The sequence below is a fragment of the Tasmannia lanceolata genome, unplaced genomic scaffold (assembly GCF_043159265.1).
Source record: "Tasmannia lanceolata isolate RefF3 unplaced genomic scaffold, GAP_Taslan_0.1 ptg000013l, whole genome shotgun sequence".
Taxonomy (NCBI): domain Eukaryota; kingdom Viridiplantae; phylum Streptophyta; class Magnoliopsida; order Canellales; family Winteraceae; genus Tasmannia; species Tasmannia lanceolata.
In genome coordinates this window covers 47,547,600-47,619,688 of record NW_027518690.1, presented here as the reverse complement: position 1 = coordinate 47,619,688, position 72,089 = coordinate 47,547,600, and the positions used below count along the sequence as shown (strand labels likewise).

The following is a 72,089-nucleotide window of genomic DNA, read 5'->3' as shown; positions in this document are numbered from 1 at the left end:
TAATAGCTTCCTAATTTAATATTTCATATCTTCCGTGTTTACTTTTCATTAGATTTTTTGTTTGTCCAGGATCTCGAAAGATATTGTGGTCCTCATGGGTTTGATGATGTTTTCATGTGTATTACAATGAAGTGGAAACTGGAAATTTGTATTGTATAAGAGCTGTGAATGGTTGTTCAATGTTCTTCTTGACTTATTGTCTTATTGTTGTTATTAACATAGAGATATAGGTGGTTCAGTTATGACGCCTATGTACACGACTGGGATTGATTTTTCTAAAATAAGGAATTACAAGATATCCAAATCAAAGTATCCCCTCCACAGTCGTAATCCAAACCTATCCTCAAAGGGAAAGCCACTTTTTCTCACACCTTTCTCCTCTCTCACTCACTTAGTAAATCCATGTGAGTTTTTTATTTGCATCCGTTAAGTTTTACAAGAGACGTATATGTTAGATTCCCTACTAAAACTCTAAACAAACAACACTCCTTGTCAAACTAGAATAGAAACTTTTTTTGAATTTATTCTAGTCTAACTAGAAAATAATGAGTATTGTCAAACGAGAAATAAGATAAATCCTAGTAATCTCCACCTTGTTTCACAATCATCTTCACCGGCCAATTATCTACAAGGTGCCAAGACCCTTACTGAGTATTGCCTTCGGGGTTCATCCTGTTGTCAAACCAGATCTTGTTATCAACGTCTTAGTTGGACACGATTAGGAGTTTGACACTCTCATCAACTTTGAATCTCTATCTTTTGATGATCTTTATGACATTCTCTATAGACATGAAGGATGCAGATGCAAGCTTTGCATTACCCTCACATTGCGTCCCCTGAAGTCAACCTTGCTTTCTAACCCAGCTCCTTGTGTTACTTGTGTGATCCTCTAACAATCACCAAAGAAAACCATGACTAACCATCTTCTTCTCTCTATACTCCATCTAGTTCTTTCTCATTTCCTAATGTTCTTCCAATTTCCCTATATCTCTAAACCTAAGATATAGGGAAACAGAATAAGAATCATAATATGATGTTGATTCCAATTCTTGATTCTAGCAATCCAAATGCGACCTTAGAGCTGCCAATGACCCGAATTTACCAAGAGTGCATTCAATCGTCCAACTTTTGTAGGAGAAGCACCTCTTTTTTTTTCCATAAAAGACAAAAATTATGGTATTTTGTTCAGTTACTTTGGTGGAGTGAGAAAATGACGTGAAGGGAAAGTTGGCTGACGTGGAAGGAAAGTTGGGCGAACTTTCTTGCTTTTAAATTCGACTGTAAGGAGAGGATTTTGGACATGGGAAAAGGAAAACAACTTTTTGGGCTTTGATTCTTTTTCTTTTCTTCACAACAAACGACCATTTTTTATTTAGTTTCTATTTTCAACAACTTTTTGGCTTAAATTCTTCTCCTTTTTTTTTTTACAACAAACGATCATTTTCATTTTCTTTTCTTTTCTTTTCCTTTCCTTTTTGCTATGTCATTTTCCTTTCTGTTCCCACCAATGGAAAACTAAATACACCAAAGCCAACCTAATCCAAAATTTTTGAACTTTAATATAGAAAGAGTGAATACCATAGTGTTTTGAACTTCTCTACGAAAGATTTCTTGAAATTTGGGAATTGCCTAGGAAAATGATACCCGCACTATCTTGTTTTAGCAATGGCACTACCCTCTTTACCGTCGAGCGTTGCCGCTATAATAATTAATGTTCCATAAATTTTAAGGTCATCTGTTATAAATCAATTTCTCTATTGTATTATGGAGGACCCATAAGTTTATTAGATCTTAAGAAGATTTCTAAGCATTATAGATCATGTACTCTTCATTATAATGGAGTTTTCTAGAGCACTACATGCACGTACAAGATTCTAGACCCTTCTTATAAAGTGGTTTCTAACAAATGCTACTTTTCATTTCTCAAGAGGGAGGGCGGGAGGGGCGTACATAGATTTTATAATCTTGGATTTTACAACCTAAAACCTGGATTTTATAAGCTAAAGCATGCATTTTACAGTACTGAAAATGTGTACAGGTTTTAGCTTATAAAAAATAGGTTTTAGGTTGTAAAATAAAGGATTGTACAATCCTAAATTATACCATCCTTGATTCTAATGATGAACCTTTGGTCTCAAATGGCAAATGTGTGTTCTACAGGGACCACCGATGTAGAGGGCGACTGCTAGACAGTACGCGCGGTCTCTGTCCTCTGCCAAAAGAACATCCCATTTGCAAGATTAATGCCTAACGGGTGTCCAAAGAGGCCTCAAGTAATGATCAAAGTTTGTTTGGAAGTAATGATCAAGGTTTGGTTGGAAGCTATCGAAATCGATCTTTATTTGCAAATAAAATTACTTAAGTTGACCTACTTTGCAAATGGAATATTAAGATCACTTTAGAAACCATTAGCTGTATTATTTATGAACTATTATAATCATTATTTGTAAATTATAGTACTTTAATTTCAAAAAACATTTGCACATATAATAAGGCCCTGTTCATTTTAGTTGACGAGAGTGTTTTAATTATATGATTGAAAGGGGGTACAAACAACGTAAAGGTGATACGATGAAAGTACCACTCCTAAGATTAGGATAGAAACTGCTGTTGGATCAAATATCAGGGGTGTTACTTCCAACGTGTCACCTTTACGTTGTTTGTACCCCCTTTCATCATATAATTTCTCAAAGTTTCTTCAAGTTAAAACACTAAAGAAGCCTCACATCAAGATGAATTCGGATCCGGATCCGGATGGTTTAGATTATCCCGGTAGAGATGAAATTAATTCAGGACAAGCTATTCATGACAACAGACAATCCAGGACAAGGTGCTGTTCAAGGCGTCAAGTGTTTCGATAACCATGCGCTCCACTTGTTTGTCGTGTAGTATTTAAAGGGTTTAAAGAGCTTTTAGAGAACAGTAATATCCTCTGAAATCCCTTTAAATACTAGACGACAAACAAGTGGAGTGCTTGTTTATCGAAACTCCTCGGGGCAGATATCATTTCCCATAGAATAACAGTAACTTTATTTTTAGTATTTTTCTTTGTAAAACACATCTTTTTCCAAATTTCTTGAAAAGAACTCTTTTGTGGAGAAATGAAATCAATTTACAACCTTGGGAACACCACCATATGGGGGAGCTCGATCCTGCATTCACTCGTGAGAACATACTCCTAAGAACATGTGATCTCCCACTTGCACTACATGTGGGTCTGTTGGATTGTTGAAGACATGGGTTCCATCATTCCAACTTTACTCAATCACAAGAAATTAAATAAAGATGCCCAAGTCAGTAACCCTCTGGCTACAAAATTTGTGAGTCTACCCCAATCTCAACCCTACATTTCATTGGTCAGGGCTACCACAGTTAATTGAGATGCTGATTGGACGGCTAGGGCAGATTGTGGGCCATCAAGTTGGAGTCCTGGATGTACAATGAAGATTGGGGTGGACTACCAACTTTGGTCCAACCATTATCAAAATCACTTGCTTGCATTTGGAGACCAATGTCCACAAATACACAACCAAGCAAAAAAATTGGTCAATACACACCAGAGATCTCTCCTTGTTTTGCTTTTATGGTTTTCTATTTGCTTAGATGCTAATGAAAGCGCATACATCCTTGCGAATGTGTATATTATATTAATTTAATACAATATTTCTTTGCCAAATCACTGAGAAACAGTGGCTTCATCATTGTGGCGTTTTTGGCCCGCAGGTGTTGGTTGACCTTGGGTGTTGCTATGAAGTTTAATGCCTTTTAAAGCATTATTTTCAGGAGATTTTTTATGGTGTACTTGTGGCTGTAAAGTCTTTTTTCAAAAAGTCCAGTACTGCCCACTTCATAAAGCCCACTTCATAGCTTGATCTAAACCGTTCATTTGTTGCGCCACAATATAAGTAGACTGTGCTCCTAAAATCATTTCCATACGATGGTCCTAACCCTCCGATCTATAGAGGGACGGCACATCATGGAAACCTCTTTAGATGGGAGGGTTATGATCATGATGGAAATGATTTTCTGGGCACAACCTATTTATGTTGTGACCCATCAAATGAATGGTTTGGATCATCTTATGAAGTGAGGCATATTGTACCTTTCTGAAAAATACTTAACTTTACGTCCACAAAATATATAAAATCTCTATCTTCAGCTCTCGGGATATTTGGTGTGAATATTTGATGTTGTCTATAACCTTTGAAATTAGTCACTGTCTTAAGCTAAACACTAAAAACCCAACCCAACCTGCAGATAGCATCGGGTTTAAGAATCTCGGGTTTTCCTATAAAAAGCTCAAACTAAACTGACCCAAGATAATATCTCAGGTACGGTAGGGATATGGAATACCCGACCTGCCTGACCCTAGTCGCAATCCTACTAAAAAGGCCCAAAAATCATGATTTTAGAAGTGATTGAAGGGTATTTTCATAAACAAAAAACTTGGTGCAGGACTCAGGACCTTTCTAGAAATATTTTTCAACAAAGTTAAACTAGTTTTGAATGACCTGTTGAGAAATGCTTTGCATATCGAGGATTTATAGGCATAAATAAGATAAATGAAAGCATTGTATAATAATGAATGATCCTACTGTAAATTTAAAGTAAAGAGTATTGTATACAAACCATCTCTAGCGTCTACTCTGCAAGGCGCACATCCATCCGAATCATCAAATCCTTGAGCTACCACCTAGATAAAATCACATTGATCCTAATCAACAGAAATCATAATAGATGGCCTGCGGTTGGTTGGATTTTTGTGTATGACCCATCAATTATGTGGGCCATGCGGGCTCCAGATTGAATGTTTAAATGGATGGACATGCACACCAATTAGACGGTAGAGATAGTATATACATTGAGTTTCCGTATATAAATAACTAAAAAATGAGGGTGCCTCTTTAGTCAAATGATCCTATCCATCCGATCAAGGGCCCACAATATGGAGCCCACTTGATGACCAGTTCCATCCACTGTAGTCGGTGCCGTCATTAGACAACAAAGTTTAGTAATCCGAGGATTACATATTTTACAAACCCACAAAAATTCCATGACTGGCACAATGTGAAAAGTTCTTGGTTTCAGCATATAAAAAGTGAAAAAGGACAAAGAAAATGGAAGTTTAACCTTTTTCTTAGTACTTAACTTATTTTACAGTGATTAAATCTTCATTTGGGAGAATTAGTAAACAACTAACTGACGTTGGAATGTTTCCTGTGCATTTTTTTAATCAGTTTATAATGTGGATTGTCCTTATGATTTTAATATTAATTAAAAACAATGTCTTTCTATAAAGTTTCTTATTAAATTAAAAACATGGTTTTGTCATGGTTCTAAAGAAGTGGTATACATAATTTAAATTCATTTTTTTTTTCAAGTAAAACCCATAGATACAGACATTAATAGGTGTTTTTTGTTTTGCACACAAATACCCCATGAATTTACAATGTATGACCTTAATTGATTGCTCCAACATGTTCCATTTGTTGAATAAAATCCACACAACGATATGAAGATATCAAGGTTGCAATGGTTAGATATTGAGTTGATTCATGTTAGGGGTCAGCTAACGAGAAGTCGGATGAGTTGGGTAGAAGAGGGGTGGTATGCAACTCGATGAATTGGTCTGATCAATGCCCTCTTTGATGTCCTATCTATTTTGTAATTAGTTTTTTATTTGTTTCCTATAACTTCAGGTATTCCCTTTCGGGTGTCTCTACTGCTCCTTTTATAATATTTGCCATTTCAAAAAAAATAAAAATGATCATTTATGCTAAGATTGGAGGGAATTGCTGTAATTGTATTTATTTATTCATTTATTTCTGATAACTGCTAAGTAACAGTCTCCTCCAATAGACACCTCCCCCTACTCGGAGCTGCAATCACTTCTCTCTTTCTTGAACACTTCCCTTCCTCTAAAGCAGTCCTTCCATGAATTTCTTCAATTTCAAAAAGTAAACAAGGCTCTCAGAAACACGAATTCGACATCAGGATACAGAATTACAGAACTGTTGATAAGATCACCCCAAAATTCATAAACAAGAAACAGATAAACAATACTGTTTTGTTTATATATTATACGCAAAGAGATCATCATCTAAACAAATTAAAGTTTTCATGAATCATAAACCGGGTTTTAAAGATCGGTCGAGATTTCGGAGATGCTCTCCAAATGTGGACGCCAGATACCGACACGGCCTCGCCGTCGATCCCTTTGTGTAGATGCCTTCTCAGATAGAATCTCTGATAAGTACTGATCAGAAATAAGAAGCTTTGTTTCCTCAATTGGACTTGTGTTTTTGCTCTGAGTTTCTCTCTTCTTCTTCTTCCTCCTTGTCACAGATCCCGATCGGGTCTTGTCGGGTTGTGTTGATACAGGCATGAGAAAATAGATCTTCCCCCTTTGCAGCTCGGCATCGGGTGGCACTACCACAATTCTCGAAACAACGCCGACGCCTTCTTCTGATGAAAAATATGTCTTTCTGAGTACATGTTTAGGATTGGCCTTCATGACTTCGCAAGCTCGAATTGTCTTAGTAAATTCCTCCACATGCCCGTTCGAGTGTACTATCCGAATAACGTCGAGCGATCCACAAGGGAGAATGCAAGAGATGCAGCATCTGATGCTGTTCTTCATGGTTGCCCTCTCTCTCCCTCTCTCTACTGATTAGATCACTCTCATAGAGAGAGAGAGAGAGAGAGAGAGAGAGAGACCTAAAGATAAATATCAAGAGAATGAATACTCACTCTCTTTTTTATTGGGAATCAGTAACCTAAAACTTAATTTGGCAAAGAGATGATATTATTATACTTTTCCTTTATGGGGAAGATTATCTTTGTTAAGATGAATTCCATGGCAAGAATAATTGCACCTAGTTATGTACTTAGCTTTTGGCTTCCATCATTTAGGGGCCCCCTTCTTTTATATTCAATAATGTGGGCAACCCTATTCACGAGGCATGTTTGTGGATGATTGGGACCGCCAAGTAGGCGCAAACAAGGCCTTATAAGAGGGTGGAGAGGTGTGTTAGAAGATGCTATATGACACTTGTCGTTTAATTATTGGGACTTCAGAATAAGCAGAGAGACTGAGCGGAGGATATATTCATCAACGTGGATCATATGCGATGTGACACATGTCAGTCAATGGTTGGGGATGCCAGGTAAGAGTTGGTGAGGAGTGTATTAAGGTGGGATCCTTCATTTATGAGTTAAATTGGGATGCACGATGCCCTTAGGCTCCATTCGGTTGCATTCCCTTGGTTGAAAAGTTCATAGAAATGAAGTGGTAAAAGAAAAGAAAAGAAAAAAAACCAAGAAAAAGTGGTGTTCTTTTGACAGGAAAATAGAAAAGGAAAGAATTACTGAATTAGAGAAGAGAAGAGAGAGAAGGACAGAGGAGGTTGGGCAATAGAGGGGAGAGTCATAGTAGGATATGGTCTTGTTCGCTGATTTCATTTTTAAGCATAAGTTAATCGATCTTCCATTATCTGGGGCTCGGTTCACTTGAAATAGAGGAGAGAGTCATAGTAGGATTGACCGCTTCCTTGTATGTCCGCTGTGGATGAGCTTGACTCCTGAGGTGATACAAAAATCCCTGGTACATTCGGTTTAATATCACTGTCCTATTCTTCTGGATCCGAGGGTAGAATCTTGGGGCCCCCCACCTTTTCGATTTGAGATTGCATGGCTCCAGGATCCGAATATGGAAGAAAGGATGGGAAAATGGTGGGCCTTTGAAAATTTTGAGGGGCATGCAGACGTAAGAATAGGGAGAAAATTGAGATTTGTTAAGAAGATGTTGAAGGAATGGATTAAGGAGAAAAGAGGGTCTGACTCTTGCAGAAAGAATTGGTTGAAAAGTAGGATTGTAGATCTAGGAGATTTAGAGGAAGAGGGATTGAGGAACATTATTTCTAGGGAGGAATTGGGGCGTTTTCGGGAAGAACATAAAAGTATTCTTCTACATGAAGAGATATTATGGAGGCAAAAGTCGAGGGTCAAGTGGCTGAAGGAAGGTGATAAAAATATAGCTTACTTTCATGCTATGGCAAGTGCTAGAAGAAGGGGTAATAGGATTGTCTCATTGATGGTGGACGGGGCGGTGGTTTTCGGAAAGGAAGATATCTCGAGTGCTATATTGAGCTTTTATAATGCCTTATATACATCAGATGGTATATTGAAGCCTATTTCGGAGGGGGGGGGGGGATTTTAATCATTTAGAATGTGATCAGAGTAGGAAATTGGAGGATCCGTTTGAGGTCGACGAGATTGAGAGGGCTGTTTTCTCTTTGAGTAGAGATAAGGCTCTCGGGCCGGATGGCTTTTGTTTGGCATTTTTCCAATCTTGTTGGGAATATGTCAAGGGTGACCTAGTGGTGTTTTTTCATGAGTTCCATCAAGGTATGGAGTTGGATAGAGGTTCGGGGGCTACTTTCATTGCTCTAATTCCTAAGGTGGAAGGTGCTAGTAGGATATCAGAGTTTAGGCCTATCAGTCTTGTGGGATGCCTTTATAGGGTTTTGGCTAAAGTTTTAGCGGATTGCTTAAAAAAGGTACTTCCATCAATCATATCGGATTATCAATGTGCTTTCGTAGAAAAAAGACAAATTTTAGATTGCTCCTTGATTGCAAATGAGGCTATTGACTTATATCGCAAACTTCGTAAGCAAGGCATCTTGTGTAAGTTGGACATGGAGAAAGCTTATGATAGAGTGGATTGGGGATGTCTGGATTACTCTCTTGAGCGTATGAGATTCGGATGTCTATGGCGTTTGTGGATGAAGAGTTGTGTGTCATCTGCTTGGTTTTTGTGGACCCCGATCCGAGGACGGTGTCGAGGGACGCGAGATCCCTCCTGCAATCCTCTAAGATCTCCACAACGTGAAGGAGAGCTCTGCCAAGGAACTCTCGAAACGGATGCCACCCTCACAGCATAGCATGAGTGGCGATATAAAAAGAAAGAGATACATCCTGATCCAGAGCCAGGGCTCGAGACCAAGATATATCTGAAAAATAACTCAGAGTCGCCATCCATGGACACGCCATGGAACCAAAACAAATGCTCTGCTTGCAATGGATAACCAGAGATACAAAAGGTCCGTGCCTGATGACGAATGGAGAAGGTCCGAAGAGCGCCCCCAATTCGCCCGAGTGCGAACACTTGGTCTCTTATGCCATTTATTATTAACTCCAAAGAATTTCGGGTAAAATCATGTGAAATGGGAACAAATATCCCCCGGAAAACGTCTACCTAATCATGCATGACCAGGGGATGAAATAATAAGCACACAATAGTAAGATAAAAGATGTGTCGCCTAATGACAACTAGATTGTGAGTGACATGCCTAACAGGTGTCTAAGTTCTGGTGGACGAACACATGCATGCTACAGCTAAATGTATAGGTCTGCATAAGAAAGTAAGAAAACACAACAAAATATACAATATAACAACACAACAAATCCTAAGACTCTAAATGATTTAGCCCGAGTCCTCGGATGGTCTGATATTCATCCAAAGAAGCCTACGTATCCCCGCCTCCACGAGAATCAAGGCAACGTAGTTCTTCGCGCCTATTCTAAGCTAGGATACCTAAGACACCTAGACCTCTATCTTAGACTCGATCTAAAAGACCGGACTAGTTATTAAAGCTTCTTGAGCAATTATTTAAATTCCAGTGAATTGTAGATTTTAGGACACCCTATATGCCCTAACTAAATGCAGGTTAGCCCTAAGCTAATGCAGGTGGTTCCTACAACCTATGTGTAACTAGGCTGTGCGTCCTAAGGAAAACAATGGGATCACTAACGCATCTTAGACCTAGTCATCAGTCGGCAATGTGAATCGCCAACTGACCGGACGGAGGCGCTCCTATAACTCTAGGACAAACCCTAACTCTAAAACAAGCACACAACAAACAGACAACAAAAGACAAACTCCTAACTCTAACACAAACACACAACAAGCACACAACAAAAGACAAACTCCTAACTCTAAAACTCTCTATCTAGGACAAACTCCTAACTCTAGAGGAAGATCTTGTTGAAAACAAGGTTTTGAAGAAAAAAGGGTTAAAGCATTTATTTACAAAGTTTGGCTGGACTTGGGATGAAGATCCCAAGCTGCACTACGTACCTCTTAGAAGAGGATCAAGCCAACGTAGTTCGAAAATCGAACTCGCCTAATACGCTTCTAAAAGAAACACTCAACACTTTAGATTTTTAAAGGTTTTTATGTTTTTCAAATGTTTTTGATATTTTTAAAGTTTTCAAATGTTTTTGAGTTTCAAATTTCTAATGTTTTTTGGATTTTTAAAGCTTTTTCAATGCTCTGGACCTTTGAATGTTTTCAATCTTAAAGGGAACACGCAAGTAATACTACAAACTAGGGCAAAGCCCTAAATCTAAAGGGGAAACCCCAAACAAGCAACTAGCGTCTCAAAGAGACGAACCACAACACGTAAAGAAGTACCCCAAGAACAGAGAAAACGATCCAAGATCCCAAGCAAGCAAAGCTCTAACAAGACTGAGTTAGTCTCTAATCAAAGTGAAGAAAAAGGTTATCAAATAAACTCAGATTTCCATTCAATTATTATAAAAATAAATCAAGTGTTAAGCAAAGAAGAATTTTCAATTAAAAAATACACAACCTATAGCAATCATAAAATGATAAACAACATAAATTAGTCCAGACCAGCCGCTGGATAGCCTAATAAAGCAGAAACAATATCAAACACTTTTATGCCCAACCACAAACACCACCCCAATATGGGGATGAAATCAGATGATGCTAAAGTAATCATCTGATATCATAATACACATGATATTATTTCTAATCCCGCCTTGAAATCAGACAGTACTCATGCCGATAATATCGAATAGAGTAGTCATCTGATCTCCTTCTTTCCTAAAACAATTTATTTAAATAAAATTTAAACAAATATGATAAGCTTCAAAATAATCTCACCTGAACAGTCCATTCATAACCACCTTTAGAACCTGTAGACACCCCATTTTGACAAGGCCCTAAAATCCCCAAAATTGAATAAATCCTAAAATCTGAGTCTCGGAGCCAAATTCGAAGTCCCTAAGAATCAGTGTCAGTATCAAGTTCCCGAAGTGTCTAAAACCGATCCCGAAAAGTTCAAGAACCAAATACGAAGAAAACCCGAATGATTACTTACCCAGTGCCCATTCTTGGGTGCGAAATTCCCGGGAAGTTGTTCCTATTCCCAAGAGCGCCTTTGCAAAATTATAATTAATTCGGACAAAAATTTGAGGAAAGGACAAGCAGAGTTTGTGCTTTTGTCAAATATGGGTGTGTGGATATCAACTTCCATTTTATTTGCGTCGTGAGAGAATGAGAAAAGAGCAAAATGAGTGTGTCAATATCAACCCCTTTGTTTATGGGTGTGCAATTACCAGGTGAGGGTGTGCCCATTAAATATAATTGTGTTTTTTCTAATTAAGTGGTTAGTGGGGCCCACTCCTATGCAATTGATGTTTCCCACCGAATTATTCGGTGGTCAAAGTTTCCCACCGAATTATTCTATCTTCAAAGAGAAGACATCATCATTATTTTGGGATCCAAGGTGGAATGATGACTTTTGGGCAAATATTAGAAGTTTGGGGGGACTCTGCTCCAGACCTCTCTCGGCCTCATCCTCTCTTTGTTTTCAGCTCCCACTCTCTCTCACCCTCTTGAGCAGAAAAAAAGAAAAAAAAGAAAAGAAAAGGGGAGATCTGGAGAGAGAGAGAGAGAGGCAGAGAGAGAGAGAGGGGTTCTTAATCTCCTTCACCGGCGATCTTGCCAGAGATCTAACCGTCACCCTGCACCTACCTTCACATCTTCACCATTAGATCCATCTTTTTTTTTACAGATCTTTGAGATCATCTCCCAAAACCATTTCCTCCACCATCATTCTCCCCTATTTTCTCCACCTGCATCCCATCTCCTCCACCCCACCTCCAGCGGGTCCTACATCAGCGGGTCCCACACCAGCGGGTCCCACACAAGCACACCGACTCTGTCAACACCTTCCTGGATCTCTTGTTCCTCCTATAGCTGGCGTAAGTTCAGTTTTTATTTTAGAATTATTCATTCTTTGCACTACACGGGTCCCACAGCGGGTCCCACAACAGCGGGTCCGCAGCGGGTCCCATAACAGCAGGGCCCAGCGGGTCCCACATTAGCGGGCCCCACATCAGCGGGTCCCGCAGCGGGGTCCCACAGCGGGTCCCACATCAGCGGGTCCCACAACGGGTCCCACAACAGTGGGTCCCACAGTGGGTCCCACATCAGCGGGTCCCACATCAGCGGGTCCCGCAGCGGGTCCCACAGCAGTGGTCCCACATCAATGGGTCCCACAGCAGTGGGTCCCACATCAGCGGGTCCCACATCAGCGGGTCCCACATCAGCGGGTCCCACAACCGCGGGTCCCGCAGCGGGTCCCACAACAGCGGGTCCCACAGCGGATCCCACAACAGCAGTCCCAGCGGGTCCCACAGCGGGTCCCACATCAGTAGGTCCCACAGCGGGTCCCACATCAGCGGGTCCCACAGCGGGTCCCACAACAGCGGGTCCCACAACAGCGGGTCCCACATCAGCGGGTCCTACTATGGGGTCCCACAGCGGGTCCCACAGCAGTGGTCCCACATCAATGGGTCCCACAACAGTGGGTCCCACATCAGCGGGTCCCACATCAGCGGGTCCCACATCAGCGGGTCCCACAACCGCGGGTCCCGCAGCGGGTCCCACAACAGCGGGTCCCACAGCGGATCCCACAACAGCAGTCCCAGCGGGTCCCACAGCGGGTCCCACATCAGTAGGTCCCACAGCGGGTCCCACATCAGCGGGTCCCACAGCGGGTCCCACAACAGCGGGTCCCACAACAGCGGGTCCCACATCAGCGGGTCCTACTATGAATAGTAGTTTTGAATAGTACTTATAAATAGTAATTATGAATAGTAGTTTTGAATAGTACTTATAAATAGTAATTATGAATAGTAGTTTTGAATAGTACCTATAAATAGTAATTATGAATAGTATTTTTGAATAGTAATCTTGTATAGTAATTATAAATAGTAATTATAACAGTCTTCAGCACAGGAGTCAGTCCTTCAGTCAGTCCAGGAGTTTTTCCTATCATCATAGGGGTTAGGATTCTGTCCATCCTCTCATCAAGTCGTGATCTTTACCCGCTCCTGCAAGGTATAGGATGCTGTCCAACCCTTGCCGAGTTATTTTCCTGTTCGTTCCCCCGCAAAGCATAGGATGCTGTCCAACCTTTGCGGGATTCCAGAAGTCTCCCTACCCTTATGATGATAGGATTTTATTCTCTGGTGTCAAAAAAAAAAAACAACAAAAATATTTCAAAAATACTTGAAAACAACAAAAACATTCCAAAAACACTGGAAAACAACAAAAACATTCCAAAAACACTTAAAAACAACAAAAACATTCCAAAAACACTTAAAAATTCAAAAACATCTGAAAAATCAAAAATCTCAAAAAATCTTGAGTCATGTGCAGAGTAGTTAGGAATTCAGTCCGAACTACGTTGGCTTGATCCCTTTCAACAGGGTACGTAGTGCAGCTTGGGATCCACATCCCAGGTCCAGCCAAACCTTTAAAAATAAACATTTCAAATATTCCAAAAAAATACAAAAAAACTTCAAAACCTTTTCAAAAAAGATCTTCCCCTAGAGTTAGGAGTCTGTCCTAGATATTTAGGGTGTTTTAGAGTTAGGAGTCGGTCCTGATTTGTATTGATATGGTGTGTCCTGTCGTGTGAGTGTCCCTAGAGTTAGGAGGCCTCAAGTCGATCGGTTAGACATTTAGTCGAATCGATGGCTAGACTAGGAAGCATATAGTCAACCCATGGTTTTCCTTAGAATGCACAGCCTAGGTACACATAGGATGTAGGGCCCACCTGCATTAGCCTAAGGCTAATCAACTTGCATTAGTTAGGGCATATAGAGTCCTAAAAATTACAATCCACTTGAATTTAAGCAATCGCACAAAAAGCTTTAAAAACTAGTCGAGTCTAGTTGATCGAGTCTAGGATAGCGGTCCTAGAGGTTTAGGCATTGTAGTTTAGCATAGGACACCGAACTACGTTGGCTCTGATTCTTCCCGAGGCCGGGATACGTAGTGCAGCTAGGATGGATGGCCATCCTGGTCCGAGTCAAGTCCTACATTAGAATTTTAGGATTTGTCTTGTTGAGTCGTGTGTTGCGTATTTTGCTGTGTTTTCTTATTTTCATGTACAGATCCTATACCTTTAGCTGTAGCATGCATGTGCTTGTCCACCAGAACTTAGACACCAATTAGGCATGTCACATATAATCTAACTATTCTTAGGCGACATATCTTTCATTTCTTTTGTGTGTGCTTCTTATTCATCTCCGAGACATGCATGATTAGCTAGACGTTATCTCGGAGATATTCGTTCCCATTTCACATGATTTTCTCCCAAAACTCTTCAAAATTAATAATAAATGGCATAAGAGACCAGGTGCTAGCACTTGGGCGAATTGGGGGCGCCTAATCCCTTCCCCATTCGTCATCAGGCACGAACCCTATTTTATATCTCTGGTTATCCGTTGCAACAGAGCACAGCATGGGATCCAGGGCCCACTTCCTTGGATGGCGACTCTTCTTTGTTTAAGGTACGCCTCGAATCTGGGCTAGTCCCCGAATCGAGAGGTATCTCACTTTACATCGCCGCTCATGCTGTGAGGGGCACTCTTTCGAGAGTTCCTTGGTGGGGCTCTCCTTCACGTGGACGAACTCCTGAGACTCGCGCGGGGGCACGTCCCCTCACGCCCGTCCCGGATCGGGGTCCACAGAACCTAATTCAAGGCTTAAGATAAGCAGAGTATTAAAAATATCAACAGATTATACAAATATATTCAATGATATTCCCAATTTATAAAAAATTTAGTGCAAAACATAGCTGAAAAGTGGACAGATTTTTAGTGCGAAAATGGTGAGCCACAAAAACACAAAGATGGGCTCCAAGTAACCTTATCATTGCCCAGAGAAAGGTTCTTTAAAAAAAAAAATGGTTAAAAGAAATCCAAAAGGTTGGGTAGGCCTACTAAACAAAAGAGGGGAGCGCTTCTTGGATTGAGCGAGTCCCCTAAAGATGGGCTTGGGCTATCGCCTTCATCGCCCAACTGACTTGGGATAAACAACCGGGTAACCAATTCTATCCAACAAGACAGCACTATTTAATTAAGGGTATTAGATGGGGCATGGCTATTGACCATGTTGCTGCTGAATACCCAAGGTCTACATGGGACTTTGTATTCTCAAGAACAAACAAATTAGAAATTACCAAGCCACTGTACTAAAACAAATTGCAGTTGCTCATGGAACAGAAGAAAGAGAAAGTACTCAATACACTTCAATGGACAAGAAAAATGGTGTCTAAAATTTCCATAGAAGAAGCATCGCAATTTTCGACACATGGCAGCTCGGATATCATGAGCAAATATGATTTCAAGCATGCACAAGAAGCACAGCCACCTGATATTTGCAGGGATGAATTGTAGTGCAAGTACACACGGCATCAAATTGTACATAACTCCAAAATGGGGACTCTATATGCATCAACTATAATTAAGTCTTGTCTACATCAAATAAGATTTTTGAGAACTTAAACAGGTGTTCCATGGACAATTAGATATGAGCACTAGAGAATATGGGAACTTATGATGATAGCAACAGTATAGCATTCGAACCCAAATCCCCAACAATCAAGACTGTAAAAGAACATATCTATTCAAAGTGTATGACAATCCCAAGATTTTCACGAGCCAAACAACTGAACCCTACCACAACAATGACTACCAAATATTGCTTACTCGAGGAAATACATGTAGCTCATAACAAATTCCTGACATGGGAACCCTAATGGACCAAATGAAGACAAGGTTAAAATACCTAGACTTAGCCATGCAATCTTACCAGTTCACAAACAAAGACCCAAAGAAACAAGCTATTACACTGAGTTGCATCCTTTTGATCTACACCCTAAGAAGCCATAGGATCAGAATCAATTTTGTGGAGAGGTTTTGCAGAATATACCCTATTTGATTCAGGGGTCAACAAATGAATTACCTGGTCATTCCAATAATACAAACCCTACTGTATTTTGGGCCACACTTGTACAGTGCTACTCTGCTAGATCCAAATAGTGGACTTTTTCTACCACCATCAAACAGGCTACCAATGATCAAAACATCACCCAATTTCATAAACCATGAAAATAAAATGATGGAAATTGTAAGAAGATTATTACCTAAGATTGAAGATGGCTGGCACGGATCGAGGGTTCGGCCCTTCAAAAATCCTCTTAGCTTCTTCTTCTCTTTTGCAAGCAATTTATGCCCACAGCAATGAGCGGAACGTGATAACTAGCCGGACCCCCACCTGAGATCAACCGAAGAAAACAAACTTGCCGGAGAATGGAGGAAAGGGGTAAAGGGTCGGATCTCCGGCGAGACCGACGGAGAAGAAAGAGTGGTCGAAGGAAAAGGGGTTTGGGCAGTGGATAATGGAATTAATGGGGTTGCTGGGTTTTGAATTGATTTTGGGTTTTGAAGTGGGTTTCTATGGGGGTTTTGAAGAAGACGAGGGTTGAGGGTGGGTTTTGGTCGGAGCTCCGGTGAAGATGGAATATGAGTTAGGGATAATGGGATTCGGAAATGGGTTTTGAAGGCGCAGCCGACCGGAGTTAAAGGAGATGGAGATGGTAGTGCCGGCCGAATAGGGTTTAGATCTGGGTGGGTTTATGGGTTTTTAGAGGTGGAGATTGGAGAGAAATGGGAATGGGGACCGATGGTGGTTAGAGGTTTTGGTGGTCGGAGGATGAAGGGGGTTTGGGTTTAATGGAGGTGGCTGATGGAGGAGATGGGTACGGCCAGTAGCTTGGGAGGTTGGATTTCCGGCGAGACACCGGAGAAGGTGGGGATGGTGGTCGGAGGAGAGAGGATGGGTTTGGGTAAAAAAATGAGGTGGGTTTGGTGGTGGTTAATGATGAAGATGGAGGAGGTGAGCGGATTCCGGCGAGAATCCGACCGGAGGATAAGGGGGTTTGGTGGGAAAAATGGGGAGATGGGTTTGGGAGTGGGTTCTCGGATTCCGGTGGGGTTTGCCAGAGATGGAGGTGGTGGTGCAGATGAAACAAAGAAGAAGAAGAAGAAGAAGAAGAAAAAGAGGAAGGTGGCTGGTCGGAGGTGATGGCCGGCGGCTGCAAATCTCGTTTCTCCTCTGTTGCGGCTCTCTCTCTCTCCCTCCTTTTTTTTCAGAAAATGAGGCGCCTCCCTCCCCTTGCCCTAATTCGGTCTTGGCCTTTTATAACATGAGGTGTGCTAATGTTAGCACACCCATGATTTGGTAATTGCACCCCCTTGGGTTAGATGTACATGGGGATCGGTCAAAATGGGGTGTCTACAGTTTTCTATTCTCATTAATGGATCTCCAAAGGGTTTCTTCAAGTCGTCTAGAGGGCTTAGACAAGGGGATCCTTTATCCCCTTTCTTGTTTATCATTGTGGCGGAAATCCTTAGTAGGTTACTGGCGATGGGAAGCGGCCTTGATCTTTTTAGAGGATTCAGGATCGGCTTGGAAGAGGTGGAGGTCTCCCACTTGCAATTTGCTGATGATACATTATTATTTTGTGAGCCGGAGATTGGGCAAGTGTGGACCTCGATCTGAGATAGGCGGCGAGGGAACGAGTCCCTAACACCATCCGGATCATCCACGTGTGAAGGAGAGCTCTACCAAGGAACTCTCAAAACGGATGCCACCCTCATAGCATAGCACGAGTGGCGATCTAAAAAGAAAGAGATATGTCTCGATCCGGAACCGAGGTTCGAAACCGAGACATACCTGAAATAAACTCAGAGTCGCCATCCATGGATATGCCATGGAACCCTAAAATCAAATCCTCTGTGCAATGGATAACCAGAAATATATATGGGTTCGTGCCTGGTTACGAATGGGGAAGGTCTGAGAGCACCCCCGATTCGTCCGAGTGCAAGCACTTGGTCTCTTATGCCATTTATTATTAACTCCAAAGAAGTTTGGGTAAAAAATCATCTGAAATGGGAACAATCCTCAAGAATCGTCTACCTAAGCATGCATTTCCTGAGGATAAAAATAATAAACACATATAAAATAAAATGAAAGATGTGCCACCTAAGCATAGCTAGGTTATGAGTGACAAGCCTAATGGGTGTCTAAGTTCTGATGTGCAAACACATGCAAGCTACAGCAAAAGATATAGGATCAGTACGAGAAAGTAAGAAAACACATCAAAACATATAATAACAACATAATAAATCCTAAGACTCTAAATTATTAGCCCGAGTCCTCGGATGGTCTGGTATTCATCCAAAGAAGCCTACGTATCCCCGCCTCCACGAGAATCAATGCAACGTAGTTCTTCGCGCCTATTTGTAGACACCCCATTTTGACCGGACCCAAGTTCGTGTTGCTGGTGCGAAACCTCGCCAAACCAGTGAGTTAGGGTCTCAAATTACACCCTAAGCTAGGTTAGGGTCCCCCATAGGTCCCTGTAAAATTTTGTCGAAATCCGAGTTGGTTTGCCCTGCGAACGGACCGAGTCAGTGTCGTAGTATAAATGCAAAAGGGGGGGCAAATTATCCGCACAGGGGGGTGTCCTTTTGTAAAATAGCTGAATATTGTCTTTTGGGCTAATAAGACAAAGCGGGAAGGGTGCGATCATTAATTCGCGCGCCTTATCAAAAATAGTAGTGCCATTATCAACATTTTTCTTTTTATATATAAAAAAAAATCAGAAAAATAGAGGACTGTTCATCCTCGTGAAAAACAGAAATAGAGAGAGCGAGAGAGGAGAAGGATTTAGGTTTTATTTTCTTTTCATTTCTTTTTCATTTTCTTCCTTCGCCGCCGATCGTTCCTCCGATCATTGGTCGGAGATCCAATCTCCGATCCGAAGCAGCTGAGCGAGAGAGAAAGAGAGATTTGGGGGTTTTGCTTTCCGCCGATCGTCTTCTCCAACATACCTCCGGCAAGCCTCCGGCAAGCCTCCGGCAAAACTCCGGTCAAGCTCCGATTTCATCCTTTTTTTTTCTTCTCCTTCTTCTTACACCTCCGGCAACCTCTGTAAATCCCACCGGTAACCTCCTCTCCGGCACCTCCTCTCTGCAACTTTCTATTTCCGCCACCTACACTTCTTCTCCTTCTTCTATTTCCTCCACCGCCACCTCTCTTGTCTCCGAGCCGGTCAATCATTGCCAGATCCGAGATCTAAGATCTGAAATCTCAGATCTGAGATCTTAGATCTGAGATCGAGCGAGAGAAAAACAGAGAGAGAGAGTGGAAGATCTGGATCCTTGTTCTGCAATTCATCTGATCTATCATTTACTTTTAGAAACCCTAGATCTATGCCTTTTGGTTTTTAGATCTGAATTTCATAGGCTTAGATCTCCATTGTTTCATCAATTTGAGATTTCAGATCTGCTTATTGAAGAATATTATCTCAGAAAACAAGATAAGGAAGCAGATCTAAGATTTAGTTGAGAGCGGTAAGGTTCAAGTAATTTTCTTCAAGATCTGTTGGCTTCTCTTTCAATTGTGCCATGGAGATTTAGATCCAAAGGTTATTAATCAATTGCGAAGAATATCATAGCTTGAATTGGGAAGAGGTAAAGTTTTAGTCTAAGAAAGAAGAAAGGAAACGATCTGATCTACTCCAGGTATTTTTTTATTTATTTATTTTTTCTGCAATTTCAGGTTTAAATGAATATCTGTCTAATGTATGATTAGAATTTAGGCTAATTTGTTGTTGATAAGTAGTTTTGGCCTTTGAGCTTAGAAGTTTGAATGTTACTGAAGCCTGCTTTGATCTTTTACATTTGTTTCATTAAGATTATATAATAAGGTTTGGTTCTTGATTGATTTTTCCCTTTTAAGTGTGACTTCCAGTGCATGAGGTATATAGTTACAAAGTTTCTTCAAAAGAATATGATGATCAATGTTTTGATTATTGCATGAATATGTTAAACAGATCGCGAAGTAATGAGAATTTGGGGTGATCTATATTTTGTAGATGTTAAAAAAAACAAAGAAGAGAAGAGTCACATGTATAAATCATTGGTAGTAATTCATTCATACTAGAAACCCTGTTCAGGTTTTTAGCATTAATTCTGCCCTGTTTTGATAATTGTGAAGAAATCATTGTATTTTCACTAACTTTGGCATTGCCATGTTTCGGTTATAAGGCGCTTTCTTTAGTTGATTAATTGTTAACCGCATATTCATCTGTGATTTTTTATTGAAGTAATTATGTTTAATAGAGTGTATGTTTTCAACAAGGGTAGTATCTAGATAGCTATGTTAAATTTTCAACTTGAACATTGGATTTATTTCTTTCAACCTTAAATGTCTGGAATATGAGATATATGCAAGATGGAATTTACATCTTACTCTAACTTTCGGCTTACAGGCATTGCATGTTATTCACAGTTCATTAGTTGATGAGGTTTTGGTGCATTGTTACTGATAGTCATGTTCTGTGGATAAGAAAAATGTGTTGGAATATTAACAAACCGAAACGAAGTTAATAAAAAAAAATATATATAGCGTGTAGGCGTGAGATCCAAAGACTAGAGAAATGCTTTATCTAAAGATCAGGTTTATATGGCAGATTTTGGCATACAAATTTTGGCATACAGTATTTGTTTTTTATGATGGTAGTTGTATCATATCAGTATTTCAATTTTAGTTGCAAAATAGTTAGATCGTAATAGCAGGTTGTGGATGGCATGTTTGCTTTGGATATTGTTTTCTTATCTTCATTTGTAAGTAAAAAAAAATAATAATAATAATAAATAAAAATAAAAATAAGAATTCATGTGATACTAGAGTTTCTAAATTGTCATTTGGGTTGGAGTTAATACTATTAAAGTTGAGAAAAGTTTGAGGAAGTGCAAAATTGGTACGATTGAAGTAGCATAAAGATTTTATAGAAATTTTGAGGTTGCTGGCTTGATGTTGTGATCACCCTCTGATGTACATATTGATTACTGGATGGAATTTTATAGCTATCTCATTTTAGTTATATAACGCAGCTCCCTTGGATTTGTATGAATTAGAATAGCCTTGAGTCAAGCTTAAATCACTTGATAATGTGCAGACCCTGTGTAATTTCAATTTATGACCATTGCAACCATTGGAAATTAAGATTTCAAAAGCGAATCTTAAGTAAAAAGTATTGGATTAAAGTACTTGAGAAAGTCAGTTGAAGATCAAACCATGGAGGGGCAAACAAGTGCATGTAAGGTGTTATGTTAGAGCAAGCAACTAGATATCTGTTAGATAGAGGAACCTTTTGTTTAGGAGATCACTGTGGTCTCGATAATGAGTTGCACTAGGAGACATACCTTGTCTCATTAAGGTGTTTCTCTTTCGGAGACAAGCCTTGTTTCTTAGAGCCTCCCTTCTAAGAGTCCTTTTTAGTTTGGTAGAGAGCTTGTCCATAGGAGGCAGGCTCTGCCTCATTTACCGAGTCCCTGTCTGGAGACAAGCCTGGTCTTATTTAAAGAGTTCCCCCTTTAGGAGGCTTACTTAGCCTCATATTGGAGCCCGTTTTTGTGTTTTGTGGCTCACCATTTTTGCACTTGAATCTGCACAAGTTTATGCCCCCTTGTTATGCATCAAAATTTATAAAAATCAGAAATATCATTGCATGCATTTGTATAATCTATTAAATTTTTTAATATTCTTCTCTTGTACTAAACTTTGAGTTAGGTTCTGAAGATGAATTGACTGCCCAGGTGAGACTATTTTGAAAGCTTATTTTACTTAGGCTACCCAGCGGCTGGTCTGGGCTAATTAATTTTATTTCAATAAATTGTTTAATTGAAGGAGGAAATCAGATGACTACTCTATTCGATATTATCGACATGAGTACTGTCTGATTTCAAGGCGGTTTGTAGGAATATTATCCTGTGTATTTGTGATATCAGATGATTACTTTAGCATCATCTGATTTCACCCCCATATCGGGGCAGTGGCACTTGTGGTTGGGCATAGAAGTGTTTAATGTTGTTTCTTGCTTTATTAGGCCATCCAGCGGCTGGTCTGGACTAATTAACGTTGTTTATCATTGTATGATTGTTATTATTACAGATTGTGCACTCTTTAGTTGTAGACCTTACTTTGCGGATGTTTGATTTGTTTTTATAATAATTGAATGAAATTTGAGTTTACTTAGTAACCTTTTTCTTCTCTTTAGATAGACTAGCGTAGTCTTCTAGACTTCTTTAGATAATAGAGCCTGTGCTAGGAGACATACTTTGTCTCGTTAGGCAGTCCTCCTTTGGAGGCAAGCCTCATTTGTAGAATCCTCTCTGAGGTTGTACTTCAGTTTGTTCCTTTGTTAATTAGAGACCAATTTGGTCAATTAGTTGTCTTAGCCTTGCTTCTCCCTTTGCAAGGGCATTGATAAGGTTGCTTAGAGCCCATCTTTGTGTGTTTGGGAGACCCGTCCGGTCTCATTCTCTCGTTAATCCTCTTTGTGCTCCGTTTGGTTTTGGAAGAACACCCTACTCGGCTTGGCTTCATACCCCTACCCTTATGGGTATTGGGTTGCACATTTGTTGCACCCTGAGGGCTAGGTAGCTGTCCGGCCCGGCTGGATGTTTTTACCTCTGCCAAATATGCATGAAGTCTCTTATTTCCTTTTAGACCCGCCCGGTCTCATTTCTCTTGCTAAACCTCCTCTTTGTGCGCCGTTTGGTTTTGGAAGAACACCCTACTCGGCTTGGCTTCATACCCCTACCCTTATGGGTATTGGGTTGCACATTTGTTGCACCCTGAGGGCTAGGTAGCTGTCTGGCCCGGTTGGATGTTTTACCTTTGCCAAATATGCACAAGGTCTCTTATTCCTTTTGTTTGTGAGCTTCTCCTTAGTCGATAGTCCATTCGTATAGGAGTCAGCCTCGATTAGAGAATCTTTGATTCATTCATCCTTTAGATGATGTTATTAGAGAGTCTTTGACTCATTTATCTCTTTCGCAGTTTTTCTAGAGAGTCTTCGACTCATTTGTTCTTTCAGTTGGATTTATTAGAGAGTCTTTGACTCGCCTTTCCTTTTGCAGTATCTTTAGAGAGTTTTTGACTCTTTTATCCTCTAGTTGCTTTTATTAGAGAGTCTTCAACTCGGTTGCTTCCTTTGTGTTGTTATTAGTGGAGTCTTTGACTCGTGTTTCATTCTCTTTCAGGCTAGTCTTTGACTCATTCGTCTTTGACGCTTTCATCTCTTAGTTGGTGTTATTAGAGAGTCTTTGACTCGTTTGTTCTTGTTAAGGAGTCTTTGACTCATTTGTTCTTGTTAGGGAGTCTTTAACTCATTTGTCTTCTTCGGAGAGCTGTGCTCGCTTGTGATCTTAGATCATTCCTTCGCCTTTGGCGTTAGTTTACTTGGTTTAGGGGTTTCCCCTGTTGGCTCTAGGGTTTGGCCCTAGGGTTTTTCTTTGTATTTTCCCTTAGGTCTTTGACCAAAAGGGTGAAAAAACACTTTAAAACTTCAAAAGTATTGGAAAAAAGTTTTAAAATCCAAAAACATTAAATATTTTAAAACTCAAAAACATTAGAAATTAAATCAAAAACACTTGAAAAACCTTAAAAAGCCTAGAGTGTTAAGTGTTTTAGAAATAGTCATTAGAAGAGTTCGTTTCGAACTACGTTGGCTTGATCATCTTCCGAGGTACGTAGTGCAGCTTGGGATTTACATCCCAAGTCCAGCCAAACTTTTGTAAATAGGGTTTTAAATCTTTTTGAATAAGCATTTGATTTCAAAAAGCTCTTCCTTTAGAGTTAGGACTTTGTCCTAGATAGAGAGTTTAGAGTTAGGGTTTGACCTTTGTTTTGTTGTGTGCTTGTTTGTGATTTTTTTTAGAGTTAGGGGTTTGTCCTAGAGTTATAGGAACGCCTCCGTCCGGTCAGTCGGCGATCCACATCGCCGAGTGATGACTAGAATAGGATTCGCTAGTCCACCCTTGGTTTTCCTTAGGAAATACAGCCTAGTTACACATAGGTTGTAGGAACCACCTGCTTTAGCCTAGGGCTAATCTGCATTTAGTTAGGGCATATAGGGTGTCCTAAAAATCCACAATTCACTGGAATTTAAATAATCGTACAATAAACTTTAATAATTGGTCCGGTCTTTTAGATCGAGTTTAGGATAGAGGGCTAGGTGTCTTAGGCATCATAGCTTAGAATAGGCGCGAAGAACTACGTTGCCTTGATTCTCGTGGAGGCGGGGATACGTAGGCTTCTTTGGATGAATACCAGACCATCCGAGGACTCGGGCTAATAATTTAGAGTCTTAGGATTCATTATGTTGTTATTATATGTTTGATGTATTTTCTTACTTTCTCGTACTGATCCTATACCTTTTGCTGTAGCTTGCATGTGTTTGCACATCAGAACTTAGACACCCATTAGGTTTGTCACTCATAACCTAGCTATGCTTAGGTGGCACATCTTTCATTTTATTTTATATGTGTTTATTATCTTTATCCTCAGGAAATGCATGCTTAGGTAGACGATTCCTGAGGATTGTTCCCATTTCAGATGATTTTTACCCAAACTTCTTTGGAGTTAATAATAAATGGCATAAGAGACCAAGTGCTTGCACTCGGACGAATCGGGGGTGCTCTCAGACCTTCCCCATTCGTAACCAGGCACGAACCTATATATATATTTCTGGTTATCTATTGCACAGAGGATTTGATTTTAGGGTTCCATGGCATATCCATGGATGGCGACTCTGAGTTTATTTCAGGTATGTCTCGGTTTCGAACCTCGGTTCCGGATCGAGACATATCTCTTTCTTTTTATATATCGCCACTCGTGCTATGCTATGAGGGTGGCATCCGTTTTGAGAGTTCCTTGGTAGAGCTCTCCACACACGTGGATGATCCAGAGGGTGGTAGGGACCCGTTCCCTCGCCGCCTATCTCGGATCGGGGTCCACAGGCTGGCGACTCTGCTGGGGAGTTTTTGAAACATTGCCTAACTCTATAGAAATGCCATTTTTACTAACTTTGGAGAAATTTGAGTTAAAATCATTTTAAATGGGAACTCTATCGTTAGAATCCAGGGGCACCAGATAGGTGCATAATTAAAACAAGGGATTCACACACTACACTTCATGCATTATCATATTTGTTATTTCTTTTATTATTTTTTGTTTTTCCTTCTTGGCTCCACGGGATAGATTCGATGCGTACCCGACTGGGATGTCTTCACCCTGATGGTACTGTTGAATTTATTTCCAAGCTATGCGCCAGCGCTGCAGCCGTAAACACTCGGTGCACTTGTGTTTACAGTAGCCGATGAGCAATGAAGCATACTATGTATAACACTCGGTGCACTTGAGTTATACATATTAAGTATGTTTCATACGCATAGTACCCTGTAGATTGAGTCCGGAGCCCTACTTTGTTTTATATATTATGTATATACTTACTGACCTAGTGAAACCCAACTAGGAAGTACCTGTGTTTATATACATCTGTATTGCATTCATATAGGGTCGAACATGTATTGCTCACACATGTGGAGCCTAGAGTTAGGAGCTTTGCCCCATTTGTAGACTAGGGTAGCTCATTTTACATGGCTACGACGCGGTCCTAGTATACTTATCAGTCTGTCTTGAGTCAAGATTTTCTTGACTTAGTTAAATTAGAATTAGGGCTGGTACCCCTGGTTAGGATTTGTGTGTATGTGTATATACCTATATATACTGATTATGTATATTAGGGTTCTCCTCTTAGTTAGAGTTCCTTATTCATTTCAATCAGTTGTATCCATTCGTTATTCAGATCTAGATCTAGTCAGTGGCTTTTTACCGCCATTACCTTGGCCAGGTTTGGTCCTTGATCTCTTGATTATAGGGTTTGACCTGTTGTTGTATATTCTCACCTTTGGTCAGTCTTTTAGCTGATCACCTTTCTCTGGTAATCATTGTTCATATATCTTTGATTGAGTTACGAGGATCCCTTGTCTAGCGTCGTTATGCTGCCGAATTTTTCGCAGAATATTTTGAGCATAACCGCTATTTCTTAGAGTTAAGAAAACCGTGAGTTTGCCTTTTCTTGACTTTCTTGTTTAGCCGTTATGCTGTCGAATTTTTCGCAGAACATTTTGAGCATGATTGCTACTCTTTAGAGTCAGTTTACTTAGTTTGGACCTTGACCTCCTCGTATAGCCGTTATGCTGCTGGATTTTACCCAAAAACATGTTAAGCATGATTGCTATCCTTTGGAGTCGGTCTACCTTATCTTGGATTCCTATGTATACATCATTCAGTTAGGATTAGATCCTTATTTTTCAACCTGTTATGTCTTAGATCTGGTTGATGGCTTGTCCGTTGTCCCTATGACCATGATCTATCATTTTGATCTTCTAGATCGTACAGTTGATGATATTCATCATCAGATTTAGATCCGGTTTGCGACCTACTTTTGTCATTTTGTGGCCGTGGTCTATTGTCTGATCTCTTGGTTATCTCTCATCTTCGATGAAAAATTCAATGTCCCCAATTGTATCCTCCCCTTTAAATTGATCATCAAGTTTATCCTTATCATTTGCTTATGGATATTTCCTTTTTCTCATGATCTTGTTTTTGTCTGGTTTTAGGTTTGATCATGTCAAATAATGTATTGAAAGATTGGATTAGTGAGGCTATCAAAGCTCTCCCGCGGGAACATGAGAGAAGTACGGTTGATCGATTTATAAGCACATTCAATCATCTGAGTGTATCTGATGTGAATTGGAAATTTCTCCAAGCAGCTGCAAAATTCTGGGATCCTACCCTTCATGTTTTTCGATTCGGTCCGTTTGAATTCTGTCCAATCTTTGAAGATTGGTGCGCCTTGTTAGAAATTCCACCTGAAGGACTCTGGATTCGACCTTTAAGCATGGACTCTCCTTCCCTCTTCAATGAGCTATTTCAAAATGATATTGTTGATGCTCTACCTTGTTTCAAGGGCACATACGTGGAAGTTTATGATCTCATTAAACTTTTTTCTAAGAACATTGACCCCGCTAACTCCCATTTTCAGAGTTGTCGGCGTAGCGCCTTAATCTTTGGAGTTTTTGCGCGTCATGTCATTCGTGGAGACTCCCGTGTCGTCCCGTTGGCTTTGCTCGGGGTAGTAGACCAAATTAACAAAGGAAGGAATCCGGTCCCTGTTATGCTGGCAGAAACTTTTTTTGGACTAGATCGTATTGACCATCAAAAGGTTCAGAATAGTTTCTATGGGTGTGCCAAATTGTTATACGTTTGGCTTTGTGAAAAACTCACTATTCTTCAGCCAAAAAGTCGCGGCAAATACTACCTGAAAAATTTCCCGTCCTGGCAACCGATGGCCAACCAACCGCAATCCATTGATGAGTGGTGTAATTGGTTACAGCACGTGGAGAAAAGTCAGTTTTGTTGTGTGATTCATCCGTGTTTACATGTTATCACCAGTACTTACCCATATCCATTTGTATATCTCATGGGTTTAGAAAAGTCAACCTTTTATGCGCCAATCCGTTTACTTCATCAGATCACAGGACATCCATGTTCTCCTGGGGCTGTAACACCTCCTCCTTGTGAAAAATTATCTCTTGATCTGATCAGAAACATTATAGCTGCTTGGAGAAATAAGGTTGTAGAGAAAAGATTTGGTTTATCATCTAAGGTCCGATGTGGGGAATTACCGGAAAAGCTTGCAGCCAAAAAAGCTCGGATCGCCGAATCTTGAAGATCTTCAGCTCGAGATTGTCATTTCTTTTATTGTTTTCATTTGTTTCACTTGAATATAATCAGAGTCAAAAATTGTAAATCTGATTTCATTATAGATGAAAATTTAAAGAAAGAAATTTTACTTGATACATGTTATAGATAGTCCATAATTCAGGGTTTATCATTTTTCATGTAACCAATCGCTGGTGTTGTAACTTGTCAATATAATCAATACAAAGGATGTTTGTTTTTCTTTTCTCTTTATTGGTGCAAACTATCTTATTTCATTTGTCAATCATTTAATCTAGTTTGTTAACTTCCAATCAGGATTCTGAAAGATAGCAACCATCGCTCCCAAAAAGGGCTCCCAAGCTAAACCTGCCTGGTCTAGACCTACTTCAGTGTCTAGACTTGTTCGTCACTTTGATTATCCTGTGTCATCCGCAGTACATTTACCTCCTTCACCAGAGTCTTCCGGTTCTTTTGAAGTGAACCAAATGACTGACTCGACTGACCTTCTGCTCAGTATGCAAGAGATGATGAAGAATCTCACTCGGGACATGGCCGGGATGAAAGAAGAAATGGCATGTATGAAGACCCAGATAAGTGATAAGACTTCCACCTCTAGACCGGTACTTCAGCATACTCGTGCTGCATCTCCGGAAGCGCGTAGACCTGATATCTCGCCATTTGAGGTTGATATAGATGACGCCCAATACGCTGCAGAGTATTGCGCTCCAAAAGTTGATGGAGAAAAAGAAAAGTTTGAAAATTTTGAAAAAGAAATGTCCGAAAAATTTAGCAAGATGGCTCATGATATGGAGCAGATGAAAGTCCAGGGGCCTAAGAAGTTTGATGTCTCTGAACTGATACTGTCTTCGACAGTTTCTTTGCCTCCCAACTTCAAAGCTCCTGATTATGACAAATATGATGGAACCGGGTGTCCGCGTAACCACATGAGGTGGTTTATCATTTTGTCCCAACAGTACGGTCTGAGCCGTGAACAGATGGCGCAGTTGTTTCCGATCTCTTTAACTGGGATTGCGAAGAAATGGTTCCTAAGGCTGAAACCTGAAGAAGTGAGAACCCTAGAGGACATTTCTGAGAAATTGATAGAGCAGTTCTCGATGGAAGAAGGTATTGAGGTCACAAAGAGGGACCTAAAGCAGTTGAAGCAAGGTCCTCAAGAGACCTTTACTTTCTTTATCAGGCGTTGGAGACACAAATCTGCCCAGTTAAGCCAGAGAATGACTGAATCAGAACAGATAAAGCTAGTTCTGAAGAGTTTGTCTCCTCAGTATTTCCATTTTCTGGCACCTCAGCATTATCCGAGTTTTGATCATCTAATCAAGACTGGTACTCAGACTGAAGATGCTATAGCAAAGGGTCTGAGAGCAAAAGTTTCTACAGAGATCCGAGAAGGGAAAAGACCTATGGTCCCGCCCAAGGAAGTTCACGCTGTCAGTTACACCAGGCCTGTGGCCAGAGTTGCTGCAGAAGCTGCCAGAGCGCCAAGGAGAGGTACCTTTGACAGAAAGTTTGATCCTCTTCCATATCCTATAATAATGATATTCAAAAGGCTTATGAAAGACAGGAAGATCAGGCTCCCGGATATCAAACCTCCACCCAATCCCTTACCCACATTCTGGAAGATGGACCAATATTGTGAATATCATAGAGGTCCAGGGCATTTGACTGAGAATTGTTTGGCCTTGAAGCATGCCATTCAAAATATGATTGACAAAAATGAATTGGCAGTGGAGAGACCAAACGTCACTCAAAACCCACTTCCCAACCATCATGCCATGCCTCCTTCTACTACCAATGCCATCTTTACTGATGAGCCTTCGCTTGATCCTTCAACTCTCATTTGTACCATTACCCCAGAAAAAACCTATGTCATGATGTTTGATGATGGGGAGCTGGAAGCAGTGGAAAGGAGGGAACCATATGTAATTTCATTTGACGACGATGAATTGGCTGAATCGTCTTCGTCTCAGTCTAGTGTATTTCAGACTGATAATGCAGGAAGAGTAAAGAAAACTCCTTATGTCTTAAGGGCCGAGGACTTTGAAGAAGATGAGCTATTGTTGTTAGATAACCATTGTGACGAGATGCGTCACATGACCCGTGGTGGGCGTATATTCAAGCCTCAAGAATTATGTGTTGAAAATCCTGCAGAATATGCGCGAAACGCTGAGAACCAGAATAAGGTCAGTAAGGTCAGCGCCGATGAAGAAGAAGAGAGCTTGTTGAAACAGCTGAAAAAGACTCAGGCCAATATTTCCGTATGGGGTTTACTCATGGCCTCATCTAAGCATCGAAAGTTAGTTCTTCAAGAGCTTAACTCGGCACAAGTCTCTGTAGACACTACTCCTGATGAGCTGGTAAGCTTGGTTGCCATGACAAGAGTGTCTAAGACTTTGTCTTTCACTGATGATGATTTGCCTTCTGAGGGCCGAGACCACACAAAATCTTTGAAAATCACTGTTGTTTGCAATAAGAAAAGAGTACCAGAGGTGTTGGTTGATAATGGCTCTGCTTTGAATGTTTGCCCGCTGAGTACAGCTACAACTCTTGGGTTTGGTCCCGCAGACTTCATCCCATCTGAACAGGGTATTCTGGCGTACGATGGTACTCGCCGAGATGTTATCGGAACCCTGGTAACTGAAATTCAAATCGGAGGAGAAGACTTTGAAATAGAATTTCAGGTTTTGGACATTAAAGCCTCATTTTTGCTGTTACTTGGACGCCCTTGGTTGCACAAGTTCGGGGTTGTTCCCTCCTCTCTTCACCAAAAGCTGAAATTTCTTCGTAAAAACGGAGTAGTAACTGTAAAGGGAGACCCGGACCTGGAAGTAGGACTGATTACTCAGGACCTGACAATGGAGAAGTCTGAGGATGTTAGTTTAACTGGATTTTCACTAGAGGTGGCTACCATCACCTTTAAAGAAGCTATGAATGAGGAAATTTGTTTCCTGACCAGTACAAACTCGAATGTCGTTCGGATGGTTCGTCGACAGGGATACATGCCAGGTGCAGGGCTGGGGAAATACCATCAGGGTTTGACCGAATTCCCTGAGTTCGAATCCTTCAATGGTCTGTTTGGGCTAGGGTACAAGCCCTCAAAGAAGGAAATTAAAGAAATGAGGTTGCTGATGATGAAATGGGCTGAGTGTCGCCGCAGAGGGTTAGAATTACCAATGGCGCCGATTAGTTTGACGATGAATGGCCGGTTTAGAAAAGAAGGTGCTGATGTCCCTTTTTGTGGTTTTGCCGAGACTTGGCTGGATGAGAGTTCAGGGCAAAGGTTGCCAGGCTTTGAAATTTTCTTCGATTTGCAGTTAGAAGACGAGCAGATTGGTCTGCAGATTTCAGAAGTTGAGTCAGAAGCTGATTGGGCAGAGCATGTAGAGTCGAGCCTTCTGAGTTTATTGTTTCTTGAGGATTCACAGACTATTGCTGTGATTGATCAGAAGACCTCAATTCTGAACCCTACTCATTTAATCACCCCGGCAGAGGAACCGTTGGCTAACTGAACCTTTCAGGTCATACCTCAGGTTACTTACTTAAACAGTCGTGTCCCTTCAAAAAAGTCGGTTGTCCGTAAGTCCATGTCAGTCTTTAAGTCTGATTCAGAGTCTGTTTATTCTAACGATTCTTTTGATGCAGGTACTATAAAGGTCGAGTCTTCCGAGGTCGATGTTGATTCTCCTTCTTCTAATGAGGTTGAATCAGATGCTGAGTCAGATATTCTTTTAGTGCATAGTTCAGAGTTAATTGACACAAATGTCAATCTATACGTTGAGTCTGTAAATTTGTTTCAAGAGTCCATTGAAAAGCCCGATGTGGGTAATTCTTCATTCGATGTACTTGATTCAACATTTAATGAAATACAGCATTCTTCTTCTGTGTACATTCCTGCCTCTACTTTTACTTCTAATGTTTCTGCTTCAGAATCTGATAAACTTAATAATAACAATCAAGACTCCCCCTCTGATGAGGATGCCGACGACACTCCTCCTGAAATCAAATACATGATTCAACAGGATGAGAGTCGCCGAGCAAAACCACTCGAAGAGGAAATTGAAACCGTGAATATAGGTGACGAAACCTTGATTCGGGAAATTCGAATTGGCAAAACTTTATCTCCTGAAGAACGCGAGGAATTAATCGCCTTACTTAAAGAGTTCAAGGAAGTTTTTGCTTGGTCATATGATGACATGCCAGGATTAAGTGAGGAAATTGTTCAGCATCGCTTACCCTTAATCCCTGGTATTAAGCCAAAAAAGCAAAAACTCCGAAAACTCAAAACTGAATGGGAGTTGAAAGTTTACGAAGAAGTTAAAAAGCTGTTAGAAGTAAAGTTCATTCAAGTGGTTGAATACCCAGAATGGCTTGCGAACATCGTACCGGTGCCCAAAAAGGACGGAAAAGTTCGAATGTGTGTCGATTTTCGAGACTTGAACAAGGCAAGTCCTAAAGATGACTTTCCTCTTCCCAATATTGATCTCCTGGTTGATAATACAGCTGGTCATGCTCTTCTATCTTTTATGGATGGATTCTCAGGCTACAATCAGATTAAGATGGCGCCAGAGGACATGATGAAGACAGCGTTCATTACTCAGTGGGGTACTTACTGCTACAGGGTGATGCCGTTTGGTCTGAAAAATGCTGGTGCTACATATCAGAGGGCTGCTACAACTCTTTTACATGATATGATCCATAAAGAGGTCGAGGTATATGTCGATGACATGATTGTAAAAGGGAAGACTCGACCTGAGCACACTGTTGCCCTGAGAAAGTTCTTTGAGCGAATCAGGAAATATCAGCTTCGCCTAAATCCGAATAAGTGCGTCTTTGGTGTTACATCAGGAAAGCTCTTAGGGTTTATGGTCAGTGAAAGAGGGATCGAAGTAGACCCGCAAAAGATTAAGGCGATTCAAGAAATGCAGCCGCCGAAGACAGAGAGGCAGATCCGAGGTTTCCTTGGCAAAGTTCAATATCTGAGACGGTTCATATCACATCTGACGATGACGTGTGAACCCATTTTCAAGCTTCTGAAGAAGAATTCCTCGAAGAAATGGAATGAAGAGTGTCAGGAGGCTTTTGAAAAAGTTAAGCAGTGTCTATCCTTGCCCCCTGTTCTATCACCTGTCATTCCGGGTCAGCCGTTGTTGTTGTACTTGTCTATCACAGATACAGCAATGGGTTGCATGCTTGCTCAGCAAGATTCAGAGTCTAAAAGGGAGAAGCCCATTTACTATATCAGTAAGAAGATGCTGGAGTACGAGTTAAAGTACACGGTGTTAGAAAAGACATGTCTAGCATTAGTTTGGGCTACCCAGAGGCTTAGACATTATTTGCTTTCGAGCAAGATCTTTTTGCTTTCGCGGATGGATCCGTTAAAATATTTGTTTGAAAAGCCGGCCCTTACAGGAAGAACCGCAAGATGGTTGTTGTTACTGTCTGAGTTTGACATCACCTATGTCACTCAGAAATCAATTAAAGGACGTGTCGTTGCTGAACAGTTGGCCGATGCACCCGTTGAAGAGAATGCTTTTCTGAAGGCAGAATTTCCGGACGAAGAGATCATGGATATTGAAGAAGAAGCTTCGGGTACTAAGTGGCTTATGTATTTTGATGGAGCTGTAAACAGTCGAGGACAAGGAGTAGGAGCTGTGCTTATATCCCCTCAGAAAGAGTATATTCCTGTTTCTATCAAGCTACAGTTTGAATGTACGAACAATATGGCCGAGTATGAAGCTTGCATCGCTGGGTTAGAGGCAGCCTTAGCTTTGGAAATTCAAGATATTGATGTGTTTGGGGATTCTATCTTGATCATTTGCCAGATTAATGGGCAATGGAAAACTCGAGAAGATAAATTGATCCCTTATAACACTTATTTGGAATCTTTGGTCAGAAAGTTCAAGAACATTACGTTCACTCACTTGTCAAGGACCAGAAATCATTTTGCTGACGCTTTGGCTACTTTGGCCTCGATGTTAGACATTTCTATATCAATGGAGGTTCAACCGCTAGTTGTCAGACTTCAGTGGGCCCCGTCGCATGTGAATGCAATAGAGATTTTAGCCAGGTGTCCAGATGGGAAGCCATGGTATATAGATATCAAGAATTTTATTGCTGGTAAAGGGCATCCTTCAGAAGCTTCAAGTAAAGAGAGGAAGACTCTTCAGAAGTTGGCTGCCAACTTCGTTATTTGTGGTGAAGAGCTGTACAGAAGGTCATTTGATGGCATACAGCTTCTCTGTGTTGATGAAGACAAAGCCGTAGAGCTTATTGAGCAGACCCATGAGGGAGTTTGTGGACCTCATATGAATGGCAAGATGTTGTCTAGAAAGATTTTGAGGCTTGGATTCTATTGGCCCACAATGGAAGCAGATTGCTTCGCATTTGTGAAGAAATGCCATAAGTGTCAAGTCTATGCAAATCTTATTCATGTTCCTCCTTCGGAGTTGCACTCTATGACTTCTCCATGGCCGTTTTCAGTCTGGGGAATTGATATAATTGGGAAGGTTTATCCAAAGTCTTCGAGCGGACATGAGTACATTCTGGTCGCCATTGATTATTTTACGAAATGGATTGAAGCCGCTTCGTATGCTTCCATTACGTCGAATACAGTTGCGAAGTTCATTCGTGCCAATATTATTTGCAGATATGGAGTGCCTAATGAGCTGATTTTAGATAATGGGTCGCATTTCAAGAAAGAGGTGTTACACCTGTGTGAAGAATTTAAAATAAGACATCACAAGTCATCTCCTTACAGACCTCAAACAAACGGAGCTGTAGAGGCGGCAAATAAGAATGTTAAAGTCATTATTAGCAAGATGACTGAGACTTATAAAGACTGGTCGAATAAGCTTCCATATGCCTTGTGGGCTTATCGGACATCGATCAGATCTTCAACCGGTGTAACCCCATATTCTTTGGTGTACGGAATGGAGGCAGTCCTCCCCGTTGAAGTAAGGATTCCCTCTTTAAGAGTGATGATGGAAGCTGACTTGCCAGAGTCTGATTGGGCTAGAGCCAGGCATGATGAGCTGCATATGATAGACGAGAAGAGGTTGAGAGCCTTGTACCATATTCAGGGATATCAGAGGCGAATCGAGAGAGCTTTTAATAAGAAAGTTCGTGTTCGAGATTTGAAGCCCGGAGATCTAGTTTTGAAGTCCTACAGGGCACCGATATTTGATCCTCGAGGTAAATTCAGGCCAAACTGGTCTGGTCCTTACATCGTTGATGAAGTCTTGCCTGGAAAAGCCGTAAGACTCCTCAATGAAAATGGAGAAAAATTAAATGAACCTACAAACCTGGATCAGTTAAAAAAGTATTATGCTTAAGTACACCAGGAGGCCGTCTTTGATCGACCTGAGCTTTAAGTCAACAGCCTAAATGTTTTAAACCGTTTTGCAAACCCTTTGGGCTTGGGCCTATAAAACAATTTGTTTCTTTGATGAACCCAAACTAGGGGCATTTTTTTATATATATAAAAAAAAGAAAAGAAAAGAAAGTAGTTTGAACTACGTTATGACCTGATCCCTTTTTAAGGGTACGTAGGTAGACTGATTAACTCGGGTTCGGTCACGTCTTTTGCAAAGCCAAATGGGGCGAACTACGCGGATCTGATTCCCATTTCTTCAGGGATACGTAGGAAGTCTGGAGGGTCCAGATTCGGTCCAGTAACATGTAAATACATTAGGGTTTAGCCTTTTTGAACCTAAGCCTACCTGAAAGTCCTTCTGGTGTATTTAGGCCCAGGTTTGTAGAGAAACAGAAAAAGAAAAAAATGATAGAGTCTTAGACCCGCTAAGCTGAAAACCCGAAAGGGCAGTTTAGGCGAAAATCAGGGCATTGGGCCTGCTGGATGGAAAATCTGCAAGGGCAGACAGTCCAGGCAAAAATTAAGGCACGCGGTCCGCTAAATCGAAAACCCAAAAGGGCGATTTGGTCATGGTAAGACTTCACGAAGGACAGAGCTTTCTGAAAGCTGGTTGAACTTCTATTTTTCTTTTTGGATCTTCTTTAATGTCTGAGTAAGTACCATCAGAGCTTCTTTTGCTACTCTTTGAGTTAGGAAATTGAAACTAAACAATCTGAAGGGATAATAACCATGACAGAGATCTTGAAAAGAGGTTGAAACATCTTAAAACATGGTATTTAAAAGACTCTAAGAGTGATGGACCTTTGACCCTTTTAAAATGTTTATCAGTTTAAGAAGCAGATTCAGTCTCTTTTGGAGTCTTGTTTAAAACTCGTCAAAGTCTTTGGTCATTATCTGTCAAAGTCAGTCTGTTGTCAAGTCAAAGTCAATTTCCAGAGTCCTGTTTAGTCAGTATTCTTCCCAAAGCCGGGGTGATAAAGATTCAGAGGCTCAGAGAGGCAGAGAATTTGTGGTTCCTGTGGATAATGTAGAGCTGAGCAGTGTTCAGATGTCGACAAGCTTTTAGCTCAGTTCCGGTATCAGCAAATGGCAGAAATGAGAAAATTTCGAATAGAACAAGTTTCTTATACCGGTGAAAGGCCTTGTAAACCCAAGTGTTTATCAGAAAATTTGTTGTAATCTCAAATATTCAATAATAAAAGCCTTTGGCCCATTCCCTTTTTGTTGCTCTCTAATGAATTTTGTCATGGAAGTAATCATACTAGGGGCATCTTTTATGACTTATGTCATAAAAGATGTCAAGTAATCATTGATACTTGAGATAAATATCTTTATAAAATAGAGACTAGAGAAGTTCGAACACTCTTTGTATTGAGCTTTTTAGTCAAGTTATCCTCCTTTGGAGTTAAAATTCCTGGAAAAATCTTGGTCTCAGAGGAGTTTAGAATTTACTCCAGCGATTTTTAAACTTCAATAGAATGCTTTGCGTCTTTGAAAAAGGTTTGACCTCCAAAAATTGTTTCAAGTTACTTGAGTCCGGTCTTTGATAAAAATCATGCATCTTAGTTACTCTTTGCGAAGAGATGACTGGTTTATCAATGAAATCATTAAGAGTTGATCTTTTCTTTCAGTCATTGTGAGTTTCTCAACTTCCTGCTGTCTTGAAGTTTTTTCTTAATAAAGATAGAAATTACCAGAATATGTGTTACACGATCTGGTCTTTTCTTCAAGTGTTTTGAAGAGTGTTTTAATAGAATGAGAAATTATCGGATTTAGTGTTGCACTATCTGATTGTTCCTTAAATCTGTTTTTGAAAAACTTTTACAAAGAGAAATTACCGAACTTGTGTTACACGGTTTGGTCTTTTTGAAAGAGATTTTTAATAGAAATGGAATTTACCGAACCTGTGTTACACGGTTTGGTCTTTTTGAAAGAGATTTTTAATAGAAATGGAATTTACCGAACCTGTGTTACACGGTTTGGTCTTTTTGAAAGAGATTTTTAACAAAAATGGAAATTACCGAACTTGCGTTACGCGGTTTGGTCTTTTTGAAAGATTTTAACAGAGTTTGAAATCACTGAACCTGTGTTACACGGTTTGGTCGTTTTGAAAGAATTTAATAGAATTGGAAATTACCGAACCTGTGTTACACGGTTTGGTCTTTTTGAAAAAATTTAATAGGAAAATATTTCCGATCCTGTGCTACACGGATTGGTCTTTTCTTCCTTCTCCCGGGTATTTAGTACCCCGGTGATTAGTATTGTAATGTCACGTAGTGACTTGCCTGATCATCGTTCCGCAATGTGCAGCTTCCTAACGTGTTAGGAGTCATGTGTATCTGCGAAGAGGTTTGTATGGGACTGTTTAGCAGGACATACGAATTTGGATTTATGTGGAACTGTTTAACAGAACCGCGTGATCCGGAGTGATTCGCTACCTTGAAAGAGAGGAGTCAGAGTTACTCGGGTAGTTAAACAGATTTATTTTCAGCAATGATCTGTATATCTACCGCCAGGCTTGAGACTTAGTCTCGCCTCGGTATTAGATGTTTGAGTTTAGCTCAAATATTCGAATACCCTAATAATTGATCAAGTTTTAGACTGATCTGCATAAAAAAAAGAAAAAAAAAAGAAAAAAAAAATCTGAAAAAAAAATAAAAAAACTCTTTGGGTGTTTGGTTTTGAATTTGTTTTGAACGAATTTCATTACAATGGTCTTTGGCCTATTTTTGGCAGGTTTCTAAAAAGGAAAAACTCTTTGAGTGTTTGGATTTATGCTTGTCTTAGACAAGTTGCATCGTGGTTTCTAAAAAATTAAAAAAAGATGAAAACTCTTTGAGTGATTGAAATAATTCATTTGTTTGTTTGATTGGTGCTCTTTGAGCAATTGTTATGTTTACTTTGGCTTAGCCTGATAAAAAAAAACGAGAGATGGAAACTCTTTGAATGTTTGGAGTTGTATTTGTCTTAGACAAATCGCAAAGTTGGTTTCTAAAAATTGAAAAAATAAAAACTCTTTGAGTGTTTGAAGTGATTGGTTTGTTAGTTTGGATTGATGCTCTTTGAGCAATTGTTATGTTTACTTTGGTTTCACCTGATAAAAAAAATAATAAAAAAATAGTATGTTTATGTTTTACAATTGTTCGTTCATCTTTGCTAATTAGTTTAGCTAGTTGAGTCGTGAGTATTAGTGAGAGGCTATCTCTTTGAGGTGTCATGGTTGCCGAGTTAAGAGTCGGTGAGAGGATATCTCCCTATTTTTGTTAGAATTTTACCTTTGTGAATATTGTTTTAAAACTGAAAACCCAAAAATTTGCTTTGCTTTCGGGTCAGTCAAAATGTGTCGTCTGTTCAGCTTTGCCATTCGCGTGCTACACACGCTCTGCCAAAGAGGGGCATCTGTAGACACCCCATTTTGACCGGACCCAAGTTCGTGTTGCTGGTGCGAAACCTCGCCAAACCAGTGAGTTAGGGTCTCAAATTACACCCTAAGCTAGGTTAGGGTCCCCCATAGGTCCCTGTAAAATTTTGTCGAAATCCGAGTTGGTTTGCCCTGCGAACGGACCGAGTCAGTGTCGTAGTATAAATGCAAAAGGGGGGGCAAATTATCCGCACAGGGGGGTGTCCTTTTGTAAAATAGCTGAATATTGTCTTTTGGGCTAATAAGACAAAGCGGGAAGGGTGCGATCATTAATTCGCGCGCCTTATCAAAAATAGTAGTGCCATTATCAACATTTTTCTTTTTATATATAAAAAAAAATCAGAAAAATAGAGGACTGTTCATCCTCGTGAAAAACAGAAATAGAGAGAGCGAGAGAGGAGAAGGATTTAGGTTTTATTTTCTTTTCATTTCTTTTTCATTTTCTTCCTTCGCCGCCGATCGTTCCTCCGATCATTGGTCGGAGATCCAATCTCCGATCCGAAGCAGCTGAGCGAGAGAGAAAGAGAGATTTGGGGGTTTTGCTTTCCGCCGATCGTCTTCTCCAACATACCTCCGGCAAGCCTCCGGCAAAACTCCGGTCAAGCTCCGATTTCATCCTTTTTTTTTCTTCTCCTTCTTCTTACACCTCCGGCAACCTCTGTAAATCCCACCGGTAACCTCCTCTCCGGCACCTCCTCTCTGCAACTTTCTATTTCCGCCACCTACACTTCTTCTCCTTCTTCTATTTCCTCCACCGCCACCTCTCTTGTCTCCGAGCCGGTCAATCATTGCCAGATCCGAGATCTAAGATCTGAAATCTCAGATCTGAGATCTTAGATCTGAGATCGAGCGAGAGAAAAACAGAGAGAGAGAGTGGAAGATCTGGATCCTTGTTCTGCAATTCATCTGATCTATCATTTACTTTTAGAAACCCTAGATCTATGCCTTTTGGTTTTTAGATCTGAATTTCATAGGCTTAGATCTCCATTGTTTCATCAATTTGAGATTTCAGATCTGCTTATTGAAGAATATTATCTCAGAAAACAAGATAAGGAAGCAGATCTAAGATTTAGTTGAGAGCGGTAAGGTTCAAGTAATTTTCTTCAAGATCTGTTGGCTTCTCTTTCAATTGTGCCATGGAGATTTAGATCCAAAGGTTATTAATCAATTGCGAAGAATATCATAGCTTGAATTGGGAAGAGGTAAAGTTTTAGTCTAAGAAAGAAGAAAGGAAACGATCTGATCTACTCCAGGTATTTTTTTATTTATTTATTTTTTCTGCAATTTCAGGTTTAAATGAATATCTGTCTAATGTATGATTAGAATTTAGGCTAATTTGTTGTTGATAAGTAGTTTTGGCCTTTGAGCTTAGAAGTTTGAATGTTACTGAAGCCTGCTTTGATCTTTTACATTTGTTTCATTAAGATTATATAATAAGGTTTGGTTCTTGATTGATTTTTCCCTTTTAAGTGTGACTTCCAGTGCATGAGGTATATAGTTACAAAGTTTCTTCAAAAGAATATGATGATCAATGTTTTGATTATTGCATGAATATGTTAAACAGATCGCGAAGTAATGAGAATTTGGGGTGATCTATATTTTGTAGATGTTAAAAAAAACAAAGAAGAGAAGAGTCACATGTATAAATCATTGGTAGTAATTCATTCATACTAGAAACCCTGTTCAGGTTTTTAGCATTAATTCTGCCCTGTTTTGATAATTGTGAAGAAATCATTGTATTTTCACTAACTTTGGCATTGCCATGTTTCGGTTATAAGGCGCTTTCTTTAGTTGATTAATTGTTAACCGCATATTCATCTGTGATTTTTTATTGAAGTAATTATGTTTAATAGAGTGTATGTTTTCAACAAGGGTAGTATCTAGATAGCTATGTTAAATTTTCAACTTGAACATTGGCTTTATTTCTTTCAACCTTAAATGTCTGGAATATGAGATATATGCAAGATGGAATTTACATCTTACTCTAACTTTCGGCTTACAGGCATTGCATGTTATTCACAGTTCATTAGTTGATGAGGTTTTGGTGCATTGTTACTGATAGTCATGTTCTGTGGATAAGAAAAATGTGTTGGAATATTAACAAACCGAAACGAAGTTAATAAAAAAAAATATATATAGCGTGTAGGCGTGAGATCCAAAGACTAGAGAAATGCTTTATCTAAAGATCAGGTTTATATGGCAGATTTTGGCATACAAATTTTGGCATACAGTATTTGTTTTTTATGATGGTAGTTGTATCATATCAGTATTTCAATTTTAGTTGCAAAATAGTTAGATCGTAATAGCAGGTTGTGGATGGCATGTTTGCTTTGGATATTGTTTTCTTATCTTCATTTGTAAGTAAAAAAAAAAAAAATAATAATAAATAAAAATAAAAATAAGAATTCATGTGATACTAGAGTTTCTAAATTGTCATTTGGGTTGGAGTTAATACTATTAAAGTTGAGAAAAGTTTGAGGAAGTGCAAAATTGGTACGATTGAAGTAGCATAAAGATTTTATAGAAATTTTGAGGTTGCTGGCTTGATGTTGTGATCACCCTCTGATGTACATATTGATTACTGGATGGAATTTTATAGCTATCTCATTTTAGTTATATAACGCAGCTCCCTTGGATTTGTATGAATTAGAATAGCCTTGAGTCAAGCTTAAATCACTTGATAATGTGCAGACCCTGTGTAATTTCAATTTATGACCATTGCAACCATTGGAAATTAAGATTTCAAAAGCGAATCTTAAGTAAAAAGTATTGGATTAAAGTACTTGAGAAAGTCAGTTGAAGATCAAACCATGGAGGGGCAAACAAGTGCATGTAAGGTGTTATGTTAGAGCAAGCAACTAGATATCTGTTAGTGTAGACACCCCATTTTGTTTTGTTTTAATCAACAAAGAAATTAGTGTGTTAAATCCATGTGAGAACCCCCTCTATCATTGATTTATATGTTTTAGGTCATTAATATCTTGATCTGACTTTACGAATCATCAATCAGGACAAAATAAGCTAGGGTCACTTCATAGCCCGGACCCTGATTCCATTCCGAGACCCGATTTCCGTAAATCGTTAGATCAATGGCAGATCTTGACCTGGGTCTAACCATCCAAAACCACCTAACCTCTCCTCTCATCCTAACCATCCAAACCTCACCTAACCTCACATAACCTCTCCTCTCATCCTAACCATCCAAACCTCACCTAACCTCACCTAACCTCACCTAACCTTACCTAACCCCACCTAACCTTACCTAACCTCATCCTCTCATCCTAACCATCCAAAACCACCTAACCTCACCTAACCTCCTATCCCATTCTCCTATAAATACCCTCTCATCCCACCATCCAAGAAAAGAAAAAAGAACCCCTCTCTTAGAAAATTCATCCCTCTCCCTCATCTCTTCAAGGGTTCGGCCATCCTTGCCGGATCGGGTGATTTTATACGTTGGGTGATATATATCAAAAGCAGTCATTATCAAGCAAGGAATCATCTTCAAGGAATTAACATCAAAGAAAAATCAAACACAAAGTGGGTTTCCAAAGAGGTAGGCATTTATTTCAATTCTATGTAGGGTCTGTTTTCATGCATATCTTTTACTTTAAAAGAAAAACCATGTTAGGAAGCATGTAGGGTCCGTTTTCCCCCTGGTTAGCCTCTGGTTAGACCCTGGTTGCACCCAGGTTCGCTGCTGGTTGCACCCAGGTTCGATGCTGGTTGCACCCTGGTTCCCTACTGATTCGCACCCTGGTTCCCTACTGATTCGCACCCTGGTTCCCCTGCTGGTTACACCCTGGTTCCCTACTGGTTGCACCCTGGTTCCCTGCTGGTTGCACCCTGGTTCCCTACTGGTTCGCACCCTGGTTCGATATTGGTTCGCACCCTGGTTCCCTGCTGGTTCGCACTCTGGTTAGACCCTGGTTGCACCCAGGTTCGCTGCTGGTTGCACCCAGGTTCCCTCCTGGTTGCACCCTGGTTCCCCTGCTGGTTCGCACCCTGGTTCCCTGCTGGTTCGCACCCAGGTTCGCTGCTGGTTGCACCCAGGTTCCCTGCTGGTTGCACCCTGGTTCCCCTGCTGGTTCGCACGCTGGTTCCCTGCTGGTTCGCACCCTGGTGCACCCTGGTCCGCACCCTGGTTTGTACCCTGCTTCCTCCTAGTTAGACCATGGCTAGTCTCGGGTTTGCTCCTAACTTAGACCCGACTCACTTGACCCTAACCATTAACCCAATCCAACCAAGTAATATCCCAACACAATCCGAGTCGCATGTCTGAATCCATTTGGCCGAATCTCATAAGCCCGCCCACTTTGAATTCCGAAAATTCAAACCCTTGATGATTCCTATATGCTCAATTCTTTGATGCAAATTCCCAATTCCAAAATCCCATTGCTAGATCAATGTTTCTGAATCTCAAGTCCAATGCTCAAATGCAAACCCGATTCCAGATACAAATACCAATTCTGTCTTCCAAAATCCAAGCAACCTCGCTAGTGGAACTACGTGTGGCTTGATCCCCATCACGGGGTACGTAGGCAATTTGGCACTCCCAAGTTCAGTCGCACCTTTCTCTATCTTTCCCATTCCCTCACACTATTCATCATCTCGATTCATCTCGTGTCTCTCGGAACCATTGGATTATGGTTTCCGTCGTAAGAACCCTTAGAGCCCAATTTAGGAACAATGGTGTCGTGTCGTGTTGTGTCCTAAGTTTTAGGGAGTCCTAGAGTTAGGAGTCCAGCCTCATCACGGACGCTTGCTATGTATAGCAACCGTGCCATAGGTCAAGTTACACTAGTCATCCAGTTTTTCCCTAGGACAAGCCTAGTAAACTAGGATGTAGGCTAACCTGCATTAGTCTAAGGGACAACTTGCATTTAGATAGGATCATATAGCATCTTCGATGAAATCCTAAGATAATAAAATCCTCAACTTGAATTAAATAACTTCTCTTAAAACTGTTGAAACAGTCAATCCCGTCTAGATCGGTGTCCTAGTTGAGTTAGGCATATGTAGCTTAGCTTAAATGCACCGAACTACGTCGACTCTGATCCCAGTGAGGCTTGGGTACGTAGGCAGCTTGGATGTCTGACGGCATACCACCCGCGAGTCGGCACCACAACAAATTGTGGTGTTTTGGATATTAATTTTCTTGTAAATGCTTAATCAAATCATTTAGGGCTTTCCATGAAATTAGAATTCTAGGAGAACTTTCACTTAGAATGAATCCAGACAAATTAATAAATCAAGATACACATCTAGGATTCACATTGAAATTAGATCATAGGATGCATATCACTTAGTTCGCACATTAACATAGAGTTGAATGAGCCATTTAAAATAAATTTAAAAGAGTTAGCTTTTGGAATCGAAGACCGATTATCGGGCAGGAATGGTGCATGTGGCGGATAACTCCCCATACCTTCCATTCTCGTAACCAGGTAGCGAGTCTAGATTTCTGGTTAATTTCGGGTCCTAGATCCCACATCTAGGTGGCGACTCTGTCAGTCTCTTTCGTGTGGAATTCGGATTGCCTTAGTGATCCCAAGTTCACAGGAAAGACGAATTAAAATCAACAATTAAAAAACACACGCCAATCGCGTGGATACGAGAGACCAAGAGAAGAGAGCGCGGCGGCTCGCCCCACGCCCCTCTCGCGGGATCAGGGTACCACAGTCTGGCGACTCTGCTGGGGATCACCTAACTTCATTAAAATTTCAAAAGATAATTCATTTGAATTTAATTTAACTGGCTCATAAAAACTCTATACTTGTTAGATTAGTTTGTCTCGTTTTATTTTCTCATCATATTTTACTCGAACTTAATTTAACAAAACCTGAAGGCATCATAGATTGCGCGAACTTATTGCACACACTTACATCACTTGCATCTAAACCCTTGCATTTCACATGCACACACGTCCTATTTTAGGAACCCGGAGTGTTATCTAGCATGGTTGTGTGGACCCCGATCCGAGGACGGTGCCGAGGGACGCGAGATCCCTCCTGCAATCCTCTAAGATCTCCACAAAGTGAAGGAGAGCTCTGCCAAGGAACTCTCGAAACTGATGCCACCCTCACAGCATAGCACGAGTGGCGATACAAAACGAATGAGATACATCCTGATCAGGAGCCAGGGCTCGAAACCGAGATGTACCTAAAAAGAACTCAGAGTCGCCATCCATGGACAAGCCATGGAACCAAAACAAATGCTCTGTTTGCAATGGATAACCAGAGATACAAAAGGTCCGTGCCTGGTTACGAATGGGGAAGGGGTTAGGCGCCCCCAATTCGCCCGAGTGCGAACACTTGGTCTCTTATGCCATTTATTATTAACTCCAAAGAAGTTTGGGTAAAAATCATATGAAATGGGAACAATCATCAGGAATCGTCTACCTAAGCATGCATTTCCTGATGATAATATAATAAGCGCATAAAATGAAATGAAAGATGTGTCACCTAAGCATAGCTAGGTTATGAGTGACATGCCTAATGGGTGTTTAAATTCTGATGTGCAAACACATGCAAGCTATAGCTAAAGGTACAGGATCAGTACAAGAAAGTAAGAAAACACATCAAAACATATAATAACCATACAACAAATCCTAAGACTCTAAATTATTAGCCCGAGTCCTCGGATGGTCTGGTATTCATCCAAAGAAGCCTACGTATCCCCGCCTCCACGAGAATCAAGGCAACGTAGTTCTTCGTACCTATTCTAAGCTAGGATGCCTAAGACACCTAGACCTCTATCCTAGACTCGATCTAAAAGACCGGACTAATTATTAAAGCTTCTTGAACGATTATTTAAATTCCAGTGAATTGTAGATTTTAGGACACCCTATATGTCCTAGCTAAATGCAGGTTAGCCCTAAGCTAATGCAGGTGGTTCCTACAACCTATGTGTAGCTAGGCTGTGTGTCCTAAGGAAAACCAAGGGATCGCTAACGTATCCAAGACCTAGTCATCAGTCGGCGATGTGAATCGCCAACTAACCGGACGGAGGCACTCCTATAACTCTAGGACAGACCCCTAACTCTAAAACAAGCACACAGCAAACAAACAATCAAACAACCTATCAAAAGAAAAACCCTAACTCTAAAACTCTCTATCTAGGAGAAACTCCTAACTCTAGAGGAAGATCTTTTGAAAACAAGATTTTAAAAGTTTTTGAAGAAGGTTTAAAACATTTATTTACAAAAAAGTTTGGCTGGACTTGGGATGTAAATCCCAAGCTGCACTACGTACCTCGTGGAAGAGGATCAAGCCAACGTAGTTCGAAACGAACTCTCAAACTACGCTTCGAAAAGAAACACTCAACACTTTAGATTTTTAAGGTTTTTTATGTTTTTCAAATATTTTTGATATTTTTAAAGTTTTTAAATGTTTTTGAGTTTCAAATTTCTGATGTTTTTGGATTTTAAAGCTTTTCCAATGCTCTAAACCTTTAAATGTTTTCAATCTTAAAGGGAACACGCAAGTAATACCACAAACTAGGGCAAAGCCCTAAAGCAAAAGGGGAAACCCCGGATAAGCAACTAGCGTCTCAAAGAGACAAACCACAACACGTAAAGAAGTGTCCCAAGAACAGAGAAAACAATCTAAGATCCCAAGCAGGGAAGGCTCTATATGACTGAGTTAGTCTCAAACAAGGATGAATGACAACAAATCTAAAGGCGAACTACCAACTAACACACTAAAAAAGAAGAGCACAAATGAGTCAGAGACTCACTAAAAACACTACCAAGAAAGGGGTAAAATGAGTCAAAGACTCGCCAGGAGGAAGGGTTATTCTAACATGAGGCTAGGTAAGCCTCCTAAAGGAGAAACTCTCTACAGGAGACAAGGCTTGTCTCCGAGACACAAATGACGTAAAAAGGAATAAGAGACCCTGTGCATATTTGGCAAAGGTAAAACACCCAACCGGGCCGGACAGCTACCTAGCCCTAGGGTGCAACAAATGTGCGACCCAATACCCATAAGGGTAGGGGTATGAAGCCAAGCCGAGTAGGATGTTCTCCCAAAACCAACCGGCGCACAAAGAGGAGGTTAAGCAAGAGAATGAGACTGGGCAAGTCTCCTATATACAAAGGAGGGGTATGCTACTTGGACTGAGCAAGTCCCCTAAGGATGGGCTTGGGCTAGCGCCTTCATCGCCCTGATACAAGCATTAGAATCAATATAGGCTCAAAACAATCTAAAAAAAAATAGAAAAGGTAAAATTTCCACCTAACATGTAATTTTCACCAAAAATGGTCAAAAATGCCAAACAAATCATGGGAATGATTCAATATACGATTTGTGACTTGCTAGCAAACTCAAAACATCCCGAACACTCATTAAAATTAAATAGAGCTCATGTTGTCCATGATTTTCAAGAAATAGCACAATTATGACATATAGTGTGAAAAATGCAACTTTGCACCGATTTTTGGACCCCTCAAACATCAGAACCATCAAAAACTCTACCAATCAAAATTGTAGATCTCAGCATGAATGACATTCTCTCAGTTGATCAGTTCGTTCGGATCTGGCCAGAAGTGGCCGGAAAATGGCCTCTTCCGATCCATCGCCATTAAAAGACATATTAGTGTTTTAACTGAAAGTTCGGGCTCAGTTTTGACACTTAAAAGATCGCTTCTGGAAAAATTCACTCAAGGATAAAGTATTAGAAAATCTTGTGAAGAACATTTTTTCTTTGTATGGCTTCGGACGAAACAGATCTGGAATAGCCTAAAAATGGCCAGCAAGCTGCTGTTGCAGAAATGACATTGTTTTCAGAAAAACTGAAGCTTGCAAGTCGTTTTTGACATATTAAAAAGCATTTATGGAAACATTTACTCAATAAGACAGTTTTAGGAAACATTATAACAAACACTTTTCCAGTTGACAGTTTTGAACAATTCCGATCAGAAGCAGCCCCCAAAAATTACTCGACACGATAATTTCTAAAACACTTGGAACAAAAATATCATTATGGACTAAACTTTAAACGAGCATAACTCACGTCTTTTGGCCAAATTTGGGCCGCCATATGTCGAACTGACCGGCTTGACGAGATCTACAAGATTGATGATGTTTGCTTTTAAAAGTTTTGAGCATTTGAGATCGAAAAATGAAAATTCAAAACTAAAGATCACTATACCTATGAGAACACACATACACATTCAAACACATACATCTATTTATAGACATGCGCATATATATCTTCTCACATACATTCTCATTCAAACACATAGTCACAAGCTCACGTTTACATGCATGCAAACAAGTACACATCCACATACATCTTAGTGATGCTATTACTCATCCATGATGTACTCATACAATCTCTATGGAGTAAATTTTTGTGCTAGACAGAGACTGATTTCATAGGCTGAATTACAAGTAACCGGGCTGATTCCATAGCAGAGAACATGGACTAAACAACAAGAGATTGAACCGTCATTGCATTACATCAAACTGAATTGCCGAAACTAGGACTAAACCATGAGCTGAAATGTGTAAAAATCTATGACGGAATCATGGGCTGAATGTGCAAAACAGGGAGCCGAATCTTGAACTGAACTTTTGCGAAACTGGGACAGCAGTTATGGATTGCTGGACAGCAGACATATAGTGTAGGACAGCAGTTATGCATGTAGGACAGCAGTTATGCATGTAGGACAGCAATTATGCAAAATAGGGGCTGATTAGAGGGCTGAACTCATGCACAAACAAGGTGGGGCTGCCATCGTAAAGGACCATGGGCTGTTAGCACCAAGAGTGTAAGTGCTGTCATTACCAAAATGAAGAAGTGGCTGCTATGGATATCATCATGCTCAGCCAACAAAATGAGGGCTGAATTGGTGGACAAAATTGTGCCAAACAGAAGACAGATTTGGTGGACAGAATTTGCGTTAACAGAGGACAGATTTGGTGGACAGATTTTATGCATCAATTGTGCTGAAATGTGGACATAATGTGCACCAAAATAAGGGTGGAATGCATGGACAAAACTAGGCCAAAACAGAGGTTGATTATGGACAGATTCGCTGAAACAAGAGCTGAATCTGTGGACAGATTTGTGCCGAAACAAGGCAGATTTATGGGCAGAAATCTGTACAGAAAATTAGCCAAACCCGCGCCAAAAGATGGCAGATTTATGAGCAGAATTTATGAGCAGAATTTATGCCCAAACAGGGGCTGAAGTGGGGCTAAAAACTGGGACAGATTTATACTTAAAACAGGGACAAATTCGCGCTCAAACAAAGGCAGAAATGAGGACTGACTTAAACAGAACTGAAATGAAATGAAATTATGCAACTTACCTGTCTAGGAACTTGGCTGCTGTTGGTGAAGAGAAGGTGGCTGATGGTGGTGGATCTTGGGAAAGTTTGGTTTTTAGAAAATGGGTTTTGTGGGTGAGGGTGGTTGGACGAATGGTGGCTGTGAAGTGGGTTTGATGGCTACGAAATGGGTTTGATGTGGCGGAGGTTGCGGCCGATGGAGGTGGGCGGCTATGAAATGGGTTTGATGGCTGTGAAGGGGGTTTAATGGAAGTGGTGGCTTGGTGGAGGAGGAAATGGTGGAGATTCGGCCGGAATCCGGCAAGGTTGCCGGAGGAGGTGGAAATGGAAAATAAAAAATGGGTTTGGGAGTTGGATTTTCGAAGTGGGTTTTGGGGAAAATGGTAGAGGGTGGTTGGTGGCGGTGGAGAGGTGAAGATGAAGGTAGAGGAGAAGAAATGGGGGTTGTGGATGGCGGCTGGATTTGCAGAGGTGGGGTTTGGGCAAAAAATTGAAGAGGGTTTGATGGAGATGAATAGGTTGTGGTGGCTGGCAATGGAAGAGGGAAAGAAGAAGAAAGTGGAGGATTGATAGGCTTGCCGGATTCCGGCAAGCTTGCCGGAGAAGATGGATATCGGCCGGAATCCGGTGGATTTGAAGAGGGGTTTTGGGTGCGGTGGTGGTGGTTGAGATAGGTGATGGGGCAGCAGAAATGGTGGAGATGGTGGTGAAGCTCGGGCCGATCGGGTTTGCAGAAAAATGGAAGAGGGTTTGGTGGATGAAAGAGGTGGGGATGGTGGTTAGTGGAGGAGGTGATGGGGTTTACAGAGATGGGTTTTAGAGGTAGAAAATGAAGAAAAAGAAAGGTTTAGATGGGAGATGGAGATGCAGGTGGTGGGAGGATGAAGAGGGTTTCAAGGGTTTGAAAGGGTTTGGGTCGGGTTTAATGGTGGATGGTCGATGGGATGGAGATGGCGGATGGCGGTTCAAGGTGTGGCCGGGTTTAATGGAGGTTGGCCGGAGTTGATGCCGGAGAAGAAGAACGGCCAAAATCCCTCCCTTTCTCCCTTTGCTCTCTCCAGCCTCTTCCTCCTTTTTTTTTTTAAAAAAAAAAAAACGAAAAATCCCCTTCTTAATTTCTGAAAATCTCAGATCTAGATCTGAGATTTTCTCCCAAAATCTCAGATCCAGATCTGAGATATTTTTCATTTTCAAAATCCTTCTTCTCTCCTCTCTCCCAATTTCAACGAAAATCAATTCCTCCCCACTTTTTTTTTTTTTTTTTTTTTTATCAAAAACGAAATGATAAATTTGACCCCTCTGTTCTACCCGTGGACAACCCCCTTTAAGATGATTCACCCTCCCTTTCTACATCTGTACTACGCACATTCTCTCGGCTCGTTGGCTAGGTGAATGGGTTCAAATCTCGACGAAATTTTGTGAGGATCTGGACGGGACCCTAATCTACGCTGGGGTTAAATTTGGGGCACGTACTCACTCATTGGACAGGGTTTTGCACAATCAATACGAATTTGGGTCTGGTCAAAATGGGGTGTCTACAGATGCCCCTCTTTGGCAGAGCGTGTGTAACACGCGAATGGCAAAGCTGAACAGACAACGCATTTTGATCGACCCGAAAACAAAAGAAATTTTTTTTTTTTTTGGATTTTTCGGTTCTAAGAACGATACTTACAAGGATAAAATGGATTTTGGTTTTGAAATTCAACACTCAACATGACTTATGAGTAATTTGGTAAAAGGCGGGACACATAACTCGGCAATCAAAACATAAGAGAAACTCTCACCAGACATAACATAGTAACATATCAAAGAAACAAACGTAGGCATACCTAAATCCACACGTGGGTGGCGGCGGTATACTGCAGAACAACAAATCATGTAAAACATGACCCAGGCTTTCATTACGAACAACAAAAATAACAAGATAGAGTTGCGGTCCAACTTTTTACCAAACTAGACAAGAAAGAACAACAGTTGAATGAAAATTTTGATTAAGGGTCCATGGTGATAAGCCACGAAGAGCCTTGAAAGCGGGAATCAAGGGTCCACGGTGATAAACCGTGAAGAGCCAAGAAAGAAGGAATCAAGGGTCCACGGTAATAAGCCGTGAAGAGCCAAGAAAGAAGGAATCAAGGGTCGACGGTGATGAGCCGTGAAGAGCCAAGAAAGAAAGAGCCCAGAAAGAAAGAATCAAGGGTCCATGGTAATAAGCCATGAAGAGCCAAGGAAGCAAGGATCAAGGGTCCACGGTGATAAGCCGTGAAGAGCCAAGAAAGAAGGAATCAAGGGTCCATGGTAATAAGCCATGAAGAGCCAAGGAAGCAAGGATCAAGGGTCCACGGTGATAAGCCGTGAAGAGCCAAGAAAGAAGGAATCAAGGGTCCATGGTAATAAGCCATGAAGAGCCAAGGAAGCAAGGATCAAGGGTCCACGGTGATAAGCCGTGAAGAGCCAAGAAAGAAGGAATCAAGGGTCCATGGTATTAAGCCATGAAGAGCCAAGGAAGCAAGGATCAAGGGTCCACGGTGATAAGCCGTGAAGAGCCAAGAAAGAAGGAATCAAGGGTCCATGGTAATAAGCCATGAAGAGCCAAGGAAGCAATGATTAAGGAAATGATCAATGACATGTAAAAGATATGAATGGAATGACTATGAATAGTGGGTCCATAATATATCTGAGAGGACACATCACGAAGAGCCACTCAGGGAGCAAGGGTTCATGGTGTACCTGACTGGTAGACCATGAAGAGCCAAGGATGAACAAGGATAATGACAAGTAATGGAGATGAATAGAATGAGTATGGATAATGGGTCCGGGATATAACTCGAAAGTCAGATCACGAAGAGCCACTCGGGAAGCAAGGGTCCATGGTATTCCTAAATGGTAGACCGCGAAGAGCCTTGAATGAATATAGAGGACTAATTTATTGAATGGAGAATTGATTTTTGGATTTTTTAGATTTTTCTGGAATTAGCTTTCTCTTGCCAAGAAAATTGGGAGTATGAGTTCCTTGCTGAGGATCAGACTTAAGTACTTGACGGGGCTTTCAGGTGTTTACCCTTCTTTAACAAGTGAAAAGCATTCTGCTGAGGTTTGACGATTGTGGGAGCAAATTCTATATTCCGCTGGGGAAATTGATTTTCTTTAGAACTTGACTCTTTCAAGAAAGAGGGCTCATCTGAAGAGTTCAAAGATTTGGCTCAAGACGTGCTCGCATCTCTCTTACTTCAACTTGTTGTAAACATTGGCACTGATTGCCTTTGATGCTTGATATCTTTTATGACGCAAGTCATAAAAGATGCCCCTAGTGTATTGTACTTCCATGACAAGAGTCCCAAGGAGAGTAGAACAAAGATAGATAAAGAAATTTGGGATTTGCATGGGTTCTTTCTTTGGAATAAAGATGGGAAAATGGCTAAGCTCAAAGATTTCTCCTTTCATTGACCACTATTTGAGGTTCATTCTTTCCGCCACCAACTGCTTGAAACTTGACATATTCAACCTGTCTGAACAGGATACATAAACCAGGATCTTTCATTTTGGAAGGTATACACCCCTTCCTTTCAGTGCCGGACAACTTTTTGACCTTGAAAGAAAACAAATATGAATGAGGAATAGACTCCCAAGGACTCTATCAAAGAAGGTGTAGATTATTCAAGAGACTCGACTACATTCTGATTCACCCTTAGATCAAATATGTTATTTTTTTATGGTAAGGCTAGCCACTCCTACAGTAATCTCGAAAACTATGTCAAGAGGCACTTCCTTCCGTCATCGGGATTTTCGTCATGGTTATTAACCCCTTCGGATTGCTCAGTCTTAATGCCCCTAGTTTAGAAAAGTATCAAAGCAAGTCTTGCCGACACTACTCGGATTCTGGGATCCTGCCTTGTTTGAGAATGCTTCTCCGTCTCCTTGATTTCTCTCTTCAAAAGAAGTCACTACTCAAACTTTGAAAATTCTGCACAACTGAAGAACTCCTTCGGTATCTCATCAATTTTCTCTTCATGGGAATTCTTCGCCTCTGACTAGATTGCCTCTTCAAAATTTCAATCCAGCAGACCGCTACCCTTACTTTGCATAAGCCAATCCCTTTGGTTAATGACTTAGCAAGCACATGATTTCATTTAGGCCGCCCTTTCGGGTTTTCAACCTAGTGGGTCTTCAGACTCTCGTTCTTTTTTCTGTTTTTGCTTTCATTTGCCTTGAACCTTTGCTTGTTTCACCAGAAGGACTTTCTAGGTGGGCTTGGGTTCAAAAGGGGTGGGATATTTAAAGTTCAAACGATTTGGACCGAATCTGGTCTTGCCAGACTACCTACGTACCCCAAAAATGGAGGATCAGATCCGCGTAGTTCGCTTTGGGGTTTTTCAAAGAATGGTTTAGCATTTAGCTTCAAAATTTTTGAAAGGAATTTTATCCCAAGGTTTGACCGAACTTGAATTAATCAAGTTGCCTACGTACCCCTGAAGAGATGGGGATCAGGTCCGACGTAGTTCGGGTGCATAAATGCCCCGGGTTTATAATGTGTTTGAAAAGAAATGGTTTCATTTTACTTTAGGCCCAAAGGGTTTACAAATGGATTTTAAAACATTAGGATTTTGGCTATAAAAGTTCAGACGTTCAAGGATGGCCTCCTGGCGTATTTGATGTACAAGCTCTTTTGCTTAAGGGTCAAAGACTATGAAAATTTTTTCGAAGAGTCTGACGGTTTTTCAGGCAAAACTTCAACCGCTGTGCTCCATTCCCATCTCGAAGATCTTGAATTTATGCTTAAGGTTTCACAACCCCTTGTCTTTCTTTCTTTTCTTTTTTTTCTGTTTCTTTTTTTTTTAGGACTCAAATTTATCATACTTCTTTGCCAGAAACCCTTCTCTCAATATTTCATCAGCTCCAAAAGATGTCTGATGTTTCGCTCTTTAAAATCTTCACTTTTCAACTGGATGTCTAAAGCCAATGAAATCTTGCTTTGAGCAACGACAGGGCATTCCCCTGGTTTATCCTTATAGGATCAAGCAAGACTACCTTAAACCCCCCTAAACAGGTTTATCAATTCTTTGCTCTCCTCGGGAGATAAAGTTTTGTCACTCCATCTTTCTCGAGTTTCGGATTTCGATACCACTATCGATAGCTTCGATTTCTTCTTCAAGTGGTTATGCTAGACGCTCTTCCTCTCGTTTGACCTTTTCAGATCTCGAGGGGAATTTCATCTGCAATCTCATCCAAGAGGGTGTCTTTAGTTATTTAAACATTAGATCTAAAGAGTCAATCATAAAACATCAAAGATTCGAAACCAACAACTTTATTGACTTGAAGACTCTTAAGTACATCAGTAACTCTTTTTTTTTTCGACACGCCTCAATGGGCTTTACATTGAACTTGACAAAGGATGGAAACAACAGACTATGAATGAACACGACTGACAAACATGACACACTTTTTTTTTTTTTTTGACATTAACATAGTAAGACTTACCAACTCTAAGAGAAGAAAGTTGGTACAAACTTAATGAAAGACAAACCTTAACAACACATGACATTTTTTTTTTTTTCGATACAGATGAACTGGCACTGAAAATATGAGTAGTACACCTTCTTCCATGATGTCAATGACTTGGGGTTCAACCCTGATATAAGTCCTGTTGACTTGATTAGGTGAAATGAAAGGAAACTGGTTTAACCAATGGGTGAGATCAATTAGGTCAGACTCATGTCATGGAATTGACAAAAACTGATTTTAGTATGAGGCAACCACATGAAAATGATATACACAAGTTGAAACAAGAGATAATACAAACACATCTCTCCCTTGGATAAAACCAACAGCAGAACTGTAAGAAGGATCATGGTAGGGTAAGCACATGACTTATCAATAATCCCAAAGGATAACAATCATACTGGAAATGAGTTGAGCAAAATCCGGCAGCATGACGGCCCTAAAAGGATGTGGTAGAGTAAACTCATGGCTTATCGATAACTCTGAAAAGATAGCGATCACGCTCAAGGTGTTTATACAAAATTCGGCAGCATGACGGCTATATAGGGTGATCCCCACAACTCAACATAAGGGTAAATGAATAGAAACTCAGTAATGTAGGACTCTCAGCAAGGATACTTGCACTCAAATAATGATGGCAAGATAAGCACACAATCAGCAAGCAGAATATGGTCACCACGGAGATATAATCACATGAAGGATTGACCATGAACGACGACGCTTGGTCATGGGTTGGATTTGCGACCAAAAGATATATCATGGCTATAGAGACACCGAACAAGCCATCGACCAGATCTAAGACACAACAAAGAATGGATATACAATCAAAAGGGCAGCAAGTAGACTGGCCATAAGAGTGACAAGTACGGGCCACCCGTCAGGTGAATCCGAAAGAATGCACATATAATTGATTAAACCAGGAATCCCCACTAGAAATGGGTCCTAATCTAATCAACCGACAGAATCATATATACACAAGAGATATGTACAATCTGAGGACGAGATGACAGATTATGGTTTCAACAATGGCAAGGGAAATGACACCAACCAAATCAAGAGAATATAGATATGATGAATTAGACCAGGAATACCCACCGAAAATGGGTCCTAATCTAGACAATCAACTCAACAAATGGTGTAGGTACAAGAAGGTAACTAGAAATCGACTCAGCAAATAAGTTATGTACAAAGGAACGACACAACTATACACTCGAGAGACAAAAGGCAGACCATGGTCAGAATAATGATAGAGGAAAATTACTAACTAGGTCCGAAGGCTGGGGAATGAAACAATGTGGCTAATGGATAAACCAGAAAACTTCATTGATAGACAGGCCCTGGTCTAACAGCTAGCAAGAAGAATGGATAACAAAGAATCAAGAAATGAACACAGGCTATAAAAGGTGGTGAACAAGAATCATCAGCCTGATCCAAGAAAGAAATAGTGAACAAACTCTAATCGGTGATAATAGACCAGAAAACCTCAGTGGAAAGTAGGCCCTGATCAGACAGCCGACAAAACGGATATAAATCCGAGATACAGGAATAATCATATGATAAAGATGACAGGGTAGACCGCGATCTGGATGATGACCAAGCAAGAGCAAGAGTCATTGACCGGGTCTGAAAGAATGGTATGACTGAAATAGATAAAGAAACCTTATTCGAAAGGATAAGCCCTAACCTAAGAATAATACAATATACATACATATATATACATATATATACACCCTAACCAGGGGCACCAGCCCTAACCTGATCTAGCGGAGTCGAGAAAGTCTCGACTCACGACAGACTCGTGAGTGTACTAGGACTGCTGTAGCCACATAAAGTGAGCTACCCTAGTCTACAAATGGGACAAGGCTCCTAACTCTAGGCTTCACATGCGTGAGCAACACATGTTCGACCCTTATATGAATGCAATATACTTATATAAACACAGGTACTTCCTAGTTGGGTTTCACTAAGTCAGTACGTATATACATAATATATAAAACAAAATAGGGCTCCGGACTCAATCTAATGGGTACTATGCGTATGAAACATACTTAATATGTATAACAAAAGTACGCCCAATGTTATACATAGTATGCTTCATTGCTCATCGGCTGCTGTAAACACAAGTACGCCCAGTGTTTACGGCTGCAGCACCGGCGCATAGCTTGGAAATAGATTCAACAGTACCATCAGGGTGTAATGACATCCCAGTCGGGCACGCATTCAATCTATCCCGTGGAGCCAATAATAATGAAAAACAATGAAATAAGTAAAGAATAAACAATATGATAACATATGATGTGCAGTGTGTGAATCCCTTGTTTTAATTACGCACCTATCTGGTGCCCCTGGATTCTAACGATAGAATTCCCATTTAAAATGATTTTAGCTCAAATTTCTCCGAAGTTAGCAAAAATGGCATTTATATAGAGTTAGGCAATATTTCAAGAACTCCCCAGCAGAGTCGCCAGCCTGTGGACCCCGATCCGAGGACGGTGCCGAGGGACGCGAGATCCCTCCTGCAATCCTCTAAGATCTCCACAAAGTGAAGGAGAGCTCTGCCAAGGAACTCTCGAAACTGATGCCACCCTCACAGCATAGCACGAGTGGCGATACAAAACGAATGAGATACATCCTGATCAGGAGCCAGGGCTCGAAACCGAGATGTACCTAAAAAGAACTCAGAGTCGCCATCCATGGACAAGCCATGGAACCAAAACAAATGCTCTGTTTGCAATGGATAACCAGAGATACAAAAGGTCCGTGCCTGGTTACGAATGGGGAAGGGGTTAGGCGCCCCCAATTCGCCCGAGTGCGAACACTTGGTCTCTTATGCCATTTATTATTAACTCCAAAGAAGTTTGGGTAAAAATCATATGAAATGGGAACAATCATCAGGAATCGTCTACCTAAGCATGCATTTCCTGATGATAATATAATAAGCGCATAAAATGAAATGAAAGATGTGTCACCTAAGCATAGCTAGGTTATGAGTGACATGCCTAATGGGTGTCTAAATTCTGATGTGCAAACACATGCAAGCTATAGCTAAAGGTACAGGATCAGTACAAGAAAGTAAGAAAACACATCAAAACATATAATAACCATACAACAAATCCTAAGACTCTAAATTATTAGCCCGAGTCCTCGGATGGTCTGGTATTCATCCAAAGAAGCCTACGTATCCCCGCCTCCACGAGAATCAAGGCAACGTAGTTCTTCGTACCTATTCTAAGCTAGGATGCCTAAGACACCTAGACCTCTATCCTAGACTCGATCTAAAAGACCGGACTAATTATTAAAGCTTCTTGAACGATTATTTAAATTCCAGTGAATTGTAGATTTTAGGACACCCTATATGTCCTAGCTAAATGCAGGTTAGCCCTAAGCTAATGCAGGTGGTTCCTACAACCTATGTGTAGCTAGGCTGTGTGTCCTAAGGAAAACCAAGGGATCGCTAACGTATCCAAGACCTAGTCATCAGTCGGCGATGTGAATCGCCAACTAACCGGACGGAGGCACTCCTATAACTCTAGGACAGACCCCTAACTCTAAAACAAGCACACAGCAAACAAACAATCAAACAACCTATCAAAAGAAAAACCCTAACTCTAAAACTCTCTATCTAGGAGAAACTCCTAACTCTAGAGGAAGATCTTTTGAAAACAAGATTTTAAAAGTTTTTGAAGAAGGTTTAAAACATTTATTTACAAAAAAGTTTGGCTGGACTTGGGATGTAAATCCCAAGCTGCACTACGTACCTCGTGGAAGAGGATCAAGCCAACGTAGTTCGAAACGAACTCTCAAACTACGCTTCGAAAAGAAACACTCAACACTTTAGATTTTTAAGGTTTTTTATGTTTTTCAAATATTTTTGATATTTTTAAAGTTTTTAAATGTTTTTGAGTTTCAAATTTCTGATGTTTTTGGATTTTAAAGCTTTTCCAATGCTCTAAACCTTTAAATGTTTTCAATCTTAAAGGGAACACGCAAGTAATACCACAAACTAGGGCAAAGCCCTAAAGCAAAAGGGGAAACCCCGGATAAGCAACTAGCGTCTCAAAGAGACAAACCACAACACGTAAAGAAGTGTCCCAAGAACAGAGAAAACAATCTAAGATCCCAAGCAGGGAAGGCTCTATATGACTGAGTTAGTCTCAAACAAGGATGAATGACAACAAATCTAAAGGCGAACTACCAACTAACACACTAAAAAAGAAGAGCACAAATGAGTCAGAGACTCACTAAAAACACTACCAAGAAAGGGGTAAAATGAGTCAAAGACTCGCCAGGAGGAAGGGTTATTCTAACATGAGGCTAGGTAAGCCTCCTAAAGGAGAAACTCTCTACAGGAGACAAGGCTTGTCTCCGAGACACAAATGACGTAAAAAGGAATAAGAGACCCTGTGCATATTTGGCAAAGGTAAAACACCCAACCGGGCCGGACAGCTACCTAGCCCTAGGGTGCAACAAATGTGCGACCCAATACCCATAAGGGTAGGGGTATGAAGCCAAGCCGAGTAGGATGTTCTCCCAAAACCAACCGGCGCACAAAGAGGAGGTTAAGCAAGAGAATGAGACTGGGCAAGTCTCCTATATACAAAGGAGGGGTATGCTACTTGGACTGAGCAAGTCCCCTAAGGATGGGCTTGGGCTAGCGCCTTCATCGCCCTGATACAAGCATTAGAATCAATATAGGCTCAAAACAATCTAAAAAAAAATAGAAAAGGTAAAATTTCCACCTAACATGTAATTTTCACCAAAAATGGTCAAAAATGCCAAACAAATCATGGGAATGATTCAATATACGATTTGTGACTTGCTAGCAAACTCAAAACATCCCGAACACTCATTAAAATTAAATAGAGCTCATGTTGTCCATGATTTTCAAGAAATAGCACAATTATGACATATAGTGTGAAAAATGCAACTTTGCACCGATTTTTGGACCCCTCAAACATCAGAACCATCAAAAACTCTACCAATCAAAATTGTAGATCTCAGCATGAATGACATTCTCTCAGTTGATCAGTTCGTTCGGATCTGGCCAGAAGTGGCCGGAAAATGGCCTCTTCCGATCCATCGCCATTAAAAGACATATTAGTGTTTTAACTGAAAGTTCGGGCTCAGTTTTGACACTTAAAAGATCGCTTCTGGAAAAATTCACTCAAGGATAAAGTATTAGAAAATCTTGTGAAGAACATTTTTTCTTTGTATGGCTTCGGACGAAACAGATCTGGAATAGCCTAAAAATGGCCAGCAAGCTGCTGTTGCAGAAATGACATTGTTTTCAGAAAAACTGAAGCTTGCAAGTCGTTTTTGACATATTAAAAAGCATTTATGGAAACATTTACTCAATAAGACAGTTTTAGGAAACATTATAACAAACACTTTTCCAGTTGACAGTTTTGAACAATTCCGATCAGAAGCAGCCCCCAAAAATTACTCGACACGATAATTTCTAAAACACTTGGAACAAAAATATCATTATGGACTAAACTTTAAACGAGCATAACTCACGTCTTTTGGCCAAATTTGGGCCGCCATATGTCGAACTGACCGGCTTGACGAGATCTACAAGATTGATGATGTTTGCTTTTAAAAGTTTTGAGCATTTGAGATCGAAAAATGAAAATTCAAAACTAAAGATCACTATACCTATGAGAACACACATACACATTCAAACACATACATCTATTTATAGACATGCGCATATATATCTTCTCACATACATTCTCATTCAAACACATAGTCACAAGCTCACGTTTACATGCATGCAAACAAGTACACATCCACATACATCTTAGTGATGCTATTACTCATCCATGATGTACTCATACAATCTCTATGGAGTAAATTTTTGTGCTAGACAGAGACTGATTTCATAGGCTGAATTACAAGTAACCGGGCTGATTCCATAGCAGAGAACATGGACTAAACAACAAGAGATTGAACCGTCATTGCATTACATCAAACTGAATTGCCGAAACTAGGACTAAACCATGAGCTGAAATGTGTAAAAATCTATGACGGAATCATGGGCTGAATGTGCAAAACAGGGAGCCGAATCTTGAACTGAACTTTTGCGAAACTGGGACAGCAGTTATGGATTGCTGGACAGCAGACATATAGTGTAGGACAGCAGTTATGCATGTAGGACAGCAGTTATGCATGTAGGACAGCAATTATGCAAAATAGGGGCTGATTAGAGGGCTGAACTCATGCACAAACAAGGTGGGGCTGCCATCGTAAAGGACCATGGGCTGTTAGCACCAAGAGTGTAAGTGCTGTCATTACCAAAATGAAGAAGTGGCTGCTATGGATATCATCATGCTCAGCCAACAAAATGAGGGCTGAATTGGTGGACAAAATTGTGCCAAACAGAAGACAGATTTGGTGGACAGAATTTGCGTTAACAGAGGACAGATTTGGTGGACAGATTTTATGCATCAATTGTGCTGAAATGTGGACATAATGTGCACCAAAATAAGGGTGGAATGCATGGACAAAACTAGGCCAAAACAGAGGTTGATTATGGACAGATTCGCTGAAACAAGAGCTGAATCTGTGGACAGATTTGTGCCGAAACAAGGCAGATTTATGGGCAGAAATCTGTACAGAAAATTAGCCAAACCCGCGCCAAAAGATGGCAGATTTATGAGCAGAATTTATGAGCAGAATTTATGCCCAAACAGGGGCTGAAGTGGGGCTAAAAACTGGGACAGATTTATACTTAAAACAGGGACAAATTCGCGCTCAAACAAAGGCAGAAATGAGGACTGACTTAAACAGAACTGAAATGAAATGAAATTATGCAACTTACCTGTCTAGGAACTTGGCTGCTGTTGGTGAAGAGAAGGTGGCTGATGGTGGTGGATCTTGGGAAAGTTTGGTTTTTAGAAAATGGGTTTTGTGGGTGAGGGTGGTTGGACGAATGGTGGCTGTGAAGTGGGTTTGATGGCTACGAAATGGGTTTGATGTGGCGGAGGTTGCGGCCGATGGAGGTGGGCGGCTATGAAATGGGTTTGATGGCTGTGAAGGGGGTTTAATGGAAGTGGTGGCTTGGTGGAGGAGGAAATGGTGGAGATTCGGCCGGAATCCGGCAAGGTTGCCGGAGGAGGTGGAAATGGAAAATAAAAAATGGGTTTGGGAGTTGGATTTTCGAAGTGGGTTTTGGGGAAAATGGTAGAGGGTGGTTGGTGGCGGTGGAGAGGTGAAGATGAAGGTAGAGGAGAAGAAATGGGGGTTGTGGATGGCGGCTGGATTTGCAGAGGTGGGGTTTGGGCAAAAAATTGAAGAGGGTTTGATGGAGATGAATAGGTTGTGGTGGCTGGCAATGGAAGAGGGAAAGAAGAAGAAAGTGGAGGATTGATAGGCTTGCCGGATTCCGGCAAGCTTGCCGGAGAAGATGGATATCGGCCGGAATCCGGTGGATTTGAAGAGGGGTTTTGGGTGCGGTGGTGGTGGTTGAGATAGGTGATGGGGCAGCAGAAATGGTGGAGATGGTGGTGAAGCTCGGGCCGATCGGGTTTGCAGAAAAATGGAAGAGGGTTTGGTGGATGAAAGAGGTGGGGATGGTGGTTAGTGGAGGAGGTGATGGGGTTTACAGAGATGGGTTTTAGAGGTAGAAAATGAAGAAAAAGAAAGGTTTAGATGGGAGATGGAGATGCAGGTGGTGGGAGGATGAAGAGGGTTTCAAGGGTTTGAAAGGGTTTGGGTCGGGTTTAATGGTGGATGGTCGATGGGATGGAGATGGCGGATGGCGGTTCAAGGTGTGGCCGGGTTTAATGGAGGTTGGCCGGAGTTGATGCCGGAGAAGAAGAACGGCCAAAATCCCTCCCTTTCTCCCTTTGCTCTCTCCAGCCTCTTCCTCCTTTTTTTTTTAAAAAAAAAAAAAACGAAAAATCCCCTTCTTAATTTCTGAAAATCTCAGATCTAGATCTGAGATTTTCTCCCAAAATCTCAGATCCAGATCTGAGATATTTTTCATTTTCAAAATCCTTCTTCTCTCCTCTCTCCCAATTTCAACGAAAATCAATTCCTCCCCACTTTTTTTTTTTTTTTTTTTTTATCAAAAACGAAATGATAAATTTGACCCCTCTGTTCTACCCGTGGACAACCCCCTTTAAGATGATTCACCCTCCCTTTCTACATCTGTACTACGCACATTCTCTCGGCTCGTTGGCTAGGTGAATGGGTTCAAATCTCGACGAAATTTTGTGAGGATCTGGACGGGACCCTAATCTACGCTGGGGTTAAATTTGGGGCACGTACTCACTCATTGGACAGGGTTTTGCACAATCAATACGAATTTGGGTCTGGTCAAAATGGGGTGTCTACAGGTTGACTGGGATTTCATCACCTGGTGCCTATGTGCTAGAGAAGCATTCCACCCTTAGCCTAGTACCTTTATGGTGCGTAAACGGATCTCTTGTTCACGTACTGATACGCCGGACACTGGTACAGTATATCGAACATGGATTCGCGCTAAGGGGACTCTTGGCCTTACCCCTAGATTAACCCACACATGCATGCAGTATACGAACACATGTGCACCACATGTGTGAGCCTAGTTTAGGATATCTTACCCATTTGTGTCTAGATTAGGCCGTAGTCCATCTTCCAATGGCTACGATCGGTCCTAGGTACACAAACAAAGTCATGAGTCGAGATCCTCTCTCCACTCCGCTAGATTAGGATTAGGGTTGATGCCTTCAGGTAACACTGTTAAAATGTGCGAAGACTAAAAACTTTTCCTTTGGGGTTAGGATATAAATCCCATCATTTCCAAAGATCTCATAGGATTAGTTATTCTTGATCTACCCGTTGAAAGTAATCCTATGCAATCTCACATTTTGATCATGTGTCTATCATTCGTCTCTTGTGGGATTCGATTGTGTCTTCATTGGCGGAAATTGTGTCTCAATCATTTGATCATGCAATCTTGATGATCCAATCTTGCCTGTACCCTTGGTCTCTTCCTCCTCTAGGGGATACCTTTTTCAAGAATATTTCTGCTGAATCCTTCAGAGTTTACTCTCATAATCCTTGAACGAGGGGCATTCCCCGCGTGCTGTCATGTCATCATTGCTGTGTGTATTTGTTTTGAGGAACCATCATTTTACCTCTCGTTCCTTATCTAGTCGTATCATAATTATCATGTCAATCATAGAAAGGAGAAATTCCCTGAATTTCAAGCTCGCATCTCGTGTTTATTGTTCCTATGTCAGGATTGCTCACTGCTGAAAATCCAGGAAAGCTTCTTGGGTTTGAATCTATTCGTGGCCAGTGAAGAAGCTAATTCCCCATTTTCTTTGGAAGTCTCTCTATCCACTTTTTCCTACCGATGGCCGATTCTATGGAAAATTTTCAGCTCTTTCATGTCACAGAAACCCTGGCCCAGCTCGTCCAACTGATGAAGGAATTGAAGGAAGAAAATCAATTCATCAAAGCTCAACTTACTGAGAAATTTGGTCCAACCACTGTTGTCTCTAAGGGCAAAAATCCGAGCCTCTCCATGGTTATGGGTTTGGAAGAACTAATTGTGAATCTCTCTAGACAAATGGCTGCGCTAACAGAAGAAGTTCATCAGATGAAGCAACAAATGCAAACCTGGTATTGTCAGTCCCAAAGTTCGAAGCATTTCGCTGACAAAAATACCAAAGTCCAAGGTATTGTTACCAGAAACTCTATCTCTCAGCACCAGCAGGATTTTATTGGGCCCTTAATTCTTGAATATGACCAAGAGCCACCATCTGAGACTACTAAAAGAGAATTCACTGACTTGCCGATCTCGCGACCTGATGCTTTGAAATGGTTGCTCAAGGAAAGAATGATAACACTATTGGAATCAGAGCCTGTTCCTAATCCTCTTCCCAGTCCTGGGACCTTCCAAATGAAAGAATTTTGTGATTATCATTTACGTCATGGTCATGCAACTGATAAATGCCTCAGCTTGAAATATGATATTCAAGACCTTATAGACATGGGGCTCCTCGACCCTCAAAATCTTTTGTCAAGCGGCGAAGCTTCATCCTTTCCTGATGACCACAAACCGTGGTTTGAGCAAATGAAGAGAAAGTCTCACGATAATCACGACCAGCAATGTATAGTGATGAGCCCGGTCTCCATAGGTCAGGAAATCAAAGTGGCCACAATACATGGGGTTTATAACAGAGGCAATTTTACTTCGAAAAAAATCAAGGAGTTACAAAACCCTATGGTATTCAAATACAATCAGTTAACGGCAACACCTAAGCAAGCGCTCAAGAAGGAGTTTACCCCTCTCCCATTTCCACCATCAGTCATTTTGCAGCAAGGGTTAGCTTCAGGTCACATTACCCTACCCGGCATTAGGGCTCCTCCTAATCCTTTACCAGCAAATTGGAGAATGGACCAGTATTGTGAATACCATAGAGGCCCTGGCCACCTTACTGATAATTGCATTGCCTTAAAATTCAGGATCCAAAAGTTGATTGATGAAAAAAAAAAATTAGCCTACCCGAATCATGCAGTACTGCCGCCAGCCGATCGCAATGCTTAGATAACTGAGGGTTCAAAGAAGCACATGCCCGGTTGCCATGAAAAGAATCAGAAGTTGAAAGTACCACTTATGAGCCAGCTTTCGCCGAGCCTCCGGAGCTAGACAGTTGCGGCAGTTAAAGTTTTAGTCGTTTACTATTTTATGTTGAGTCAGTCATCATGGTCAGTGCAATTGTTGAGTCCGGTTTTACAGTTCAAGGTTAATGCCTAGTCCAGGCAAGTTATCGTTTGCTTTTCTCTTTATTCAGAGTTGTGAATCCTGAGCATGTTCAGGATAGGTCGTCAGATGTAACAGCCTTTCCTTTAAATAAAATTTCAAGTTTCAATAGTTCACTTGTGTCTGTTTCTTAAGTATGCTTCTGATCTTAAAATAAGACTCCCTCCTCAAATGAGGACAAAATTGACGAAACTCCATTTGAGTCACAGCAATTACTTGAACGAGAGGAGGAGCGCCAATCCCAACCTTTCAAAGATGAAATTGAAATGATAAACACTGGCACTGAAACTTTGATTCAGTGAATGCCGATTGAAAATACATTACCCTCTAAAGAGTGTGAAGAATTGATAAAATTATTTCAAGAATAAGAAGATTGTCTAGAAAAGCTACAACCGATACCAGGGGCAAGACATAGATGGAAAGCTCAAAGAAAATGAAGAAAGTGAGAAGATATATGCTATACAAGGGGCATAGAGTGGAAACAACTTTCATATTTCTAATCAATGACCTTGGTTCTCAAATTCATAACATAAAGCCAACAAATTCAAGATGAAAAGTTCAAGAGCAAACAATGAAAAGTGATCATCAGATATCGAGAGTACGAATCCATAGATGGAGGATGTCAAAGAACAAGTTTCGCTCTATGAAAGTCAAAAGCACGTATTAGAATCTTGAAAGAAGAAGATCCATTATCTCTTACCTGGAAATGCCGTCAAACTCCGCGAAAAAAAAAAACAAAAGAGAAAAATAATAATAAATAAATAATCAGTACCAGAGGGACTCTAGTAACCTGGATCGATTCCCAATTTGAACATCAGAAGGCCTCCTTTGGCCGAATAAATCCCAAAATCAGAACCCAACGTCAAAAGAATACCGATTGCAAACCCTTCGAGCCTGAGTAAAATTTTCTTGAAAACCCATCAAACTCGGGGCATTCGCCCCCGAACTACGCGAGACCTGATCCCTACACTGGGGTACGTAGGCAGCTCGGTTAAACCGAATTCGGTCGATTCAAAAAAAAGAAAAGAAAAAGAAAAATCAATCGTTCCAAAAAAAAAAAAAGAGGGACAAGTTCCAAAAGAAGAGAAGTTAATTATTCCAGAAAGAAAAGAAAAAAGAAAAATCAATTAACCTTCAAACAATTTATCTTCAAACTAGGGGCATTCGCCTTGACCTACACACGACCTGATTCCTACCTTGGGATATGTAGGCAACCTGTTCACAGGTTCGGTCGAAATCTTTGTTGAGCCTTAAGCCATTCTTTGAAAAACCCTATCCTACCTATAAAGTCCTTCCGGTGTTCAGAACTAATGAGCTAGATCCCGAGACACAATAAAAAAAAATGATGAATAAGAAAAAGAACGGAGTTTGAAGATCTGCTAGACTGAAAACCTGAAAGGGCGGTCTAGGCAAAATTTAAGATCATTCCCCTGCTAAGTTGAAAACCCAAAAGGGAGGCTTAGGCAAAAGCTAAGGGGATAGCCTGCTGGATCGAAAACCTAGAAAGGTGGTTCAGGCAAAAGTTAAGGTTAGCGCGGTCCGCCAAGTTAAAAACCCCGAAGAGGTGACTTGGTCACGGTAAGAGAATCATTACAAGAAGGCTACAGCCGGTATCAAGACTGAAGATCAACTGAAGTTCAAGCAAATTCAAGTGATATCCTCAAAACTGGGGGCATTGAAGCTAAGCAATCTTAGGGGTCGTAATTAAATTCTTGAGGCATTACTGTTTCAAGGAAGAAGTCCAGTGTTTATTATTTCAAAAAAAAAAAAAACATTCCTTGAAAGGATAGACTTACCAAATAAAATATTAACTAAGTCAGAAGTATTACTGTGTCTGTCAGTGTAGTCAGTCAATCTTTGTCATTCTATGTTCACTCCTTCAGAGCTGCTCAATCTTTTGAGTAGTGCATTTTATCTAAGTTTTCTCTTTAGAAAGAGTCAATCGTCGTCCTGGTGTCCAAATGATGCAACTGTCTCGGTGAAGAAGGCCCAGCCTCGTCAGCTCCCTGCAATCGTATGAAGGAGTTCGAGAATCTAGTCAAACAGCTACATTTCAAAGAAGATCAACTCAGAAGAGTTCAGAAGTAGAAACATCAGAAAGCCCAACTTTCGTAAAAAGATCATACCCCAGGAAGGCACCTTAAGCTTGGAAGAGCCCCAGATGCAATGGTGGTTGAGCCAATTTCTCAGAAAGATGAACCATTAAAATTCGGAATCTCCTTCCAGTTGTTAAATACTATCCTGGTCAAGAAATGTTTATCTAAACACCGGTCAAGAGGCAAATCCCACTTTTCCATGATTATATCCAAGAGAGCCATTGTTCTAAATTACCAATCTCAACTGTCTTGTTCAAGGTTTCAGTTATCAAAATCCCCAGAAGACAAGACCAACAGTCTCATTGAGAAAAATCTTGTTGAAGTTTCATAAAAGTGTTCCTAATCCATTCTTGTTACTAATGGTTCTTCGTTCATAAGGTTGGTCGTCTCATCATTCGTCAAAGTCTTGGTTTCCAATATCTTTACTGGGCACGATCTATAATGTCCCCGATTTCATTGAGTTCAAAAAAAAAAAAATCTAAAATTCATCAAATCCAATTCTACGTCAAATTCAAATTCATGAAAACCTCTAAATTCTTCGAGCCCATTTGTGAACGGTGCCTCTTTTCTCGAGGCCATTTGTGAATGGTCTCATCTTCTCCATGAGCCCGTTTGCGGACGGTGCCACATTTCCCAAAAATACAAAAAAAATAAATAAAAATAATAAAAATTCATCAAATCAAATCCCAATTCAAAAAAAAAAAAAACAAATCCAATCTTACGTCAAATTCAAATCCTACGAAAAATCTCATGTCCTCTTTGAGCCCGTTTGTGAACGGCGCCTCTTTTCTCGAGGCCATTTGTGAATGGTCTCGTCTTCTCCGTGAGCCCGTTTGCGGACGGTACCTCATCTCCCAAAAATAAAAAATTTATCAAATCCAAATCCTTAACTAAAAAAAAAATCCAATCCTACGAAAAATCTCATGTCCTCTTTGAGTCCGTTTGTGAACGGTGCCTCTTTTCTCGAGGCCATTTGTGAATGGTCTCGTCTTCTCCTTGAGCCCGTTTGCGGACGGTACCTCATTTCCCAAAAATAAAAAATTTATCAAATCCAAATCCTTAATTCAAAAAAAAAAAATCCAATCCTACGAAAAATCTCATGTCCTCTTTGAGTCCGTTTGTGAACGGTGCCTCTTTTCTCGAGGCCATTTGTGAATGGTCTCGTCTTCTCCTTGAGCCCGTTTGCGGACGGTACCTCATTTCCCAAAAATAAAAAATTTATCAAATCCAAATCCTTAATTCAAAAAAAAAAAATCCAATCCTACGAAAAATCTCATGTCCTCTTTGAGCCTGTTTGTGAACGGTGCCTCTTTTCTCGAGGTCATTTGTGAATGGTCTCGTCTTCTCATTGAGCCTGTTTACGGACGGTACCTCATTTCCCAAAAATAAAAAATTTAGCAAATCCAAATCCTTACTTAAAAAAATAAAATCCAATCCTACGAAAAATCTCATGTCCTCTTTGAGCCCGTTTGTGAACGGTGCCTCTTTTCTCGAGGCCATTTGTGAATGGTCTCGTCTTCTCCTTGAGCTCGTTTACGGACGGTACCTCATTTCCCAAAAATAAAAAATTTAGCAAATCCAAATCCTTACTTCAAAAAAAAAAAAAAATCCAATCCTACGAAAAATCTCATGTCCTCTTTGAGTCCGTTTGTGAACGGTGCCTCTTTTCTCGAGGCCATTTGTGAATGGTCTCGTCTTCTCCTTGAGCCCGTTTGCGGACGGTACCTCATTTCCCAAAAATAAAAAATTTATCAAATCCAAATCCTTAATTCAAAAAAAAAAATCCAATCCTACGAAAAATCTCATGTCCTCTTTGAGCCTGTTTGTGAACGGTGCCTCTTTTCTCGAGGCCATTTGTGAATGGTCTCGTCTTCTCATTGAGCCTGTTTACGGACGGTACCTCATTTCCCAAAAATAAAAAATTTAGCAAATCCAAATCCTTACTTAAAAAAAAAAATCCAATCCTACGAAAAATCTCATGTCCTCTTTGAGCCCGTTTGTGAACGGTGCCTCTTTTCTCGAGGCCATTTGTGAATGGTCTCGTCTTCTCCTTGAGCTCGTTTACGGACGGTACCTCATTTCCCAAAAATAAAAAATTTAGCAAATCCAAATCCTTACTTCAAAAAAAAAAAATCCAATCCTACAAAAAATCTCATGTCCTCTTTGAGCCCTTTTGTGAAAGGTGCCCCATTTCTCGAGTCCATTTGTGAATGGTCTCGTCTTCTCCTTGAGCCCGTTTACGGACGGTACCTCATTTCCCAAAAATAAAAAATTTATCAAATCCAAATCCTTAATTCAAAAAAATCCAATCCTACGACAAATTCAAGTTCATAAAAATTCTCTTGTTTCTTTGAGCCCGTTTGTGAACGGTGCCTCTTTTCTCGAGTCCATTTGTAAATGGTCTCGTCTTCTCCTTGAACCCGTTTGTGAACGGTGTCTCCTTTTTCCGAGTCCATTTGTGAATGGTCTCATGTTCTCCTTGAGCCCGTTTGTGAACGGCGCCTCATTTCTCGAGTTCATTTGTGAATGGTCTCGTCTTCTCCTTGAACCCGTTTGTAAACGGTGTCCCATTTTCTGAGTCCATTTGTGAATGGTCTCGTGTTCTCCTTGAGCCCGTTTGTGAACGGTGCCTCATTTCTCGAGTCCATTTGTGAATGGTCTCGTGTTCTCCTTGAGCCCGTTTGTGAACGGCGCCTCATTTCTCGAGTTCATTTGTGAATGGTCTCGTCTTCTCCTTGAACCCGTTTGTAAACGGTGTCCCATTTTCTGAGTCCATTTGTGAATGGTCTCGTGTTCTCCTTGAGCCCGTTTGTGAACGGCGCCTCATTTCTCGAGTTCATTTGTGAATGGTCTCGTGTTCTCCTTGAGCCCGTTTGTGAACGGCGCCTCATTTCTCGAGTTCATTTGTGAATGGTTTCGTCTTCTCCTTGAACCCGTTTGTGAACGGTGTCTCGTTTTCTGAGTCCATTTGGGAATGGTCTCATGTCCTCCTTGAGCCCGTTTGTGAACGGTGCCTCATTTCTCTAGTCCATTTGTGAATGGTCTCTTATCCTCCTTGAGACCGTTTGTGAACGATACCTCATTGTCCGAATCCATTTGTGAATGGCCTCCTATCCTCTTTGAGCCCGTTTCTGAACGGTATCTCATTTTCTGAATCCATTTGTGAATGGTCTCATCTTCTCTTATTGCCCGTTTGTGAGCGGCACCGCAGCGGGATTTTTTTTTGCATTCCAAATTCCAGGATTTCATCTAGGGTATTGCATTATGTGAAGGTTGCATTATGTTAAGGTACATTGTGTCTAGAGAGTTCTTTGTCGATTAAAGCTACGCAAAATGGTTTTGTCATTTTTTGCTATGGTATTCAATGACTACGCCATCTCTACCAAAGAGGGGCATCTGTAGACACCCCATTTTGTTTTGTTTTAATCAACAAAGAAATTAGTGTGTTAAATCCATGTGAGAACCCCCTCTATCATTGATTTATATGTTTTAGGTCATTAATATCTTGATCTGACTTTACGAATCATCAATCAGGACAAAATAAGCTAGGGTCACTTCATAGCCCGGACCCTGATTCCATTCCGAGACCCGATTTCCGTAAATCGTTAGATCAATGGCAGATCTTGACCTGGGTCTAACCATCCAAAACCACCTAACCTCTCCTCTCATCCTAACCATCCAAACCTCACCTAACCTCACATAACCTCTCCTCTCATCCTAACCATCCAAACCTCACCTAACCTCACCTAACCTCACCTAACCTTACCTAACCCCACCTAACCTTACCTAACCTCATCCTCTCATCCTAACCATCCAAAACCACCTAACCTCACCTAACCTCCTATCCCATTCTCCTATAAATACCCTCTCATCCCACCATCCAAGAAAAGAAAAAAGAACCCCTCTCTTAGAAAATTCATCCCTCTCCCTCATCTCTTCAAGGGTTCGGCCATCCTTGCCGGATCGGGTGATTTTATACGTTGGGTGATATATATCAAAAGCAGTCATTATCAAGCAAGGAATCATCTTCAAGGAATTAACATCAAAGAAAAATCAAACACAAAGTGGGTTTCCAAAGAGGTAGGCATTTATTTCAATTCTATGTAGGGTCTGTTTTCATGCATATCTTTTACTTTAAAAGAAAAACCATGTTAGGAAGCATGTAGGGTCCGTTTTCCCCCTGGTTAGCCTCTGGTTAGACCCTGGTTGCACCCAGGTTCGCTGCTGGTTGCACCCAGGTTCGATGCTGGTTGCACCCTGGTTCCCTACTGATTCGCACCCTGGTTCCCTACTGATTCGCACCCTGGTTCCCCTGCTGGTTACACCCTGGTTCCCTACTGGTTGCACCCTGGTTCCCTGCTGGTTGCACCCTGGTTCCCTACTGGTTCGCACCCTGGTTCGATATTGGTTCGCACCCTGGTTCCCTGCTGGTTCGCACTCTGGTTAGACCCTGGTTGCACCCAGGTTCGCTGCTGGTTGCACCCAGGTTCCCTCCTGGTTGCACCCTGGTTCCCCTGCTGGTTCGCACCCTGGTTCCCTGCTGGTTCGCACCCAGGTTCGCTGCTGGTTGCACCCAGGTTCCCTGCTGGTTGCACCCTGGTTCCCCTGCTGGTTCGCACGCTGGTTCCCTGCTGGTTCGCACCCTGGTGCACCCTGGTCCGCACCCTGGTTTGTACCCTGCTTCCTCCTAGTTAGACCATGGCTAGTCTCGGGTTTGCTCCTAACTTAGACCCGACTCACTTGACCCTAACCATTAACCCAATCCAACCAAGTAATATCCCAACACAATCCGAGTCGCATGTCTGAATCCATTTGGCCGAATCTC

At 40.9% G+C, this 72,089-nt stretch overlaps 2 protein-coding genes across 2 annotated transcripts; one reads left to right on the top strand and one right to left on the bottom strand.

Moving 5' to 3' along the window:
• Positions 1-5,792: 5,792 nt before the first annotated feature.
• Positions 5,793-6,857, bottom strand: LOC143889272 (uncharacterized). The gene has a single exon (XM_077393454.1). It carries the CDS (start codon positions 6,638-6,640, stop codon positions 6,140-6,142), a length of 501 nt encoding a protein of 166 aa, XP_077249569.1. The 5' UTR covers positions 6,641-6,857; the 3' UTR covers positions 5,793-6,139.
• A 34,717-nt stretch (positions 6,858-41,574) lies between these two features.
• Positions 41,575-65,279, top strand: LOC143890365 (uncharacterized). Its single transcript, XM_077395007.1, has 2 exons — positions 41,575-42,178; positions 63,640-65,279. The coding sequence occupies exon 2, from the start codon at positions 63,756-63,758 to the stop codon at positions 64,950-64,952; it is 1,197 nt and encodes a 398-aa protein (XP_077251122.1). The 5' UTR covers positions 41,575-42,178; positions 63,640-63,755; the 3' UTR covers positions 64,953-65,279.
• The last annotated feature ends 6,810 nt before the right edge of the window (positions 65,280-72,089 follow it).

Coding starts and splice junctions, on each gene's coding strand:
- LOC143889272 (XM_077393454.1), bottom strand. CDS start 6,640: ATGAAGAACAGCATCAGATGCTGCATCTCTTGCATTCTCCCTTGTGGA.
- LOC143890365 (XM_077395007.1), top strand. CDS start 63,756: ATGGCCGATTCTATGGAAAATTTTCAGCTCTTTCATGTCACAGAAACC.